Here is a 60,948-nt window from a genome sequence, read left to right as displayed (position 1 = left end):
ACACTCAGCAGACCATGGTCACAATACCTCACCCACGTCCCATGCATTATAAACTTTTTTTGCAAGTCTGCCGCGCTCTTTTATTTCACTTCGAAGGCAGCTATTTTTCAGTATTTTTAATTTTTGTAGGTTTTACTTATTTAAACAATAGACCTTTCCTGAATTTCTTAATTATGTCAAATTCTATTAAAGAGGTCGCTACTAAAAATGATTCTTATCCTTAAGATCCTTAGCAAACGGTAGAATGAATTACCTAATTTCGTAAATATATTTATTCGGTAAGTGCCTTAATTCCAGGCTGAAAGTTACGGTCAAACCCTTTATATAGCCAGGCTTCCTAAGAATAGCCTTGTTTTCAAAATAATTATTTTCTTCAAATCCAAATAAAATCCAACTAGAATACTATATTGCTCTAAAAAATTCATTTTTGTCATGATAATTTAATATTCTATCTGAAGAGCACAGAACCATTATAAAGTTGGGATGACTTCATAATTTATGAAATTCGGGAAAGGTGTATTTTCTTCATGGAAAAGTGTTATTGATATCTAGAATTCAAGCTGTTGATATTCGGTGAAACGTGTCGAAAGAAGATATATTCAATCTTTTATATCGTATACACTATAAACAAACAAAGCACTCAAGATATATGAACACTTTAACCATGGTAAATGCTTTAACAGTCTTTCTATATTATTATAAATTATCCAGAAGTTGTGTGTAGAAAGTTATCTTGATATATATTTTATATAACTAGATGATAAATAAATCAAAACATTTTTTAATTTTCAGCTCAAACAAGAGTACAGTAACCACTGTTTCGTACAATTGTGCAAAACGTGCCGGTTAAAGCATCGTCAAACAGTGGTAGCTCCTCTTCCACCAATAATATCAAAGTAATTTATGGAGAGGATGCAGGAAACTACTACATCTCAAATTTTAATGAAAGTTATCGATTTGTTAAAAATGAAACATAGATTAATTTTATTATCAGGTTTTGATGGATATGACTATTGCTGCAGATGGAGAGTATAAATTGATCCGTCATGTGGTTGATCACTTTTCCAAATATAACATTCTTTTCACTTTGTACAAAAAAGACGTGAACGAGTGGCCTGGAGAATGCAAATTAGTAAATAAAAAAGCAAGATCTCCATGGGTGCAAGACCTTGTAGAAAGAAACAATGCTTACGTGAAAACATGATTGCAGCAAAGCAAACAGATACACAAAGTTAAATATACTTTTTTATAGTTGCATTAAACACAAGAACATCTCGATGCACAAAGAAAACTTTATTTGAAGTGTTTGGTCAACCACCTAATAGTTTGGCAAGGTTTAATATTGATTCTTCATTTGATGTTTTGCAAGAACAAGAATTGGTTACCACCATATGTCTGTCTTTACACAAGCGCAAGTTTTTGTTCACTTTAGTTCTTAAACTAAAAGTAAATTCGGTCATTTTAATAACCTTATCGTATGAGATATTGTATAGCTTTATCCATTCAATATTGGCTGTGAAAATAAAATGAGTAGCCTCTGTGGTATGAGCAAACTAAATTTAAGGCAAACTTATCCCATTAAACAGGCCTGGAATAAATTAAATTTCGGAAAAGTATTTTTAGATTCGAAAAAATAATTTTTCGCAAAAAATCTTAAAATAGTTCATTTGCGAATATTGTTTCTTCATAAACCTCGATAAACTATTGTACTTACCTTTCAAAAGACGCTTTTAACAAAAAACAACTCGCCCAATCCAACTTCAGTTAGCGTAACTCGCGAAGGAGTATTTGGTTCAATACTTCAGCTGTATGCGTACTCGGTTTGGACCAGGTACGTCATTGACCTACTTGGATCAATGTCTTATTTGGGTTACAAATATATATGATCTTAAATATAATTCTGAAAACAAATGTAAAATTACAATCAGAACTTGCATATCATTGAATTTTTCTTTTAAAATAACAAAAAACTCTTCAGCTTTCCTTTAGCTAGTATACAGATGGTGCATACCCACACTTTTCCAAAAATCACGGTCAAACTCTCATAAAAAATTTCATATACATTTCACTTATGACGTCACAGCTTACATCGCGTCTCATCGCGACAAAATCCGCTGACCATCAGCAAAAAATCAAGGCATGCGCAGTAACACAAAAAGTTCACTAATCATCAACGCAGGCGCATACGTCCACCCTTCAAGGTTGAATTGTGTACATAGGGAGAAGATGAGTTGGTTCAAGAAGGCCCCAGATCATATCAAAACGCATGTGCAGCTGGATAGTTGGGAATGATCCCTACCAGCTTATGTATGTGCCAGATCATAGCAAAACGCAGGACATGTGCGACAAAGCTGTTGAAGAGGTACCCTTGACGCTCGAGTTTGTACCATACCGGTTCAAGACTCGGGACATGTTTCACAAAGCTTTCAACAACCACAGCGAGCTGTTCTGGCTTATTCCGGATCAATTTAAGAATCAAGACATGTGCCTTGTACCAAGCAAGTTCAAGATCAGGGCATGCTCAACAGCCTGTGCAACAACATATGCCCCATATGTAGGTGACTTGACGCAAAAGGAATTCCTGGCCTTGGTTTGAAACCAAGATTATTTTACAACCTTGAAGGGTTGTAAGATAAGAACCAAAAAAACTTACTAATAAATCAACCGTAAATCAAAATTCGAAATTTTCAAAAATGTAGTAGCTATTATCTTTATCACAGGTGTTGGTATCTCTCTTCCACTGATGGCCTTGGCCTTAGTACAAGAATCGTCGGGGGAGATGGAGAATGAACAGGCAATTAAAGATTTAGAGGATCGTATTCATGCTTCTGAATAGCTACCCCTCAGGTTATAAGATAAATGGAACAATGCAACGACTGCGAACATGTGCTTGACGAGTACGATAGTTGTAGCTGCGGGTGGAGGTTTGTGGTAAAGACTAGAATGTTGCGTTGGTGCTGCTACCAAGAGTATATCACGTATAACGAGGGTAGTTGCGTGTGTGCGAGGAGAAGCAATCCTCTGACGTTGTTAAAAATTCAATAAAGGAGATGCTAAAATTTAAAGAGGAAATTGTCAACCCAAAATATTTTTACAGTTTTGCTGCTATTTTTACAGATATCAATGTCATCAACATGGACTATTTAACCGTGTCAGATCCCATTCCTGCCAATGGAGGTAAAGATAATCGTTACATTGTAGGGTACCATACGCGAGACATCGTAGTAGCACCGAGGGAAAAAATCTGGTCCCCGAATGGCGTTACCCCGTACAATTTCAGTGCTGTACCAGCTCTTGATTTCAAAGAGTACCCTGATTGTGCTGCTAAGTATCACCAAATTTGGGCTAAAATGGAGGAGTTGATTTCTAAGAAATTGACGACGGAACCGGTACAAAAAGAGCGTTACATTAACGCCAAGCTCAAATACTACAAGTACGCGATCACGACTAAATTCCACGGTATGCGGGTACCCTACGATGGACCATGTCAAGTCAGTGCCATCCTGCCACTATCATCCGTTTATATGCAGGGCCAAAACTACTACCCATAGGTACATGTTGTGGAATGTAGGTATAAGGACTTTAAAGTCGAATGGTTGCTGAGTGATGACTAAAATGTTTTACAAGCCCCATAGGGCTTACAAAACATACTAAGGTTTGTACTCAGGTGTAGACTCTAGGTAGCGCTGGCATACTGTACAGATTAAAGGTTTCTTAAAATTCATCCTTCCATTCCTGTCTCCCCTTCGGTACAAGCTGAGCGCGCTCTCGTTCGTTGATGATGGAGTCAACGATTGATTATGAGATAACAAAACAGCAAGCTGTAGTAATTTGACTAGTCGAATGACTCTTATTTTAAGTGGTAGAGGTTAAACCCTCTAAAAATCTCTATACAATGCAAGATCTCCCTTTTACAAGGATGGTCTGTACAACCAAGTTAATTGAAAAAGCAACCCTGTGGACAATACAAATATTGCAACAACAAAACAAAACAAAAAACATATAGTGACATAAAACGTATATTTTAACACGTTGTCGAATTTGCTCCTTGAGTACCTCATAACGCTTTTTTTCGTGCATAATGAGGTTGAATTCATAGTCATTAATATCCCCATTTTCTAATGCTTTTAAACTCAGATCAACGATGGAATTCAATTTCGATCAGCGAGTAGCCTTACACTCTCATGTTTTTATTAGATTTAACACCATCCATGGCAATTGTAATACCTCCCATCGATATACCGAGTGGAGCTCCTAGTCCCGAGGCTAAGGACCCAATCCGACACTCACACTCAGCAGACCATGGTCACAATACCTCACCCACGTCCCATGCATTATAAACTTTTTTTGCAAGTCTGCCGCGCTCTTTTATTTCACTTCGCAGACATTTTTCAATCTCTTTGATCTTATTGAGTCTTTAATTTTGGCTTTCCTCCGACATGTCCGCGCTTTGAGCAGGTGCACTTTGTAAATTCGGATACAGCTTGGTTAAATCATTCATCACTTGTTGATGAAAAGTTTTACAATACAGCAAGCTGCACTGAAGTATCTTGTCTACAGGGACGGTGGTTGTAAAAACTGGGATTCTGCTCTCAGAAGAAGGTGCTGAATACACTTTCTTGCTTCTTACAAGCATGAGTACTGTCCAACTTGGACCTAAAATTATTTAAGAAAATCGTTAAGAGAAAAACAATCCTATCACAAACAATACGACACAAAACAGAGCTAACAACAGACTGGTTACAGATCGAACACAAATAAAGAAAATGTATTAATATGAAAAAATGTATTAATATAAAAAAAGTAAACACATCGTGGTGCCAGTAAACGAAACATTTTTATGATGGTATACATCTATCAGCATGAACTCGCTGCAATCCGTAGAACCCTTCTGGAGAAGGTATATTGGAGTGTCAAAACTTCAGGTCAGCATGTCCCTCCATGCATTCAACTTTCTGGTGGGGAGCAAAGCGAAAATTTTAAATTTCTTGCCATCCAGCAGGCAGTCGTCTTCGTCCAGCTGAGGGCAAACATGTCTCAATCATTAGATCGTCGGGTAGACCCATCAGCTCTTGCAGTGGTCTGTTAATCACCACCCTATACCCTTTATTGACACGGAGCCTGCAGAGTCCATTTTCAAGACAAACAGCTTAATCTTGTCCTGTGCCTGACTGTTGACAATAGTTGCCAGATCCTCTATCCTGTACAGACTGTTCATAATCTCAATTCGGGTAACCCGCTAATCAGGCCCTACCTTACGGATGGTAAGTTCGTTGTCGCTGTAAATGTTCAGCCACATAGGCCGAATACTGATGCAGTTTAGGTCAATCCTAGTGTCCTGTCCCAGATAATCCTCACACATGGTGGGTTTTTCGACATCAGTGATGTAGAGTTGCTTCATGTTTATTTAATAATGCCGCACCTGCCTTAGCTGCGAAGTATTTCAGGAATTTTCCCAATCGTTGCAACTGTTTTTCCACAAACCCCTTCCCTGCAGCACTTCTTCCTGTAGCACCACTTCCTCCTGCAACGGCGAGTACAATTGTGCTCATCAGTAGACCAACAGCCCAGACGATGCTGGCTATAGTCAAACCCTGCTCTTTGAACAAGATCTTTACCTTCAGAAAGATGGACGTGTCATCTTTGGCGATCTTCATCAGGGTTCTTTGATGACCTTCAGCTGACTGTAAATTTCAGAGGAAAGTAGACTAGGTGCTTCCTGCGCGGCCTTTTTTGATCCTTCAGTGTTTCAATTTCTTCCTTGACCTTCGCAATGTCCCTGTTCCAAATCCTTTGCTGTTCTTCAGATGCTCCAGGTGCACCTTTTTCCCTCTCAAGCCTTTTCACCTTGGCCTCTGCCTTATCGATCTCGCTATCGTATGAAATCATCTTGTTTTTTAAGTATTTCAAACTACCTCGTATCGTTTGTGCTGCGAGGTTAAACCCATTTATTTCACGTTGTGTTAAACCTTTATCAGTGCCACAAAACGGAGTTTCTCTCCGTGTCATCTACAAATTTCCTGATACCCTCTAGCGAATCTATCAAAAGGTCATCGGCCTTGACCTTCTTCACGATGTCAACAATCTCTTGCCCAAGTGCCTGGGCTGCTGTCCTGCCTTTTTTTGGGTGTGGCATAGTCCACCAAAACCCATGGCTTGGACGCCTGCTGCTTTCAACTTTGTTATGATAGCTCCAGGAGGTCGCAACTCGCCGTTCTATTTTGTAATCTCATCGGTAATATCTACATTGTTGAAAAGACGCTTCTCTTCCTGCCTAAACTCATCGTAAGGTATCGCAATGGGACTCCCCATATTCTCCCTAAGATGTTCGTAAAGGTTGTCTACCTATGATTTGAGTAACTCTTCCTTCTGCTCCGAAAGGCCAGTCCCGGGAACACCCAGTTGTTTTCCTGGCACTGGCCTTGACACTTGGGGCCTTGGTGTTGATGGAGTATCCTCAGGTCTGTCCTCTGGAGGGTCCTCCTCATGTCTAAAATCTGGTTTAAATACTGTGTTAATTGGCATTTATTTTTTTTAAAAAATACCCTAAAATGCACTTGGAACTAAATTGGATCCCTACACAGAAAGGAAACAGCTTTTTAGGATGAAGGGTAAGAAAAAGCGCGTCCAGATCAGTAACACACCCTCGACCATCAACCAAAACGAAGACTTGTACGTAATATCCCCAACATGCGACAGAACGTGGTCATTTTGCCAGGAAGCATCAAGTTACTGTTTGACCTGGAGCTTACGTGTACCAATACTAAACGCACCATCGTCAACAATATCGGCAAAGCGTTGATGCCAGACCTTCGAATTAACCTGATTGGAAACAAAGTGCAGAACATTAGCGACTATTTCACACTTGCAGTCTACCGGGATCTCTGGATATGACGTGCATGCATGTATGTACGTACTATCAAGTATCCATCTCCACAATTTATCTCACAAGGCTTGGGTTAACCCTGGCTATGGTAACATTTACTTGTCCATATTGAATCGTCTTAAAGAGGAATTTGATTCCTGTTCTCTCGCACAAAGTACGAGAGTTAACCACTATGCTACAACATTTCCCTATGAGTCAAAGTTAAATTAATTTGCTTTATTTTATTCTATCTATTTGGAACAATACTGTATTTACATGAATGAAGTAAGACTTTCAGGGAGATCATTTTTTCTTTTCTTCTAGACTTCAATCTAACTGTGTGACGTTTTATTAGAGCAGTTTCTAGATTTTTGTTTCGAGATATATGCATAATTGTGAACAACGTTGCCATTTTTTAGTTAAAAAATGTTTTTTTTGTTCGAATAATAGAATCATATTAGCTAAAAATGGATACTCTGCTCAAAGCTTTATATAAAACTGTATTCCACTAAAACTTGGGCCACTTTGGCTAGTGATATTTTGAATTATGCTCCATTGAAACATTTATGCATTTTTTATAACGGAATTCTGCGCTTGCTCTTGCTTCCTCGAACAGTTTAGCTGTAAGATTTGAAGAACAAAATGATGCAGGTTTGACATTGTTTACCTGTACACACCCCGGAGTAAAATTCATTTTCTGAAAAATATGAAAGGTGCGCAGACTCGGCGAAGACATAAGCACCATAAACTGTCTTTGTTGTAGCTAAAGTCGCAGGAAAGTTATTTTTTGAAAAAAATATTACACCAGAAACACCTTAATGATGTGTACACTTCACTTATTTACAACATATACTGTATACCTGTATTAAAGTGGTCCACCTTAAATGTGAGTCACAGTGAAATGGCCCCTATGGAATTTCGTTTAGAGACAATTATAGTTTGTGTGTTTGAGTTGTCCCTTGTGGTGCGCTAATGTCATTGTGTGTGTTAGTCGTGCGTATCGTAGCTGTGCAGTAATTGTTATGTTTTTGTGTCACTTTTGTGTATAACAAGAGTTGTATTTCTGTGTAAAACAGTTGCTTAGCGTTGTGAACAGCGAGAACAGTTTACTACGGATTTTGAGGATTTGTACTTTATTATTGGAAAGAAACTGTTGAATCTTACAAAATTCTGTCTTTTTATGTGAACCGAACAACAACGCGCAGTAACATAGTAGTAAACTTGCTGTAGTAGTGGTTCGAGAAAATTTATACGTGGTACAGGACGTGATAAGAAGAATTTACTCTCGACAAAAAGATGATCATCAAAAAAAGCAGAAAGATATTTCGGTGAGCAAATACAACAATTTTCTTTTAGTTTATCCGAAACAGAAGTCAGCGACTAAAACATCCTTCGTTTTTATTTCACGCCTGGTCACCAAACCCCTGACGTCACCTTATCTCCATCATATCCACATTTCGACGTGCTGTAATCTTGGTATTCCCGTCGTCCTGTGCTGTAGTGAGGCAATTTGTTTGTCTCGTGTTCTTCAACCAACGTTCATTTGGTTCTGCTTGGTTCAAGCTGCTGTAGATTTGGTGACGTTATCTCCGTCATATCCCCATTTCGACGTGCTGCAATCTTGTTATTCCCGTCGTCCTGTGCTGTAGTGAGGCAATTTGTTTGTCTCGTGTTCTTTAACCAACGCTCATTTGGTTCTGCTTGGCTCAAGCTGTTGTAGTCTTGGTGACGTTATCTCCGTCATATCCACATTTCGACGTGCTGCAATCTTGATATTCCCGTCGTTCTGTGCTGTAGTGAGGCAATTTGTTTGTCTCGTGTTCTCCAACCAACGTTCATTTGGTTCTACTTGGTTCAAGCTGCTGTAGTCTTGGTGACGTTATCTCCGTCATATCCACATTTCGACGTGCTGCAATCTTGTTATTCCCGTCGTTCTGTGCTGTAGTGAGGCAATTTGTTTGTCTCGTGTTCTCCAACCAACGGTCATTTGGTTCTACTTGGTTCAAGCTGCTGTAGATTTGGTGACGTTATCTCCGTCATATCCCCATTTCGACGTGCTGCAATCTTGGTATTCCCGTCGTCCTGTGCTGTAGTGAGGCAATTTGTTTGTCTCGTGTTCTCCAACCAACGTTCATTTGGTTCTGCTTGGTTCAAGCTGCTGTAGATTTGGTGACGTTATCTCCGTCATATCCCCATTTCGACGTGCTGCAATCTTGTTATTCCCGTCGTCCTGTGCTGTAGTGAGGCAATTTGTTTGTCTCGTGTTCTTTAACCAACGCTCATTTGGTTCTGCTTGGCGCAAGCTGTTGTAGTCTTGGTGACGTTATCTCCGTCATATCCACATTTCGACGTGCTGCAATCTTGTTATTCCCGTCGTTCTGTGCTGTAGTGAGGCAATTTATTTGTCTCGTGTTCTCCAACCAACGTTCATTTGGTTCTGCTTGGTTCAAGCTGCTGTAGTCTTGGTGACGTTATTTCCGTCATATCATATTTTATTCAGATACTCTCCCACTTGCTCGGACCAAGAAAATGACTAGCAAGGGAAAGGAATATATATTTTCCTTGAAGGAATCATTCAAGCGAAAGGTACTCCTTGAGATTGATCGACTGATTGCAGAAATGGATATTGCCTTATCGGATGAAAATTATGCCTTCATCTTTAACAACGTGGACATCCTTGGCGTAAAACTGCCTGAATTTAAAGCTTACAGCCATGAATGTATGGCATTAGCGAATTCAGAAGAACTGATGGAAGATTTAAATGCAGAATTGACTAGACTTGAGGATAGGGTTCGACTCTTTCAGCATCATTGTAATGATTGGCTAAAAAGAAATGAATGGGCGTGGAACCAGTATGAAAAATCAAAGCTTCATGCTGACGAAAACACAAATGCTCTGTTGAGAGATGACGCTCTTGGATTCACAACTCCTAAATCATCAAAGTTCCCCGTTGTTGATCGGGCAACTACCAGCCTAAAAGCTGATGTTATTATTCACCCAAAGTCAGTTGGAAAGTCGCATAGATCGCACAGATCGCCCTCGACACGTTCGAAAGAGACAAGATCTTCAGGTCGTTCGCAAGTATCTTCCTTGCGTAGTCGTGCTGCGGATCAAAAGGCTGAGTTAGCGCAACTGAAGACAAAGGCGTCATTTTTAGAAGCAAAACTGGAAGCTGAAGCAAGCATGAAAAGATTAAAGCTTAAAGAGCAGGTTGCTTTGGCAGAAGCAAAACTCAGCATATATGAAGAAGCCCAGGACGAAGATGAAAAAAGTCATTTCTCAAGACCATTGGACACGGATGATGAACAAATCCGCTCATATGCGAAGTGCCAATCTTGGGTGAAAAATGGTTGTATAGGTGTCATTGGCTCCGGTTATGAAGGCGCTAGAAGTCATCCAAAGTTGGTAAAGAAAATTCCTAAATTTCTTTCTGATGTGCCACAAAACACCGCGCAACCGCAAGTGGTCGATAATTCAGTTGATGTTAACAAAGACTGGAACATTAACAATGAGCAGGAATCTCCAAACCCATTTAGAAATAACACAGAAAGGGTGTTATGCGAATTACTGCTACAGCAAAGTGCACCAGACATCAAAATTGACCCATTTGATGGAAATGTGCTTGACTTCCAATACTTCATGACCACATTTGAAGCAGTTGTTGAGACCAAGATCAAAAGTAATAAAGGTCGATTGACTCGCCTGATCAATTACACAACTGGTGAGCCAAAAGAATTGATCAAAAGCTGTATATATGATACATCAGAACATTGCTACTCAAGAGCAAAGGATCTTCTGAAGAAAACCTACGGTGATCAATTCAGAATTGCAAATGCCTACAGAAAGGAGCTCAGAGAATGGCCCACTCTCCGTGCTGGTGATTCTGAAGCGTTCAGAAAGTTCTATACGTTCCTCATAAAATGCTACGGTGGTTTGGAGAGACAAAAAAAAAGCGAACTAAACTCTCCAGAAGTCCTCAGACAACTTCAATCAAAGCTCCCACAAGCCTTGCAACAAAGATGGAATCGGACGGTTCTCAACGTCCGTCGGAAAAACCATCATGAAGCGGAGCTGAGGGATTTTGTTGACTTCATGGAGCAAGAGACAACGCTTGAAAATGATCCCCTCTACTCTAGAGAAGCCATCAGTGAATTGAAGAATAAAAAGGATAATGACGTGAAAAACAAGAAAGATCCACCCAAACTTAAAACAAACCTGACGGGCGTCACCAGAGATTGTCTCTACTGTTCGAACAAACATAAATTGGAAGATTGTCGAAAAATAATGAAAATAGACGTAGAGGAAAGAAACAAATTTGTTTGGGAGAAGAAGCTTTGTTTCGCGTGTTTGGAACCAATTACCAGCAATCACCAAGCAAGAAATTGCGAAAACAAATTGTCTTGCAAGACGTGCAAAAAGAGGCACCCAACCATTTTGCATGGTTTCATCCGACCAAAGAGGATCAACAAGAACGACAAGGAAAATAATGATAAAAAGGAAGATGAGGAGCCTGAAATCTCAAATGCATTTGCAAGAACGAAGAAATCTGTTTGTTGCAAGACAGATAACAACGTAGAAATCATCAGCGTGTCTGTAGTGCCTGTGGTGTTGTCGCATCCAAAGTCTGCTGAGTCAATTACCACCTATGCTATGTTGGATAATTGCAGTCAGGGTACGTTCATAACCGATGAAATCGTTCATCGCTTGAATTTAACCGGTATTTCGTCGACGATCGTCGTGAAGACTCTCACAAGCGAGAGTCGTGAAGATTCTTGTCTAATAACCGGCTTGATGGTAGAGCCCCATTACACGAGATTTCAAAGTAACAATACAGAGTTGTTACAGTAGAAGACATCTTCCAATAGATCCCATGGAAATACCTACTCCCGAGAAAGTTGCTGAATGGCCTCATTTGCGACATATAAAGCATTCCTTTCACAAATACGGACTGGAATACCGATTGGTTTGCTTATTGGAGCCAATTGCCCACAAGCGCTAGAACCGATAAAGGTAATTCCATCCGATGGAAATGGACCACATGGGTTAAAAACAAGGTTGGGATGGAGTCTTGTCGGACCTGTGCTTCGTCGCAAAGGGGAGAAGCAGAAAATTCGATGCAACAGAATTGCTGTGAAAGATTCCTCCACTGACAAAGTTGCTGCACTTCACCTAATTCAACAAGATGAATTACGGGATGTAACAATTGAGGGGATGCTGAAAAGAATGTACGATGGTGATTTTTCATAAATGAACGCATTCAAGAATATTAAAAGTGATTACGTATCCATTCACGACCAAAAATTTTTATCACTAATGGAAAAGGAAGTAAAATTTGTAAATGGAAAATATCAACTCCCGCTGCCTTTAATAAACCAACTTCCATTTCCAAATAATAAATGTCAGGCCTTGGCAAGGCTGAAATGGATCAAGAAGAAGCTTGAAAGTAATTCGATCTTCAAAGAGGATTACCTCACGTTTATGAACAACCTGACGACCCAAGGTTTCGCGGCGATGGTTCCAGAGCAGGAAGTTGAAGGGGAACCTGGTCATGTGTGGTATATTCCCCACCATGGAGTTTATCATCCGCGTAAGCCTGGGAAGATCAGAGTAGTATTTGATTGTACTGCTACATACAAAGGCGTCTCCCTGAACGGACGACTCATGCAAGGCCCAGATATGACAAATCTGCTAGTTGGAATTCTGTGTAGATTCCGGTTGGAACCAGTAGCGTTTATGGCGGATATCGAGTCCATGTTCTATCAGGTTAAGGTGCCGCCGAATCAACGGGATTATTTGCGATACCTTTGGTGGCCTGATGGGGATACCTCTAAAGATTTGGTAGATCATCGCATGACTGTCCATATATTCGGTGGAAATTCTTCCCCAAGTTGTTCCAACTATGCCCTGAAAAGAAGTGGAACAGACAACGAAAGTGAATTTGGTGAGGAGGCTGTGAAAGTTATTATAAAGGATTTTTATGTCGACGATCTTTTGAAATCCGTGAAAAGTATCGAAGAAGCCTTCAAAATCATCAAATCAACGATACAAATTTGCAGCAAAGGTGGCTTCCGCCTCACAAAGTTCATATCAAATAGCAGAGAGGTTATCAATTCCATTCCTACTGAAGAACGCGCAAAGAACATAAAGTCCCTGGACTTAAAAAAACGAATCGCTGCTGATCGAAAGGGCCCTCGGTGTTCATTGGTCGATAGAGGACGACAAACTAGGTTTTCGCATAACCATGCAAGACAAACCTCTGTCAAAGAGAGGGGTGTTGGCTACCATAAGCTCAATTTATGACCCGCTTGGATTAGCAGCGCCGTTCTTGTTGAAGGGTAGAAAAATTGTGCAAAATCTTTGCAAAGAAAAAACATCATGGGACGAAGAGATCTCTGAACCTCTTCGAAGCGCTTGAGAAATATGGCGATTAGATATCGTCCTTCTTGAAAAACTGGAAGTTAACCGATGCGTCAAGCCACTTCATTGCAAAGAGATCGAGTCAACGTCCCTCCATCATTTTTCAGACGCATCCAATGAAGGTTACGGAACTGCTACGTATCTTCGCATCAAAGATGTAGAAGAAAACGTCAACTGCTGCTTACTCCTTGGAAAATCGAGAGTAGCTCCAATAAAGATGGTTTCAATACCAAGGTTGGAGTTGACAGCAGCAACTGTGGCCGTAAAGGTCGGAGTAATGTTGAAGCAAGAAATGCCTGTCGTAGACTACGAATGTTATTGGACAGACAGCAACGTAGTACTGGGTTATATTAATAACGAATCAAGACGTTTTCATATTTTTGTGGCAAATAGAATTCAACAAATTCAAGAAAATACTTCGTTGGATCAATGGAATCACGTTCCTTTCCATGAAAACCCAGCCGATGATGCCTCGAGAGGCATAAGTTTGAAACATGTAGAGAAGAGTAGTAGATGGTTCAAGGGACCTCAGTTTCTCTGGGAAGAAAGGGAAGCATGGCCAGCTGCCTACGATCCAGCAAAGAACAGTATTTGTTTCAGCAACTGATTCTGGAATCTTATGTACATTCGAGAAAAGAATTTCCAGGCTACAGAAATGCATACGGGTCATGGCCTTGGTCGGTCGATTTATCGACATTCTGAAGATGAAAATAAAAGCCCCAAGTCATGGGATGACAAGAAGAAGCCAGAAGGCGAGTCCCCCAGTGCTGTGCGTTGAAGATCTTCAACGAGCCGAAAAATGTTTAATAAAATTAGTACAACAACAACACTTTGCCTCTGAAATTAAAGCTCTTGCTTCAAAGGAATGGAGACAAGATCGACGAAACGACAAAATTAAGAAGTCTGCTTTGAAAGAATGCAGCAAATTATACAAATTGAGTCCTTTCATTGACGATAATGGAATTCTCAGAGTTGGTGGAAGATTGTGCAACATGGATGAAGCGTATCAATTCAAATATCCTGCTATTCTTCCCAAAGAAAGTTGGTATTCCGAACTTGTGCTCCGATGGTGCCACGAAAACACTCACCATTCGGGGAGAGGAATAACATTGCAAGAAATTCGGCAACGTGGATATTGGATCATACACATCAACTCAGCAGTACGACAGTTGATTCATCATTGTGTACGATGTAGAATATTGAGGGGAAGAGCTGGCCAGCAAGTCATGGCAGATTTACCCAAAGATCGAGTAGACGCATGCCCACCTTTCACATACTACGCAGTGGATCTCTTTGGGCCATTGGTCATAAAACCATATCGAAAGTTTGTAATAAGATATGGCTGCCTCTTTACCTGTTTGGCGAGCAGAGCCGTCCATATTGAAGTTGTCAACACCTTGGAAACTGACTCCTTCATTCTAGCTTTGCGACGGTTTGTTGCTAGAAGAGGAAACATTCGAACGATGAGAAGCGACAACGGCACTAACTTTGTCGGCACCGAGACCGAGTTCATAAAGGCATTAAAACAAATGGACAATGCGAAAGTTAAACAATTCCTTCAAAGTGTTGGTTGTGATTGGATTCTCTGGAAGAGAAATACACCTGCTGCTTCGCACATGGGTGGAGTATGGGAGCGCCAGATTCGATCTGTGCGCGCAATATTAAAAGATCTTTTCAATCATAATGGCTCGCGTTTGAGTGAAGAATCGCTGCACACTATTTTAACAGAAGCAGAAAGTATCGTTAACTCTAGACCTTTATGCGTCGAAGCAATCAGCGATGCAAACAGTGCAACACCAATTTCACCACTTGCTCTTCTAACGATGAAATCAAAGGTAGTTTTACCGCCTCCTGGTAATTTTGAAGAAGCGTCGTTATATTGCAGGAAACAGTGGAAAAGAGCTCAGTATGTGTTGGATATGTTCTGTAATAATACTTATTATCAAGTTATTTAACCGCAATCATTGAATTATTTGTTATATATTTTATTATACCATTATTATTATGGAATTAACATCTTATGTTGCAAGTATTTCTGTAGACCAAGGTGACAGTAACACTTTAAGAACTTCTGTGGCCGACGATGCCATAGCATGCGACACGCCACATGGCAAGAGAAAGACTGCTGATCAGCTTGAGAGCGATCAGTATAAGCGCTTTAAAATCACTAGGGAAGAGGATATCTACAAGTTGCCTCTTCCTGATGATTTAGCCTTTTATGCAAACGATGCATCCGAGGAATTCATCCCAGAAAACGAACTAAAAGAGCAAGTGCTGTTGGAGGCTCCCAGACCAGTGAACTTGGATGTTATAAAGGTTTTGGACGAGGCTTTATCCAGCAATCTAAAACAGGATCATCCACAAAGCCTCGAAATGGATCGAGTGTTTAAAAAAGTTTAAGAAAAGATGGGTGATATAATGGGCCCACTATCCAAAGTTTGGATGATGGTGGAGCAAGTACGAACCGCTGGAGAAAAACAGTAACAATGGTGGGTCAATGTATCAACATTTTAACGTATGAGCGTCGAAAAAACATCTTATCCGCTACAGCAAACCTTTCAGCTGCACAAGCATTAACAACCTTAAAGGACAAAGCCTCGCTGCTACAACTTCATGATAGTGAGCTGTTTGGGAAGAAATACCACGAACACATGGCTGATTTAAACAAGACAATTAAGCAAGATGTTATGGTTACAGCCGAGAAAATTTCAACCAGCAATAGAACGTTGCCAAAGAAGCAGCCCTTTCTTGGTGGCTCCTCCCATTCAAAAAAGAAGGGTGAGGGGGGGGGGGGGGTTACATTCCAGCTACAAACCAAGGCAACCATATTATAAAGGCACCTACTTTTCTACAACTAGAAAAGGATCATTTTCTCAACATTTAAAAGTTGCAACCACTTCCACAAACCGAAAATTGGGTGAACTTTGAGGATCTCTCACTCAAGTTCACCCTGTCATAAAGAATCTGTTCTCAGGGTGACAGATCTCAATTGTACACATATCAGGACGCCTAAATCATTTTCTTCCAGCTTGGAAAAAGTTAACACTGGATATCCTGTCAGTCATACAAGGGTTCAAGATACCCCTTATTTCGAAGCCAACACAGGCTTTAATACCTCATTCTCCAGTTAGAAATCTAATAGACAAAAAGTTAATCATTTCGAAAGTAGCTCCCACAGAGGGGCAGTTTCCAAGCAATCTGTTTTTAGTCAAAAAGAAAAATGGAGGAAATCGACCAGTAATAAACTAAAAGCATTTAAACAAATTTGTTCCTTACGAACACTTCAAAATGGATGGTTTGCACTCACTGAAATTTCTATTAAACAGAGGCGATTGGATGTGCAAGTTGGATCTGAAAGATGTCTTTTTCAGTGTTCCACTGCACAATTTCTCCAAAAAAATTTGTGGGGTTCGAGTGGTCAGGCAAGCTATACGAATTCCTCTGTCTTTGTTTTGGCTTGGCTCTAGCTCCACAGATTTTTACGAAGTTATTGAAAATTCCCATGGCAGTCCTTCGTCGTTTAATGATAAGAATTGTAATTTACGGTCCAGGGAGGAGGTCCTTATGGCACGAGACACATTGATTTTTCTGTTACAAAATCTGGGCTTTTTAATTAATTCGAAAAAGTCTGTCTTGGAGCCAACCCAGAAAATAGAGTTCTTGGGAATGTCTGTGGATTCAGTAACCATGTCTCTTTATCTAACAAGGGAGTAAGTTACCAACATACAGACGCAGTGCTTGAGTTTTACAACACAAGAGAAGCAACTATTCTGGAGCTAACTCAATTAATAGGGGTTCTGTCTTCCAGCATATCCTTCCTGCTTGTCTAGAGTTTCGTTTTCTACAACAACAACAAATTCAAAGTCTAAAAATATCGAAATCTTATGCCACTGTAGTGCATTTAAAAAGGGAATCTCTGGAAGAACTTCTATGGTGGGTGAACAATCTAAAATTGTACAACGGGCGTTCCCTTATGCAACCTTAAACACAAAGTTTGTTACAGATAGATGCTTCCCTAAAAGGTTGGGGAGCAGTTTTTCAAGGGACCAGGATAGGAGGCATGTGGTCCCAGACGGAACAGATTTTTCATATAAATGTTTTGGAATTGCTTGCAATCAAATTAGCAATTCTGTCTTTTCACAAAATGAAACAATTTGCATCAGTTCACATTCAGACAGACAACATGACAGCTTTGTCTTACCCCCTCAAAATGGGAGTAACAAAAAATTTAACTATGACAAAAATAGCCAAGGAAATTTGGGATTTCCTATTACTTCACAAGATCACGGTTACTGCAGAGTACCTCCCAGGTTGTCTAAATATCAAGGCGGACTGGGAATAAGGGTGTGGTCATCTCTACAATAGCTGGCTGGATTAAGACTGTGCTAAAGGAGGCAGGGATTGATACTATTAAGTTTTCTGCCTATTCCATCAGATCAGCTTCAACACCAAAAGCAGAACTATCAGGACTCTCTGTAAAGGATATTTTAGAGAGAGGGTCATACAAAAACTTTCAGAATTCTGTTTCTAAGAGGGGCCAAAACGCTACGAACTGCGGAAGGAGGTCTGGGCTCCAGTAGCTTTGTTAGTGGAGCCGGTTGGGTTGTAAGAATCCAGTATTAGATCGATTGAGATTTTATGAAATAAAATTGATGAATTACGTAAGGGCGCGAAGCGCCCGCAATGTAATTAGGATTTTATAAATAAAATTGAAAGAAGATCTAATACTGCCCACCCAACCACGCCTTCACATAAATGGTTTTTTGTTTCATTTTAGATACACGTAACAACAATATTCATAACTACAATCCAACTTTTACATTGCGGGCGCTTCGCGCCCTTACATAAGTTTTCAATTCTCTCCCTAGTTTCTAAAAGCATCTGTTGGAGAGCTGATTTTGCACAGGATTGGAAGCAGATTCCACTTGTGCAAACAGAGTTTTTTTTAACTTAATTGACTTTATAGCATTAAGGGCTCTCCTGTTTTTTTCCAGAAAGATTTTTACGTTGATTAGCTGGGTGCCCAAAAATGGTCATGCCTTCCTCGTAAATGGTGTCTTAACTAGAACAGACCAAAGTGGATCGTTCATTTTCCCCTATTTAATTGGTGTTTTGATGTGCAGATGTTCCAGATACTTCTCATTAGTGTGACAGGAATGACTCGTGTGAGTTTTATCCGGAGACACAGTTACTGTCTAAAACTTTTCAGCAACACGTTTAGAGTTAATATCTTCAAGAACAACTCTGCAACGTTTTAAAAAAGGAAGTTGGTTCGATTGACAAGCAGCTGTTTTATTTACCTCAAAATCAACATCATTATCACCTTAGCAGCAACTTTGGGGAATATGAAGGGTAGAATATAGAACTACAACTAATATGCACAGGACAAAGGACCACCCTGCGTTGCCTGGCGCACAGGGCAAGGCTATAATTTTCACAGCTTCGGCACAACTGTAAGGAATCACTAGCGACTAATTGACCTATTAACCATTCATCTATCGGCGTGTATCGTAGATTAGGGTCTGAAGTGACCAAATCAAAATCATTCCCTTAAGGGTTTCCTTAAAGACGGTCAAGTCAGGTACCAAGTCATACAGTTCTAGTCTTTCCCAGTGTCATGAGTCTTTTCCAATGTCCCGAGTTTTTCCCAATGTCACTAGACTTTTCTAGAGTCAGCCAGGCTTTCCTGACAGTCATGAATACAGTTACAGTGAACAGATAATAATTATGAGATAACAAAACAGCAAGCTGTAGTGACTCGACTAGTCAAATGACTCTTATTTTAAGTGGTAGAGGTTAAACCCTCTAAAGATCTCTATGCAAAGCAAGATCTCCTTTACAAGGATGGTCTGTACAACCAAGTTAATTGAAAAAACAACCCTCTGGACAATACAAATATTGCAACAACAAAACAAAACAAAAAAACATATTGACATAAAACGTTTATATATACAAATAAATAAAAACTATAAAAAGGGGACAAACAACTACCTATGCGCCAGGACTTGTAAACCTGGCTGTAGCTTTACACGTTTTACGGTATCACAACACTCAGCCTTACACAGGTGATTGATGCTTAGGACCAGCCTTGGTCAGGACCAGCCTGAAGTTACTGGGGTGATATGCGTGGGCGTAAAACCACGAAGGCATGAAAGAGAAATTTCACACCCCCTTGCAGAGCTTCTTACAAGAATAACTATGGGTACAGCAGGATCGTCAACCCTGTAGACAAAGTGAGCAAACTTGGCCTCCCTACTGGACTGGGGTAAAAAGTGGGGTCGTCGCACCCAAAGACAAGATATAGTTGACCCCCCTTGCTATGCTTCTTATGATTACTCTATAAGAGAAATAGCCTTTTATAAGAAAATTTTGAACATTGCAGCAAGGCACAATGAAATACTCAATCTGTTAAGTTTTAGGGTTAAATCATAGAGGTTTTGTTCCTCCAAAGTTACTGCCAAAAAGACAATTAAACTTTTCGCAGGATACACAATATCAGTGAAAACATTAAAAAAAACACGCACGAAAAAAACAACAAAAAAAACACACACACACACAACACAGATTGCACAATCCCAACCTTGACACCAACGGTTTCGCCCCAAAGCCTCAACCAAGGGCTGTCAGGATTCCAGACGGGGCACCTCTAATCCGAGGTCCACTAAGTGGTCATCAGGAGGCCCTGGAATCCTCTTCTGTCATTCTTTAATCCGTGCAATCTATTGACATATAAAACAAGGGTTGACTGGGGTGATAAGTGGGTCGTCACACCCAAAGACAAGACTTGTAGAAACCTGCATGATAATTTGAATATAATTTGTATTTTTGGAAGTTTGTTAAAGCTTTTTTATTGCTCATTAAATTATTGTACAAGGTTTGTTCAGATATATGTTTGGCTTCACACTATGGTTACTTATGTGTGAATGTGCATGTATGTTTTAATATCTTTTACGACATTGAGACTAATACTTGTAAAGAAAGCTAATCAACAAGATGATCAGCCATTTAAACAGTTTAAGAAGATTGATGATGAGGTGACAAAAGAGCTAGCTGTAATGATATTTCTTGTCTAATGACAGCTGGTTCTACTATAGTTAGAGGTTGCAACCCTCTAAAGATTTTTCAAAAAAGCAAAATCCCCCTTTTTGCAAGGATTTCCTAAAAACATTGACCGTAAAAGGCAGAAAAATACAACAGCGACAGAACACAACACTAAACAATAAATATTAAAGCAATTCAAAATGAATTGAATAGGTACAAATGAAATAAATAAAACTTATCATAACGTGAATATCCTTCAACGGAAAAATTTAAAATTATTCTTTAGAGAATGTGTTTAAGAAGCAAACAACTATCTGCGCGCCAGGACTTGTGACCCTGGCTGTAGCTTTCCACATGTGTTATGGAGCTCCAACACTCAGCCTTACACAGATAATTGTTGCTGTGGACCTGCCTAATGACAGTACCAGCCTGTCATAACTGGGGTAATATGCGTGGGCGTAACACCACGAAGACCAGATAAGAAAATCTAACCCCCTTGCAAAGTTTCTTCTAAAATGACTAAGGGCAGCAGGATTGTCAATCCTGAAAGCAAAGTGAGCAAACTCTTTCTCCCTACTGGACTGGGGTAATAAGTGGGATCGTTAAGCCTAAAGACAAGATATGATATCAAGCCCCCTTGCTGTGCTTCTTACAGTGTCTCTATACAAAGACAGGAGTGTGCAAACTCCGGTTTCACGGTGCACTGAACAACATAAATCAGCTGGGGTAAATAAAACTGCTAGGGTCATGGATTCCCTCCCTCCCCCATTTGTTGTGTGACATACAAATAAGCTAACTTCTGGACGAAGAATTATTCAAGTGGAATGTGTCTACTTGAGAAATACAGCGATCGTTGCATTTGAACCAGGTGTTTTGTTGGTCCTTAATGAAGGCCCACTAATGACCTGCTTTTATTTGTACCTGAGTGGTTAATGGTAGCAATCAAGTTATACTTGTTGTTGAAAGACACATCGTCAGTTGGGTGAGATGCTACCTTTAAGACATGATGTTTTTTAGGCAAGCAATTGACTAACTTGTTGTCTTTAAAAGAAGACCCATTTACTGATGTGTATCTTAACAATTGTACAACAAGGCAGTCGCCGCAATTAGAAATCTGAGTTTCAATTGTGGCCTCTTGATGCGATGAACACTGGGGGCAGAACCACTTGTTGTCACCTAGAAGTTCTTGAGGTTGTAAAAATTTGTTAAAAGAGTCTGCTATTGACTTACACGTTGGTAAAATTAAAATTGAATCCTTTTGTTCCCTGGAAGTGGAGAAACAACAGGAGTTGCAAGACGTTGTTGTGGTCACAGTTACAGACAGTAGATTGTCAACCAAAGGGGAAGATTCAATAATTTTGTCAAAAACAACTTGAAGGATCTCGGGCACATCTTGTTGGTGATTGTGATAAAATGCGTTATTGTTAAGAGCATGCATTCTGTTTTGCAGTGCTCGTAAGATATTGGAAGGATCAATTGGTGAACGAGAACGATTCAGTAGTGACATATTTAGGACTATAGACTTTACTAGAGGAGATGACAAAGAGGACTCTGATGGTAATTGAGACCAAAGTCCTGGAAGAACTGTTAATGCTTGCAAAATGGAGTTTGCGTAGCATGTGTTCCCCTTGTTTATCAAACCAGCGTGAACGATGCTCACCTTTTGTTTAAGTTACTGGCTAAGGTTATGGTGTTCCGTGGGTTTTGGCATGTCAGAGATGGCTGAAGATGGACTTTTAATGGATTTGGTAACAGACGAGGATTTTTCATGGGGTATACTATCCTTTGGTCGTGGCAATGTTGGCGGACTGCAGTGCGTAAGATCTTGTGTCCAATGTGGTGAGTCTCGTGCAATCCAAATGCAAAAGGATGCTTTCATGCTTATATAGTCAAACTTGCGGGCGGTTAAAAACGCAGATTTGCTAGCGAAACCGAGGCTTTTTAGACAGCAAGTTAGAGACCTTGAAGAGTAGCCCCTAGCACCCACTTCTACTGCAAAAAGATGCGGAAACCACCCGTTGCTACGTATTACCTCGACCAAAGGGAAGTATTTGGAAAGCTTGGTGGAATGCCAGGATCCCATGTTTTCCTCACAAGGACAAGTAAGTTCAATAATGATGATGCGCTTAGAACAATTTGAGTATATTACAATGTCTGGCCTGAGGGATGTGATTGCAATATGGCCAGGAAACACAAATACTTCATTCAGATCTGCTAACATCACCCAGTCACTAGCATGGTGGAATAGACCAGTTGGTTTTGATCTTTTAGCGGAGGAATAGCTACCTGCTTTTACAAATGACACTTTAAGGTGCTTTTTCGTTTCCGGGACAACTTCAGATGAAAAACGCTCTAGACTTAACAGGAGCCCGCGAAGCACAGCATCGTGTCGGAAAGTGAACCTTCCTTGTGATAGAGCAACCTTGCAAGCGCCTAAAACATGCGCTGTTGTACATACTTGTTTGGAACATAAGGCACAAGCAGATTCAGTACAAACGTTCCAGCGCTTTAAATTGCTAGGTGAGGGAAGAACATCGTAAGTAGAAGCAAGACAGAAGGAAAGCAAGTGTGGGGACATGGCAAAAATGGACTTCCAAGATAGATCGCTTTTTGTGTAATTTTCCCATCTCGTCCACTGACCTTGCACTTGCAACTGCAATGCTCTACCTACGTTGCCTTCCTCATCGATATCTTTAGCTGTGTTCAATATTAATTTACGATACGCATAGCACTGTTTTGAAATCGGAATTTTGAAAGATTTGTTGATCCCTAGGCCTGCTTTGCCATACTGGGGAGTTCCCACGACTGACTTTATTTTCACCTCTGCCTATGCTGTTCTTACTGCGTTGTCCACTTTCCACATGCCAACTTTCAAAGTAGGTGCACTGTTAGACACAAGAGGATCTTTGGAATCGCGTAAAAGTAAATGACCACTTATTTTAAAGCATGTAAGCAATGACGTCAAGCTCTTAATTGGCATTGGACAAGGCGAGCAGGAGCTATATAGGCAAATATTTGACGTGGAATTGTGCAGAGATATCCATTTTCTAATGAAAGTTGATATCTTCTGCTCCAGCCTTGTAACCCGAGATATTGGAACTTCATAAATAAGAATTGGCCATTGGATTCGAGGAATTAGAAGGTTTTGCAAAATCTATAGTTTTTGGGTCCCTTTGAAACACGAACCGTTTATGATTATAAGACCGGTTATTAGCTTATTATCTAGCTCGTCGATTGCTTTAGCATCTGAAATCGTACCATCAATAATGTGACCGAGGAAACGAACTGGCGATGAATGGATTGACGGGATGAATGAAGAGAAGTCGGTTTGTGACGAGATGTGAGACACAGAAAAAGGTGTGGAGTTTGCAGATCTACCTTTTATAAGGATTATGCTCCTTGACTTACGAGGGCAAAAACTCATGCCAGCCCATTTTAAAGCAGTGACGCACCTGGAAAGGAGGCTTTGAGCTCCACAGACAGAGGATGACATTAGGTTGATATCATCCATAAAAGCTCTGACTAAAGGAAGGGGCACGTTTTTAGAAGTAATATAATTTGGGGCCGGTGCCGCAATAGTGTATTCAAGAATAATGTTTATAGCAGCAAGAAACAAAATGATGGAAAGAGTGCAACCTGCAAAAATACCTCGCATATGCTTATGCCAGTTGCTTGGTGCAGACAAAGAAAACGATTTGCTATATAAACCAACGTAGTATGACTTAAGGAATGATATCCAACTCTGAGGGACTCCATACCTTTCCAGTGCAAAAAATATAAGCTTGTGTGGAATTGAAGGATACGCATTTGCAATATCCAGCCATATATTTGCAAGGTGTGATTTTTTGGCCCGGGCCTCTTTAAGTGCAGAATAAACCATCGACATGTGTTCCCAGCATCCTGGGACTTTCTCCATACAACCCTTCTGAACCGACGTGTTAATGAATTTGTTATTATTTATAATGTGAGCTTCTAATCGCCTTGATACAAGGCTAAATAAAAGCTTGCCTTCGACATTTAATAATGCGATAGGTCGAAAGTCTTTAATATTAGACTCCATAGGAGTTTTTGATTTGGGAATATAAACTTCACGAGCACAACGCCATTGAATAGGGCCGACACAATTTTTGAAACAAGACTTAAAAATATTAAACAAAACAGTACTTACTTTATTACATTTTTTATAAACTTTATAAGGTATCCCATTGATACCTGATTGATCGATTGATTTAATTTATTTACCGTCGGTTATTATATACAATAGTTCTTTAAAAAAAATAATATTTTGCAAAAAACTAATCAAAACCGACCAAATATTTTTATATATTTACAATTTAGATGAAAACTATAATAAATAAATAATGAATAAGGGGAAGAGCCATTTCGCCGAGTGACAAGAACTTTCATAAAATCTTCATATTTAAAGAGAGAAACTGGAAACGATTTCAAAAGAGGTGGAGTGGATGATAACCCATCTAGATTACCTAAAGGTACATCATACAATTTGTCTTTAACTGATTCAAGTTTAAAGTTATCCAGCGTTTCTTGTTCGACCCTTAAAACTGATTTGCACTTCGATCTTTTTCTGCCTTGAAGATCTTTTCCTGCCTTGTATGGATTGTTCTTAAAGGCGGTCTGGGCTTTTTTGAATTGATGGCGTTTTTTTCTAAACCTTTCAGCTCGGCGCAATAAAGTTATTCGACCTTTTACATCCGTAAGAAGTTGGTGTAATTCCTTCCTATGACTTAGGTAGCAGGATGACTGTATTTGACTAGTTAGGGAATTTTTCTCTTTAATTAGATTGATGGATTGAATAGTTCTTCGGCTTTTTCCTGACAGCTTTCTGCCACCCTTATGAACTGAGTGACCAAAAATTTGTGCTGCCTCATTATAAATGGTGTCTTCAAGCAGTTGTACTTTTTCGGACAAGGAATTACACAAATGAAGCTTATTAGAAAGAATATTTGAAGCAGCATTATCCAAATTGGACCAGCGGTCGTCAATCATTTTCCCCCAAGATATTGGTGTTTTAATCTCCAAGTTATTAAGATACTTCTCCTCAGTGTGATGGGAATGTCTCGTGTGGGGTTTATCCGGAGAATCATTCACCTTCTTAAGCTTTTCAGCACCACATTTAGGGAAGATATCCTGAAGAACAACTTTGCATTTGGTAATAGGAGGATGTTTTATTGGACTATTTGGAAATGCTGAATTTGTGATCTCAAAATCAATTTCAGATTCACCGCAGCGATTGTTAGAGTTTGTTAAGGATTTATCTATAGCTAAAGTGAGTAATTTGCACAGGGCAAAAGACCACCCTGAGTTGCCTGGCACACAGGGCTAAGCTATAATTTTCACAGTGTCGCCACTACTGCGAGGATTCGCTAGGGACTAATTAACCTATTAGCCATTCATCTATTGGCGCGTACCGTAGATTGAGGTCCGAGTAAAAGAAATTTAAAATCAAATCCGAAAGAATAGTCCATTAACGGTCAAGGTATTTAAGGAGCGCATCTGGTCTTTCCCAGCGTCACTAGTCTTTCCCGGGGTCAGCTAGTCTTTCCTAGCAGCCATGAAACCGTTACGGTGAACAGCAATTGATGATGAGGTGACAAAACAGCTAGCTGTAATGATATTTCTTGTCTAATGACAGCTGGTTCTACTATAGTTTGTGGAGGATCATTCAGGTTGTCAATTTTTACAGGTAAATTTAGAAATATTGCATATTTTTATTGTATTTTAACTAGAATACCGGTAACCAGTATAATTAATGCATTTTTTGTTTAGCTTATTGATGTTTATTGTGTTGCATGTAAAAATGTGGTGGGTACTGCAAATATTTTTGTTCAGCAAATAGACATTGTGAAAATTTTTTGTGTGCATGCCTTGGCAACCTCTCTGCAACACTTTCTATATTGATTTCCTATTTAGAGTTGGGCTGCCTTATGAAAAACAGGCCATGTGGTCATTGACAGTAATCATTCTTCGCTCCGATGTGACGTCACAGTTCGCGCGATTTTTTGCTACCATTATGAATTAGGGGAAAACATTACGGCATTACTTCAGTTTTCAAGCCAGTAACTAGGGTTTCTTGTTTATAGAGTAGATAAAACTTCAAAAAGAAAAGAAATGTCATATGATTACAGTGATTCACTGCCTGCAGAAGCTGCCAAACGTTATCAAGAGAAACTACAATCGCTTGGTAAATATTTTTTTTCAAGTTTTCATGGCACAAACAACCATAATAAACTGAACTGACATGGCTAATTACTGTTTTCGTTTTAGGCCTTGAAAAATGCTAATCATACTTATTACTACCAAGTTCAACTAGAAATATTTACAACAGCTGTCAAGTGGTGTGACTTTATGGTCTGGACACCAACTGAATTTATAATAATAAGAATATCAAAAGATGAAGAATTTGAGAAAAATGTCATTCCATCGTGTGATTCATTTTGGAAAAACATTATCCTTATTGAATTGATGACACGAAAAAGTGAAAACACCGAGATTGACACCGCTGAATCGCCTGCTGTTAATACTAAAAAGCTTTACTGTATATGTAAAACTGATGATCTAACAGGAGAAATGGTTGCATGCGATAGCTGTGATGAATGGTTCCATCCCACATGTTTAAAATTGAAAAAATTGCCTACTCAGAAAATATGGTATTGTATAGACTGTAGGAAATTAAAAAAGAGAAAAAATGACACATAATGCAAATATCATGAAGATTTATGATGTATGTATGTGATATACAAAAAGTATTTCAGCAATATAGATATAAACAATCTCGATCTTATTTATATACTATACTTTCACCCAAGTTAGTGAGTGCAGCACAAACTGTCACAATTTTATCACAATTAGCCAGTGTTGATGAATGCGCCTCATCCTTTATATTTTTTATAATTCTCAGTGGTAATGTCCCTTTCAAAATAAGGTAACGATTTCGCATCAAACCGATAACACGTTCAATATGTATTCTTACTGAAGCTATTTTTCTCGAGCTTTCAACCTCCTCAGCTGCCAATTGCTTTTTTCCCTTTGTGAAAGATGGTACAATAAGTTCAGAAGAACTGCCGGCAGCAAATTCATCTCTCAAGGTAAAATCTCTGTCTGCAAGGATCTGATCTGAAGGCATATGGTATTTACTCAAGTGGAAGCCGGATTCTCGTGTAATTTGAACGTCTGATGCACGCCCACCATAACATTTTGAAATAAAATTAATTGCACCAAGTGGTGTACATGATATGAGCACCTTGATAGTACAATGTTTTTTGTACTGACTGTACAGTTGAGCTCTTGCTAACAGTGATGCTGGAGATTCGACGAATATTTCGAAACAATCAATTATAGAGGTCAATCTTGGAAATTTTACTTTGAAAACACTGGGGATTGTTTTGAATATATTATCTCTGTCTGACATTCTTATCATTCCTCTGAGCTTCTTGTACATAACATCTACCCATGTCCAAAAATATTCAACAGCGGTGGAACGACTAATATTAACAATGTAGCATAGCATATCAAAACTCATATTGTGTTTCAATTTGATAATTGTTAATAGGATCTGGTCTTCAGCTTTCAATCTTGTGGGTTTTCTTTCACTTTCGGTACATAAATATGTGAGTAATGTTTCAAATACTTCGAAACGCAACCCGGTTAACATCAAACACTTGCCCGGGTTTATTCGAATTGAAGCAACACTCAAATCAACGGGAAGATTTGCTCTCAGTTTTCTATTCTCAGCGCGAAGATTATCCATTTCTCTATATAATTCCTCCCTCTCTGACACAGAAATTGGGGAGGCCAGCGAAATAGTACTCTCACTTTCTGGTGATTGCATATTTTCCAGTTCCAAAGGTGAATTAAGATCTTCAGTATCATCAAGATTTTCAATATTTTCATTTGTTGTTGATATATTTTCTGTCTTGGCTTTTTCTGTTTCAAGGTCTGTGACTAGCTTTTTTCGAATGACTATGAAAAAAACATAATAGGTATCTTATACTTTTGTCAACATTGAAAAGACATTTAAAGTGTCAAGTGAATCCTACCTGGACGCTTATGTAGTCTTTTAAGTCTTCTATTAAATCTGCTCATTGATCGATGTGGTGATGCAACTTTTTTTCCACAACTCAAAACTTTGAAAACAGATGGTACATAGTCAGGATGGCTTGAAGCTAACTCTCTCTTTCCTAAAAAGAGGAAGAGTAACAACACTTAATTCATTTATATACATTTACATTTGTGTATGTACTGTATAAACATGTTATACTTACCCGAAATGAAATGTTCAGAGCATACATAGTGGTGTTTTGATTTTGGTGACCATAAAGTTCCTTTGATTGGATTTCCCAGCTCATCAGTTCGAACACGATTTATTGCTGTCAGCCACAACTTCCTCCGTGCCTTTTTAGCTGGAAGAATGTAAAATTGCAAGTCAGGACGACTGTTGACATTATTGGTACAAGAAACAACACAGCAACTCTTAGGCATCTCCCTTTTCGCTGGCGTGCAAGTCAGAATGTTTTCCCCCAATTCAAAATGGTAGCAAAAATTACGTAATGTTTTTGCAGAGAGAGAGTCATTGCTCGAACGGAGCTATTTTCCTCGTTCCCATAAATATATTAGAGCGTGACAAATTTCCGCGTTTCCCCCTAGTACGTGAAATTTTGATGAAAACGTGGGCGTTTTTGACCCACTTAACCCACTTTTTTTTATGGTCATTTCTTTAAAAGGTTCCGTGAAAATCTGGCTAATCGAGACAGCTTTATTTTATGCTGTTTCCAGTAGACATTGGTCTCCAACGAGTACGACGAATCCGGTTCTGTTTCTTACGCCCGATAGACATTTAATAGAAAAATACCGAGTTCCGATTCGTCAGATTGGATCACGTGGTTAAATTTTGTATCCGGGCTTTGGGTACTTAAAGTTTCCGCTTAAGTTATTTTATAAACCCTCTTGAAATTTGAAATTTCAGGTGCGAGTTTTCATGAAAGTTTCTTGACCACAAGCCTTGGATTATTGGATAAGTTATTATTTGATAATTACTTTGGATAGTTTTTGAAACTTCTGTGTTTTGTTTATTTTTTTGTTTGTCTTCTTTTGGATAGCTTCTTTTGCCGACTGGTTGGGGAGGCCACAAGTTGGATAAACTTTATATAGTTTATTTTTAAAGTTATTTTTTGGTTTATTTTGTTTGCCTGCTTGGATAACTTCATTTCCCGAAGTTAGTTGCATAGCTCGCTGAGTTAATTTAGATTATTTTTGAAACTTTTGTGTTCTGTGCAATTGCTGTGCTTGATTGGTTAATTCGTTTTGCCTGAAGTTAGCTAGCTACCTACAAATCATGATATCGGTTCAAGCATATCGATCCACCATTGTTGCTTTTTATACCGCAGCTGCTAGTCACTGCCATAACAATACAGTAACAAATCATAATCACCACAAGTATTCAAATTATAAAATGGTTTTTGACACTACTGGCCAAGACTATTTTTGCTTTTTAAGAACTTTCATTTTAATGAGTTTTGTGTGCCTGCTAATCTGTAATATTAACCTTGCATCGATAAAATTACTGCTGTTGTTATCTGGTGACGTTGAAATTAATCCCGGGCCTGTTACCAATAATGATATTGACTTCCAGATTGCATGTCAGGAATCATATGCCACGTATCTTTTCAACAACTCAAATTCTGCCAATCAAATAGTTGCACATGCTAGAAGTATTGGTCTGTCCAATGTCACATATCGGGAAGTGACAGCAGGTGATGGTAATTGTTTCTATGGAGCAGTGATACAACAACTTCATAGACCTGAAATTAGACAATGTATCCCCCATGAACTACATTTTGACGATCACCTTCAACTTCGAACAGCTGTTGTTAATTTTGTACGCAAAAATAATGATAAACCAGTTTTTGTGGAATGTAGAATTGTTGAAATGATTAGCCCTGAACAATGGGAACATTTTTTACAAGCTCAGTCAAGACCAACTGTGGATGTTGAAGAGATTTTTATTCGGGCTGCAGCAATAATGTTAGGAATCAACATTTTAATAACCTCGGATACTACCACCGCTGAGCATCCCTACACTGTTATAGCTTCAACTTACGAAGAAACTCATGAACTTTCTGCTGATCAACAGGCAGTGCAAATACTAAATGAAGGCTCCTTTATTTTGCTTGGAAGGGTTAAAATTAATCACTACCAGTCATTAATATTTGATAACAATGTGAACACTTGCACTAGTAATTCTGCAAGTATGACTAGTATGTTAACTTGTAGTCCACCTAAAAAAGCTACTCGGTTTTCATCGGAAAATATATTTCAACCTAAAAATACAAATTATCGAAAAACTAATTTGGGAGAAAACCGTTTTGAGCAAAGCCAGGATTTTCTAGTGGAAAATTTAATGAATTCTATCATGTCAGCCAATAAATCAAAGTTTAAATTGCAAAAAAATAAATTCTCAGCTAAAGAGTATGCTTTAAAGCAAAAATGTATTGATTTGAATATTCAATATAAAAACTCAACGAAACAACTACTGAAACCAGAAAAAGACGTAACCGAATAAATGGCAGACTAAAACGTTCACAAAAAATAACAGTTCCACAACCAGTTTCTAAGAGCAGTAAGGGAAATATCTTGCCAACAAATTTGCCAACCTCAAAAACAAAAAATGCACAATCAATATCAGTAAATTTACCTATTAATCAACCAATACCCTCTACCGTTACTATCAATGAAGCAATCAGTAAGGAAAATATCTTCCCAACAAATTTGCCAACCTTAAAAACAAAAAATGCACAATCAATATCAGTAAATTTACCTATTAATCAACCAACACCCTCTACCGTTACTATCAATGAACCAATCAGCCAGCAAGAAATATTTCAAACAGAACTTTCTACCATTCATCCAAATCCTGCTGTTGTTGCAGCTGTACAAAAGTTTGAGGAGGGTGAGATGTTACATAGTTTAGCCTCTTGTAAAACTTGTCTTGAAATCCGACCAGTATTTCATGCTACCTCACCCATCAATCAAACTGCAAAAAATGGAACAAAACCAATTTCTCTCAAACCTTGGAAAATTTCAAGTGATGGAAGGTGTTCCAGATGTCATACTGAAAGTATTCGTAATTCAAAACAAAATATGGTGATAGCTGCCAGATATTCGGGTATATTTAGTGTTGACAATGACGATTTGGGTCCAATACAAGATAATATTCGTCATAACGATATGCATTTTTCACCTGTACCGCCGTATCTTCAAAACTTGACAATATTAGAAGAAGCACTGATTCGTCGTATCACCGTTATTATGAATGTACAACTCTTGCGTTATGGCATGCTTGCATCTAAAGGTCATTGTATTAGTTTTCCACAAAGAATGCAAATTGCTACTGAGTTACCGTCATTGCCAGCAAATGTGGGGATAATTGTTATAAAGAAAAAAGGAAGCCGGAATTCAATTCAACAATATACTGTGAAAAGAAGTAAAGTTGACAAAGCTTTGCGTGGTTTGTGTTTTGGTTTTCCTGAAGGTGGAGTTGACCAGCCAGATATTCTAAACAAGCATCTATATAATGGCCCTGACCACATTAATCATAAATTAAGAAGACGTTACTTTCAGTATTTACCTAACGAGTTCCACAAGGATGTCTCTATCAAAAACGATCGCATTCTAAATTTACCTGAGATACGCTCAGAATTACCTGATTTACCTGTTGTTGAGTTACCGCATATCACACCTGAAGGAGACAAGGGTCCTGTCGAAAATCAATTCCAACAAGATCTTCCTGATGATGATGAAAGTATCACTCGATCAGGTTTAGTATGCCCCATTGAACCTAAAGATGCTGAAAAAGAAGTAAGAACAATATAACAAAAGATGTTAGGATCAGAAGAAGCAGTCAATCAAGCTCGACAACAAGGCACAGTTGCTAGTGCAAATTTGGAATACACCCGAGAAAGGCCAATTCGTGAATTAAAAACTCCAGGCTTTTTTACAATGGCATACCCTACTGTTTTTATTAATGGTCATTGTGACTTTACTGTTCCGAGGTTACAAAAAATCAAATTTGAGGACTACATTGAACATATATACCACTGCACAGATAACCGTGTAACCAAACATCCTTACTTAAAATTTTTCTTATTGAACATGCGATTGCGGATGCAAGCATTGCAACAGGGTAGCTTTGTTGTTTCTCAGCAATTAAATGATGCTCATCTCACAATTGCAGAACTGAGAGAAAATTTGCAAAACAATGATGATTCTGTTCCACGGAAAATTATCAGCATTGGTAAAAACTTGGTAAATACTGACCCTTACTGGAGAGAACAAAAAAAGAAGGTAGATGCCATGTTGTTTTTCAGACGCAAGGAGTTTGGTGATCTGCCAGCCTATTTTGATACCAATAGTTGTGCAGAATTTCATTGGAAGCCCTTACACGAACTGCTGATACAGTATCATGCATTAATAAACAATTTAGATGAACAGGTTGTGCGTAGCCAGGTAGAAAGTGATGGAAAATTCAAACGGGAATTAATCTTGCATAATCTTCACATTGTCACACAGTACTTTGATGCCAGGACTATAAATTACTTTGCCACTGTCAACAAGGAAGTATTTCAATATGATGATTATTGGTGGCGCTATGAATTTGCTAAAGGCAGAGGTGAAATTCATAGTCACTCTATCATATCATCCTCTAAACATGCACAAAAGGTTAAAACAATAATGGATAATTTATCTGATGATGCTACTGACTCTCAAGCATCCCAAACTGCTGCACATGACCTTCAACAATGGTTACAAACTACAAATGAAGATAGAGATGGAACATTTTCTATCCCAATTTACTTCATTACATCCTGCTGGAGGGACTGAAATGATAGACGATGTCACTGGAGTTACAACGTGGGTACCAAACAAAGATAAATGGGCAGTCCCGGAAGGAACTCAAGAAGCTCCTGGCTATAACCCATTGACACAACAACTTTCAGATGTTGCAAACCATGAAGGTGGTATAAGAGAACAGCACATTTATCTTGTAAATAGAATAGGACTACATAACTGTAATTCTAGTTGTTTGCGTTACCGTCGTAAAAAAAAAAAGCGAAAGGGATACTGCTCCACAAAAGTACTGCCGATTTCACTTTGGTGATTTCGATCCACAAACCAAAAAAACAAGTGGCAAAGAAATTCACCCCTTTCACCCAATCATAACAAAAGGGGAACATCCAAGGTATGAAGGACCTATAGATCACAGCCGCATGATAATGCATGTCAAGACGCGTTTACTTAGTTGGCTTGCAAACTGTGACAGTCAAGTAATTATTGACCAGGATCTTATTGCCCTTCAAAAATACATTGCTGGCTATGCTTGCAAAGGAGCAGCTTCAACTGAAGATTTTGTACATATTTATCGACATTTAATAGAAAATGCTGCTGATGGAAGCACAGTAAAAAATTTAGCTCAAAGGTTGCTTCAAAAAATTACAGGGATGGTGGATGTGCCAGCAGCTGCTGCTGATTTTATTAATAGTGGTGGTCATTTGACTAGATGTACTCGAAACTTCCGTTACATTGGTCTAAGTGGATTCCGGACCTTAAATACATCTGGTGAAGATAAAACTGTGACAAAAAGCAGTACACTTGACAAATTTTTAAGTGATAAGCGAAGACAGACTGAACCTGAAATCACTTTATGGGATTGGAGCAAGAAATGCAATTGCACTTGTAAGATGGATCATGTCCCAGTATTCACAGGATTATCAACAAAACCTGTTTGGCCTGTTACAGAGGACTTTGCAAAAGCCATGCTCATGATATTTACTATTGGAACATGGCGCACTGTGGAAGAATTAAAGGGACAACAGGAGTCGTTTGCTGGCGCATTGGCTGACTTAGTTGAATCTGATAACTGTCCGCCAATACTAACTAATGCATTAAAAGAAGCCAACAAATCTTTTGACTCGAAAAAAAGAAAAACACAATATCATGTACGACCAATCAATGATAACAACACTCAGCCTTCATCACAATCATCCCAATCTACCATTGCAAGTTCTCAAGATTCAACTTTTGCAAATATGAACATAGGTAGGGCAATAATGGGAGATATCGCTAGAAATCATGTTTCTGATATGGACGAGCCAAATGTAGAACAGATTCTTCCTGATGGAGGATCTTTTTTTGATTGGAATAATTATGCAATTCAATGTTTTGGTTGTCAATGGCCTAATAACGCTGATACTTGGTTGATATCTGTATCTGTAGAAGCTGAAAGAAATGAATTTACTCACGGTGATGATTGCACATTACCTGTGATAAATGTCCTAAAAGCTAATGAACTTCAAAGAACAGTCATTGGAATAAATCTTCAGCATTTGCTACTAGTTGCAAAAGGAAATTTGCCAACAGGCACCAAGCCATTAAATTTGTTAATTCAAGGCACAGCTGATGTTGGAAAAACATTTATTATCACCGCTCTCACCAGAATTGTTCGTCGCTTATTTAATCGAAATTCTGCTGTTATGAACTTGGCCCCAACTGGTGCCGCATCTGTTCTTATACCAAATGGGCGAACTATACATTCCATGACACCACCACCACATAAATTAAAAAAAGATAAGGATTCAAATTGTGTTCAGCTCTCTGATTATCCATTAGGTGATACATCTTTGAGGAAATTGAGAAAATATACAGGTCTGCATGAAGACAATGGACTTAAGTTATTTCAACTGAACATTGATGAGCGTAGCATGCAGTCTAAGCTTCTTGTAGCCTGGTGCAGTCAACGATTATGCGAGTCAACAGGTGATTTTGATAATTATTATGGAGGAATACCAACTGTCAATTTCTTTGGTGACCTTGGCCAACTTGGGCCAGTGCGTGCTTTAGATCTTCATCAACCTCCTAAATATGATGACTCAACCATCAACTTAGCTGGTTATGCAATCTATCGCTCATTTGAAAATGTTATTGTTCTTACTGAAACGATGCGTCAAGGGCCAGATCAGTTACCTCTTTTACAGCGGCTTCTTCGTATACGTAATGGTTCAATTACCCAACAAGACTGGCTAGATATTAATAGTCGTTATGAAGGCGCCTTGTCACAAACTGAGAAATGTAACTTTTCATATGACCGTGTGCTCACATTAATGGAAACATGGACGGAAGTTAATGAAGAAAACCACAATAAATTAGCTAACCTTGGTGTACCAGTTGCTGTTATTCCATCAACGGGTCGTGGTAAACATCATTCATTAACTGATAAACAATTGGGACAAATTCCATCACGGTCTTTGATTGCGGTTGGTGCCAGTGTAATACTAACTAAGAACCAAAAGGGTCTTACTGGACTTGGCCTTAATAATGGTGCAATGGGTAAAGTGATTGCAATTCTTTATGCTCCAGATACATCACCGCCTGAATTCCCTATTGCTGTTGTTGTCAATTTTCCAAATTATAAAGGACCAGTATGGCTTGTTGAACATCCCACATGGGTACCAATTACTCCTGTTGAAGGACGATGTGAGTCAGATTGTTGCGTTAGAAGTGGATTACCATTAGTGCCAGGTTACGCTATAACAATTGCAAAAAGTCAAGGTATGTCTATTGGAGATGGTAAAACTGCCACACATATGCGTATAAAGTTACAACAAGGAATTGAAATGGAGAAAAATAACCTTGGTACAGCCTATACTGCCTTTTCACGTTGCGAGAGGGAGAAAAATTGGGCCCTTGTTGAACCACTTACCCAGGAGAGACTCTTGTACATTAATTCACACCCACGTATGAAAGCAAGACAAGAAGAAGAAAAGCGATTGAAATTGTTATCAGGTAAAACTGTTGAGAAGTTTAGTATTACTACTCAAAGATATATTGATCTGTTAAGGGAACTTGACGAATTTTGCAATGATGAAATTGAAGATGCAGTTTGTCCATCTTAATCTACTGTTTGCACATGTATTGTATGTAAATCTACACTGTAATGATAATCAGGATCGAAAACCTATATATCACCATCGGAATGCCAGCCAAATTATCGTGATTAAGTCACCAAAAGAAACTTTATTGCATAATTTGGTGATAATTTAGTTAATTATGGTGATACTGATGGTGGCATCATTTCTAAGTGTTGGGCTTTGCATTGTGAGTGTGTAAGCAAAAACGATACGATTTGGTAATTTTTTTATTATCAAAGTTGAGACGATTGCTTGCTGCTCACCAAGGTCATTTAGACTTTGTTGCACCCTCTCTTAGCACTGCTCTGCCTATGTCAAAGCAAAGACAAAGAAAAGACAAAGACCCTTGTCCGCATATCAAAATACCAGCCAAATTATCGTAATCATATATCATAATTATATCATGCATATGTCGCATAATGTATTCCATTATTATTGCAAAGAAAACATTCAAGCACGCTAATTATAAAAACTTAACATTTATGGAGGTGGAGTGGAGGTAGGAGGCTTAAAAGCAACACATAGTATGTTGCTAGGACATTTGTGAGAAGATTATCGTTAATTAAAACCACAAAGTTGTCCATTTATCGGAATGCCAGCCAAATTATCGTGACCATTTCACCAAAAGAAACGTTATATATTGAATAATTTGGTGATTATTTGGTTAATAATGGTGTTGTTCATGGTGGTAACCTTTCTAAGAGTTTGACTTTGCATTGTGAGTGTGTGTGCAAAAAATAAATAGATTAAAGTTCAGACATTTGCGGTAGTTCACTAGGGTGATTAAGACTTTGTTGTACCCTCTCTTAACACTGTGCTCTACCTGTTATGTTACAGCTAATGAAAGACAAAGAAAGGACTAATGGTTGCTTTAAGGTATCCTCTCTAAGTGTTGGGCTTTGCATTGTGAGTGTGTAAGCAAAAACGATACGATTTGGTAATTTTTTTATTATCAAAGTTGAGACGATCGCTTGCTGCTCACCAAGGTCATTTAGACTTTGTTGCACCCTCTCTTAGCACTGCTCTGCCTATGTCAAAGCAAAGACCAAGAAAAGACAAAGACCCTTGTCCGCATATCAAAATACCAGCCAAATTATCTTAATCATGTATCATAATTATATCATGCATATGTCGCATAATGTATTCCATTATTATTGCAAAGAACCATCATTGCATAATTTCCAATCCCCGAAAGGTAGTGGAATGTCAAAACATTTCAGTCCTAAATCGAGATTATCCGTAAAAAATTCCAAGGAAATACAAAGTGCTAACAAAATATCAACCATAATTATCGATCATAACATTTTTAGTATTTATGTGTCAACCCATTTCAGTCTTGCATCGAAATGAGATATTATAAATGCCATTTATGTTCCATGCTGATTGTGGATATGGTGTTATTAATGCTGTTGATGCTATGGTAATACTAATGTTAGTTGTGTTGGTAGGCAATATAAATTAAAAAGTCGTTAACTCTATTATACGGGAGTGAGTATGTGAGAGAGAAAAATGCCTGTACTTATATTCAAGTTTTATTTGTGGATTTCTTACAAACTTAATAGCAGAGGAAACTCTTACGTGTTACCTTAATGACTTTAGTTTTTTGAGACATATTTTAATTCTTCCACAGGGAAAGTATTATGTCGAGATAAAATTATAAAAACAAACGGTTCAGGGTTTTTTTAAGGTAAGATAGAATAAAGCTAATAATAATAATAATATTGAAAAAAAACTGCATATTTTTTAAGAACCTGCTTTTTGAAAGGAAATGTTTTCAACAATTTTATTTTAAAACTTTTAAAATTAATGTCATTAAGGTAACCATTCCTGGAAGAATAAATAAATAAAAGCTTTATTAAATTTAAATTTTTTTATATTGCCCTGGTTGCACGGCATCATCGTGCAACCCTAGGAACAGGAAGGTTTTAACGACTTTTTCTTCCTGTTCTTAGGTAAAACTAATAACTACACAGAAGAATAGCTTCATCTTTAGAATGTAAGTAGAAATTTAGTCTATTTAGTTTAAATTTTATCAGCTTGTTAATAAAAGTTAGTATATATAATTTAGAAATAGTGGAGATATAAGGTTTATACGTCATTGACAATTTTTTTATTCTCCCGGTATTATTCAGTCATTTCTTATGGAAGCATTTCTTTCTTATTCGTATATTTAGAAATAATTATTTTTTTTGTAGATTTTAACAGAGTACACTAACCACCTTTAAAGTAGTATAAGGAACTGAAGAGAAAGGTAATTCATTCCAAATATATTATCGATAGTTGCGGACTTTAAAATCGAGTTCTTTTCTCTTTGTTACCATTCCTTATGTGCTAATATCACATTCCTTTTATATATGAAGAACAAGAGATGGAAGATTTGTTACTGGAAAATGTCAAGCGTTTTTACAAAGACAACCAGTTGGGCGTACGTGTCCGATCTAACATATATATAAAGATGGAATCTGACGCGAAGTTCACTTATATACGAACCATGACTGAGTGAAGAAATGTGCTGCTTTTGTCGATATAAAACGAGACCTATTAACAGACGTTGGGAAATATTGAAATCAGGCTGATGTTGTGAATAGCGTTGTTTGGAAATCACTTGCTGTACACGCTTTTTTATATAAGAATATACTCTATAAGAATATTGAAGCTGAGGAATGGGTTAAAAATTAGGAATATCCTAAGAATATACCCAGGCTCGACCTTTCGTTTTAGATATGAAAATTTTTATGATGCACAAATTTTGATTAGAAGTTTAATTTCTTATATTGTATGTTTATTTTCTTGTCAGCTCACCTGTCTTTTACACTTTGTCTAATTAGGCACATTAAGGGTAATTACATGCTTTCCGGCTGTAGCCATGTTAAGAATATCTTTAAGAATATTCGAGGCTGAGATTTGTTAAAAAGTTAAGAATACTGAGGCTGAAACGAAAAAACACTATTCTTATATAAAAAAAGCGTGTAAATTTGTAATTTTCCGTTTCCGATTCCAGATCGAGAATTCAATAATTTTTTTAACAAACTTGTAAACACTTGATAGTTGATTTTATGAAAGAGTTAATAATAGTAATAATAAAAATAACCAGTCTATAAGCTTGACGTCACAAATTCTTTTCTTTTAAGAGTTAAAAAAACATTTTAGGAAAGTTGTTTTCTTCTCTTGCCGACTGGTTGGGGAGGCTACAAGTTGGATAAACTTTATAATAGTTTATTTTTAAAGTTATTTTTTGGTTTATTTTGTTTGCCTGCTTGGATAACTTCATTTCCCGAAGTTAGTTGCATAGCTCGCTGAGTTAATTTAGATTATTTTTGAAACTTTTGTGTTCTGTGCAATTTCTGTGCTTGATTGGTTAACTCGTTTTGCTTGAAGTTAGCTACCTACCTACAAATCATGATATCGGTTCAAGCATATCGATCCACCATTGGTGCTTTTTATACCGCAGCTGCTAGTCACTGCCATAACAATACAGTAACAAATCATAATCACCACAAGTATTCAAATTATAAAATGGTTTTTGACACTACTGGCCAAGACTATTTTTGCTTTTTAAGAACTTTCATTTTAATGAGTTTTGTGTGCCTGCTAATCTGTAATATTAACCTTGCATCGATAAAATTACTGCTGTTGTTATCTGGTGACGTTGAAATTAATCCCGGGCCTGTTACCAATAATGATATTGACTTCCAGATTGCATGTCAGGAATCATATGCCACGTATCTTTTCAACAACTCAAATTCTGCCAATCAAATAGTTGCACATGCTAGAAGTATTGGTCTGTCCAATGTCACATATCGGGAAGTGACAGCAGGTGATGGTAATTGTTTCAATAGAGCAGTGATACAACAACTTCATAGACCTGAAATTAGACAATGTATCCCCCATGAACTACATTTTGACGATCACCTTCAACTTCGAACAGCTGTTGTTAATTTTGTACGCAAAAATAATGATAAGCCAGTTTTTGTGGAATGTAGAACTGTTGAAATGATTAGCCCTGAACAATGGAAACATTTTTTACAAGCTCAGTCAAGACCAACTGTGGATGTTGATTAATAACTTTCGCGTTTTGCTGTTTTTGGAACAAAATACTTTCGCGAATCGAATAAAAAGATCATTTTAGCGCGAAAAAACTTTCGCGAATGAGCAAAAACTAAGATTTTTTTGCTTCCTTTAAAGTCACTGTTTTGATAACAACGAATTTCAGGAGGGGTCTTAAATTTGCTTGAAAAAAGAAAAATTTTTGGCGTGAAAAAACGGGCATGTTTATATAAACGGTCGCGTTTTCTATGCCAAATCAAGAATTAGGAACGAAAGTATTTTCTTGTACTAGAATTTGCTTGTTTACCAAACTCGATACTGTTTCCCCCATTTGAAGGAGCTTGTTGACATACAGGTGCGTATTGTCGTTCGTATTTTTTAAATAGGATCGAAAATTCCCGCCTTTTATGTTTGATTTTCATAAAGGCTGTTTTCATACATGTCTGCATTTACCCTATCCAATAAGAAATAGGATCGAAAACTCCCGCCTTTTATGTTCATTTTCGATACAGGCTGTTTTCATTTACGTCTGCATTTATTCTATCCAATGAGAAATAGGATCGAAAACTCCCGCTTTTTATGTTTAATTTCGATACAGGCTGTTTTCATTTACGTCTGCATTTATTCTATCCAATGAGAAATAGGATCGAAAACTCCTGCCTTTTATGTTCAATTTCGATACAGATTGTTTTCATTTACGTCTGCATTTATTCTATCCAATGAAAAATAGGATCGAAAACTCCCGCCTTTTATGTTCGATTTTCATACAGGCTGTTTTCATAGAAGTAGTACTATTTATGTTAATCTGCTCTACGTTTAGTTCTATTTTACATCAATATGGCAAGCATTCATGTATGTATCTAGTTTCTGTCACTATCACATTTCAGTTTAAATACTCTCACGTACGTCATAATTTCAAAGTCTTCCTTTGTTAATTAATTTGTATTTTTTTTATTTAGAACAAAAAAATAATTCGCCGAACAGGCAACACAAAGAAAACCCAAGAGGACATAACCTCTTTAAAAAATGAACTGGTAAGTGGGCTTAATCTGAAATAAAAATACTACTTCTAAAAATAATACCTACTATTTTGTTGCAAATATATACATTCGTTTTCTCATTTTGATGTAGGGTTTTGTAAGAAGCACCCTTGTAAGGTTTACAGAGGAGTCAACCTCGTTAAAAAACCAATTGGTGAGTTTTTACTTAGTACTTACATTTTTATTTGCAAACAACAAATAGTGTACTGGTTTACTTTTCATGTTTTTCCATTATTTAGTTACCCTTTCGGTATTTAGTAGGAATGTCCAATAAGGCAGTTTCGATTTTTTTATAGAATGAGGAAATTAGAAGGAGAGAAGAGGAGTCAACCTCTTTAAAAAATCAGTTAGTAAGTTTAAATCAGTTCACCTTAAGTATCAGCAGCACAAAAAAAACATATATTTTAAATAATACAACTTTTTATAGAACAACAATAAAGAAGAAATAAGTCAGCTGAAAAAAAAGCTGGTAAGTAAATATTTTTTACTTAAACTTGAGGCTTAAGTCCTTTATGATATTGAAACAAAAACAAATAACAGTGTGTCACAGTATATAAATATAAATAATAGATATTTGTCTTTCTCTATTTAGAACGAACAAACAGAAGAAATCAAGCTGCTAAACCATGTAAGTGCATCCCGTGTTGCTCTGCCTTTGTTTAATATTTGTCTGAAACCAACCCCGTCTCCAGGACTTATTTGGCTTTTTTATTTGCATGTTCGAATATAAAAAGCCTAACAAGTCCTAGGGACGACGATGGTATAATTTTAGAGAACAATTTATGGTTTACATTGTTGATTCTTCTTTTTTTTAGAAGAAGAAGATATTAACGTGGCAGGACTTTAAGAAGCACGTGGACGAAAACAGGTCTGTTGGTGCTTACGCTTGTGAAGAAAATTTTCACCTGTGGCGTGCTTCCGGGGGAAAAGACTTTTTCACCCGGGAGGATGCCGCACGTGAAAAACGCAGGCGTAAGCGCTAATAGACCTGTTTTCGTCATTTGTATACATATTGTATATATATTGTATATATATTGTATATATATTGTATATATATTGGTTGGTTGTATATATGTTAAATAGTTATTATTAATACACGAAAAGGGTTTAAAAATATTGAGAATGTTCTTACTAAACGGAAGGTGGTAAAAAAATAAGAAATGGAGGGAGTGTAAGATACAATTTTAATGCAAAATAAGAACTTCCTTGCGCTAAATACCCAATATGATTAACTCTGAGGTCAAACATTAGCGCGAAAAAATTAACGCAAAATGAAAACTAAGCTTAGCGTTCACTTGTGTCATGTGTTTTCCTGAGTATTTTTATCAATGTTGTGAGGCGTAGTTTACTTCTTTTGAAAATGATTTTTTTCCTAATTAATAAACCGGGGGAGAAACCTCGAACTTCGGGGTCTTTGTCTCTTTTTATAACGCCGTCCCTTTTATCAAAAAAAGCCCTGGGATGGAGGTTGGGTGATATAGGCTCAGTAAAGTCCTGGGGACGAGGTTGGTATACCTGTTTGCCTTTACGCTTTGCTTTGTTTGTATTACTTTTTGCGGAGCATAGTTACCAGTTGCCGTCCTTAATAATGACTTTGGATCATTTCTGTACCTTGACTTTAGAGTTATGAAAGACCAATATTGTTAATTAAATTTATTGGTGCCAAGTTGACTTTTAATCTCAAATTTATCAAACAATGATAGTTTTTTTGACGTTATGACACCTGGATATTTTCTAATGCTCCCGGAATATGATACAAGCTTAGAGAATACGTAATCTTTGAGTTGTAAATGGACGAATTTCTATTAAGGCACTTGCCCGTTCCTTGCCGTATCGCTTGCCTTTACCTACCCTTCCCATGCCTTTTCTGGTGGCTGCCATGCCCATGCCTTGCCTACCTCTGCCTTGCTGATTCCTCTTCTTGTTTCCTTGCCTGCCTATGCCGAGCCTTTTCCTTGCCGTGCTCAATGCCTTTGCCTTGCTTGTGCCTCCCATGCCTTGCCTACCCCTGCTTTACTGATTCCTCTCCCTGTTTCCTTGTCTGCCTTTGCTGTGCCTTTTGCCGTGCCCTGTTTCCTTGCTTGCCTTTGCCGTGCCCTGTCCTTGCCGTGCTTCATGCCTTTGCCTTGGCAACCTCTCCGCCACACTTTCTATACTAGTTACGCATGACACGTGATAATCCGGAGCGAAGAATAATGTGACAGTGTAAAAGGCCGGTAAAAGTACGAAGACTAGTTTTGCTACACGAAAAGGTTTATTAGGGCAGTCGGGATGTTTATCTATGGGGTTAGATAGCGGACAAATTCAATATGTCAAATTGATATGTCAATAAGCATAGTTTGATCAATCAATTTGACATTGCGCCTATCAAATTAAAGATTGATAACCATCAATTTGAAGATTGATATGTCAATTTGATAACCAGTTTGAAATAGTGACATTCAAATTGAAATATAGATATTGAAATCAAATTTGTGTATCCACATCGTTGTTTTAAATTGAGAGTCATTAAAACAATCAAGTTTTAGGTATTTTTCCGCCACTTAATATTCTTCAATTTGAAATACTTCAGTCCAAGGTGAACAACAATCGGTCTGGAAAATACAATGCAATATTTTAAAGATTACTATGGTCAGTAAATTAATTATAATATTTGTAGTGTTTATACCTGTTTTATACTGTAAAAATATATTGCACGAATTTTTTTTAATTTTTTTCTATTCCTTAAAACTTTTTAAATTGTATAAACTAAAGTTATATTTCTATTGTGAACTGTACTCCAAAACAACAACTAATTTTCAGGATTTTTTAGTATTATTGTAAATATAATGTAAAGTTCAAGATTTTAATAATGTTCGTCAGTGTATACTTAGTATTATTGTCACGTTTCACGTGGTGTTCATACATCAATATGGCGAACACAGACCCTCGTGTTTCGCCTGCTGAAACCTTTCAGGTATATGTTTTGAGAAACATAGATTATTTTATACAAAACTTGAGTGATGCTAATGCAGGCAAATCCACAAAAGAGTTGTTAGATTACACCGCATTTCGCATGGAAAATTTATATCTGTTGCACTGCGAGGTAGTTTACTGGGATATACAGACTTGTCGTTGATTGAGTTGGTGATATCAGCACTGGATAATGTCGAACAGTTTCTGGATGCATGTGATAATAATGATGACCATCTTCCGCCCAAAGTTTTCACAGGATCTTCTGGAAGACCACCGTACGCAATTCGAAAAGCCTGGTTGGAACAATGCTTAGAATCAGGATTCAGACAGAAAGACATAGCCGCTATGTTGGGAGTCAGTGAAAAAACAGTTTCCAGACGTATACAAGAATTCAAAATACGCCTTGAATTCCCGCGATTTTTTGAAAAAACAGATGAAGCGCTACATATAATTGTAACAGAGTTAGTGTCAAACTTTCCCAACGCAGGGATAAGAACAATGAAGGGTCATTTATTAGCTCGAAACATTAGGGTAACTTGGAGTCGCGTTCCTAATGCTCTTTGGTGTGTTGACCCACAAGGAATTGTCAATCGTTCGCTACATAGTCCAATTACCCAGCGCCGTATATACAGCGTACCTGGATCATTAGCGCTATGGCACTTAGATGGAAACCACAAGTTAATTTGTTGGGGATTTATAGTTCATGGTTGCATAGACGGATATTCCAGGAAGGTCATGTATTTGAAATGTCATATAAACAACAAAGCAGAGACAGTGCTTAACATATTCCGTGACGCTGTGCAATCATTCGGTCTTCCATCTAGAGTAAGAGGCAACCAAGGTGTGGAAAACTATGATGTTGCAAGGTTCATGTTCTGGCACCCGGCGCGTGGAACCGGGCGCAGCAGTTATATTGCTGGAAAATCTTGCCACAATCAACGAATAGAAAGATTGTGGAGAGATGTTTTTACCCTGTCACTGTCAAAATATTATTGCGTTTTCTGGTATTTAGAAGACAGTAATTTGGTAGACATATCGAATGGTCTTCACTTGTACGTAGTAAAAATTCTGTTTGTACATCTGATAAATGTAGATTTACAATGATTTAAGGATGGTTGGGATTGCCACCCAATTCGAACTGCTTCTAATCGCACTCCAAATCAGCTATGGCTACTTGGTAAAAACGACTACCAACCAGGCAATGGGGATTTCGACGTAGATAACTCATACGGGATTGATTTTGATGGACCTGTAACGTTACCAAGTGGAACTGGGGTGGAAATACCAGACATACAAGAGTTTCTTAATGAAGAAGAGAAGAACACCTTATTACGTGAAATTGACATTTATAAGAATTCAGACAGCTTTGGTGTTGATATCTATGTTGAACTGCTAGCCTATGTTCAGACATTGATCAACCAAAGAGGACAAAGTTAAAAATTTCAATCTTCGTCACACGGAAAAAATATAAAAAATACATTTGTTTCAAGCTTATAATGCATAACATAACGTAAAAAATTACCATTTCATAAAATATATATCCACCTACATGGAAATGATGTTATTTCTGCGCGTTAATAACTCTTTTGCTTCTAAGAACTCACAAGGAAACTGTTTGCTCTTTTTGAATGTGATAAAACGCTGTCTTGATGAATTTTTTAATAATTTTTCTCATTGAATGTTTATTTATGCAAAATTTCAAAAAGCAACATAAATTGTACCTGAAGGTAAGAAATTATTGTGGGAAGAACATTCTGCAGCCTGAGTATACATGTAATTTGTGTAATAAGTTTTGTAGATGAGGAACTTTAAAAGCAACTTTTGAAATAATTTCTTCCCACAAAAATTTCTTAAGGTATAAGAAGTAAAATATAAAAGTCACTTCAAATAACAAAACAGTCAGCAACTAAAACCAATGTCAAATCTATTTATTGTCACTAAAACCTACACCTTCAATAGCAATGGCTTTCTCAAAGTGTTCTCCAAATTTCTGTTGAGTTGTGTGTACAGTTGGCAGGTACAGTATATTGAAACAAGACATGGTCTTCGGATATATATGAGCATCATCATCATCTAAATACTTAACTGTGATGGGGGAACCCAAACCCCACGGTGGTACAAGTGAATGGCCTGTGATAAACTTTAGAACAGCTGATATGTATTTCTCTGAACTATCAGTAATAATTTTCGAAAAAAAATCAAATGCTTGTGTCTTCTTATAATCATCGTTGTTGTCGGTTTTTACAAGTTGTAGGAACTCCATTGGAGTAAGTCCATTGTTATTAGAATACACAAAAATTTGTCGACACCTAGACACATTAGCCTTGATAAAAGCTAGGAATCCAGTAAGATCTAATCCTTCTTGAATTGATTTGATTTGACTCTGCCTTTTGCGAATAAGTTCGTACATTAACAGCTCACTGATTAGCGAATGTCTATTAGCTAAAGTTACTGCAACACTTTGGTCCCATCTCGAAAAATTTAATATCAAGATATATTGATCTACAATTTCATCAAGCTCTTTCTGTGATGTTGCATTGTCCAAAGCATTCACAAAATCTAATAATCCTGTTGAGCCAGCATGCCTTGGGATATCTTCAATATTTATTTGGTTAATGATCTGGTCAAAATCCATTCCAACAATTAAGTCATAAACCCATGGCTGAAAACAGTGAAAGCCTGGACCCCCATGAAGAACTGAATGTCCAATCGCCATCCCAAGGATAAGGTAAGTAATGCTGTCTGACCGTCTTGGGACCATCAGTGGAACTTCACCTTCCAATGAACGGTTCTGAAATTCTTTGAAGAGTAATTCAAAAAATTCAATTCTAATAGCCCCTGCATCACAACTGTTACCTTCACCAGTTGCACTTGTAAATTGGACCTGTAAAGAAAAATAGTGAAAAATAGATTCACATGAAATTGAAATTCGAATAGTATATAACAGTATTAAAGTAATTAGGTATATATATAAGTATTATACGTCAAACTGTTTTTTTTAAACACTTGGTCGTTTTATCGCTTTCTTATAAAAAGATAATGCAGTTCGCCACAACTCTTCTCTGTCGACATAAAGAAGTTCTACTTCTGGATTGACTTGACATTTAAAAGCTTTGATAAGGTTGTTTATTGTTTCAAAACACTTTGTTTCATTTCCTGGTGACTTAGAACTGGTAGCACAATCTGAAGAACGTTGCTTCATACTAACTGTCTTTGTACATTCAATGTCTGGTGATACTACACGTAGCACAGAGTCGACTGCTTCCTCTATTGTTTTATTTTTGGCTTCCTCCTGGAGAACAGAAAATTTTTCATCTGGGAATATGCTCATCAATTTAAGAAGAATTGCTTGGTCACGATGGACATGATCATTTCCATGACCTGTTGAAGATAAAAAACATATTTCAAGGATCTCCTGAAATGTCTACTTCTATTATGAATAAAAATAAATGAAAAAAATGTCTTTTATGAATAAAAAGAAGAATCAATAACAGGAATGAAAATACATAGATGTTTCGCTTGTTTCCTCTTTATGGGGGTGGTTTTGTCATGATTAACAGAGGCAAAAGAAAACAATACACAACACTAACTAACCTGCAATATCAGAATCAGCATTGCTAGTACTTGATATCCCAGCCACATCCTCTGACATACATTGTTCTTTATGGTTTTTAAATTACGTTAAAGGCACAATTACGCCACAATGTGAGCACTTGCATTCTGCAATATTACAGGGTTCTGTTGACAAATCATTGATGGTAACTGGCGTGACATCAATATCAGTGTTCAGTGGGTTAATGTAAACACATGATGACCGAACTTCTCCTTTTAAATATTGAACGTCATAGCCAACTGTAGGACATACAATTTTGCATAATTTTCGAAGCCCAGCAAATAGAAACGCTCCGTCTTGACACTTCAACCTTTACATATACAATGCAAGAATTATTGATATTTTGAGGGTTTGAATTCTTCTATAATTTTTCAGCAAATAAAATATGTTTACGTAGCTAGCTATGTTCATATTTAGTCTTAATTTTTCTAGCATAGTAAGAGCCTTTTTAGCTATTCTTATCCAACCCTTTTCTTAGTCAATTGTTTGTTATGCTCAGCAGTTTATTACTTTGTCGTAATTTCGTTTTCTTTTTTAAAATGTCTCTTCATTTTATTTTATCTTCCTTGCATGCCACCACTTATTGATTATTATGGGATCCCCTGCACAAAATATTAAAACTTACCTTGGAAAATAACGTTTCCTGAATGTGTTGATGATCACCATATTTGTTTTTAAAAACAATTTTCTTTTTTCCAAGCCCTGCCATACGCAGAGTACCAAGCTCTGTTTGTGTAGGAGTGTATTCATCATTCCTTTTACTCAGACATATAAAGTCGTGTGTCCAAGTTTGTGGAAATCTCAACGGTCGGCTCTTTGTATACGGTACATAGTTTCGTGCACTTCTTGATGATGTGTTCCCAGAAGTTCTATTAACATTAGGCATGTATGTTTGCAATACTCTTCCAGAATTTGGGTTTGCTCTGTTTGGCAAGGCCTTCAAAAAATCCTGCCCTGCTGAGTGGGCCCAATCTTTTGCTCCATTTTCCGTGTTTATATTACTAGTAGGCGAGGAAGAATCGTTCGTTTTCTCCTGGGATCTTAATTGTTCCTGCTCTCTTGCTCTCTGCAGTAATGCAAGAGAGTCTTCAATGAAATCTAAGCAACTTGCGTTTAGTTTTGTTGTGGCCTTTCCCGCTTCCGCCATTTTACTAACTTTAAACACAAAGGTGGAGGTTTAGGAGAGCACGTACAAACCACAGACCAGAATACGTAGTAGGCTGTGAAGTCAGATTATCAAGACTGACCTTGGCTGAAAGTTACACGTGACTTTGAGAGTCAAAGAATTCTATTGATAGTTTAAGTTGACGACTTTATAATTCTTCGAAATGTCTCAAAAGCAGTCTAGATTTGTTATCTCAACTTCCAATTTGACGACTGATTATATGGGAATAGACATTTTAATTTGATGAATCGAATGTCAATTGGACAAATTGACTTATCAATTTGACATATTGAATTTGTCCGCTATCTAACCCCATATTTATCTAGAGATTTCTAAGGTGTAGAAAATAATTTACAAAGAGGTGGCAAGCCACCGCAATGATGAACTCAACCTGTTAGGTCTTTGGAAACAAGCTAGAGGTTGTACTCCTCTAGAGAATATGCCTCTAAAAGCACAATTCTCCCTTTTTACAAGGAATTAAAAATATATATAAAAAAAATAAAAATAAAAGGGACACAACACATTTGAAAAGATGAACAGAACTTTAACCAAGGGCAGGTAGGTTTCGACCCATATTTCTGAACCTAAGTACCCTGGCTGTCTAGCTGGGTCACCTCGAAGAGGTCCGCGGACGGTCATCAGCAGAAACTAGACATCCCTATCTTCCTAAAATAAACTTTGACCACTTTCTGTTCAACTTTGCTATTCTTTGTTTTTAACTCAGGTAATAAGTGGAGTCGTTACTCTCCAAAGACAAGATCATGTGTGATCAAACCCCCCTGCTAATATTTTTTTATTTTTTATTTATTTATTTTTTTTAACTGGGGTAATAAGTGGAGTCGTCACTCTCCAAAGCCAAGACCTAGTATGATCAAACCCCCTTGCTAACTTAATTTTTATTTCATTTTGTTTTATTTTTGACTGGAGTAATAAATGGAGTCGTCAATCTCCAAAGACAAGACTGAGTGTAGTCAAGCCCCTGTTGCGGTGGAATAAATTGACTTGATAATTTTCGTTTCGTATGCTTCTTCTACTTAAATTCTTCTTTGTTACAACTTCAATTCTATACTCCGTTAAATTTCATTCTGTTTACAAGCAAATTCAGCTCCTATTTATACTGCTTCGAAATTGCTGAATTGTCAAGAAATTTTGCTTATCTCATAAACAAGTCATGATGACTTAGCATTATTTAGCATAAATACAATATATCATAACAAAAGAAAGAACTATGTTCGATTGTTCGAGAAAATTATTGCGTGAAAAGTCACACGTCTTCTTAAATATTCGTGAATCTAGAACGTTCACGACATTCCCACCAACGAGTGAATGTCCTAATCTTCCGTTAAATACTGTCCGAAAATTCTGTCTCTAGCCTGTATTGCTGCTTTTCTTGGCGTACGTTTAAATGTATTGATTTCTTCTAGATTCTTATTGTTCGTTTCATTAGATTTCTTGACTGTTTCGTTTTTCGTTTCTGTCTCTTCGTCGTTGCATTCGAGGGGGTATAGTCAAACGGGGGAATTAAGGGACGAAAATTACATATCTTTCCATATCTCCAAAAACGCAAGAGCTATGAAACATCCAATAGCCATTCTAGTTTGTTTATACCATCGGTAAGAAAAGGCGAAAGTAGTTTTATGACATGGCCTATAGTTTTTGAGATATTCAAAAAATTATCTGTCCCGTAATTACCCTTTCTTTTTGGGAAATTACGGGACGCATATTGGGTAATTCCGGGACATATCCCGTATTTACCCCGAGCCTATTCCAAGTGCCTAGGAGTAATAACGGGACATACGTGTTTAACGTACAACGGATGTTGCCGATTGATTTCTTTTTACTTATTTACTTCTTGAATGTAACCACGTCTCCCGGGCTTGTCCTAGCACATATCATGTGCAACAAAAATATCTAAAGAAAGGGGGGGAGGGATAACAAAGCGTATTATAATGGATGATATCCTTTTTTTGTTTTTCGATAATATATATCTACACTGGAAGTCACAACTCATACAAGTGTCTGTAGGCCTTTTCCCTTTCCAGTTTAGACACAACGGCTGCAGTTTGAACAAACTTGGGGTAGTCCGGGATGTTTATTTTCCCCGACGTCATTTTACGGATGTTGCTTGTCTGGTCGTCACAACGGCTGACTTGTAGGGAACCACAGACTACGTCCCAAGCCGGAATCAAATCCAATTCCGACACCAAATGTGTAGGAGTTTCTTCCAAAATTGTCGGAGTTCCAGCCGTGTATCGTAGGCATTGGAATTCCAAATTTTCCAGACAACCATCCTTGTCCGATCGGAAAGTGTTTATTACTTTTCCAACGAAAAGACGAAATTTTTTCCGTGCAGCGTCGTCAGCGTAATATATTATACCGAAGTAGGAATTTACTACTTCGGCCCTGGTAACAGAAGGATTGAATTGGTCCCATACGGACCTAAGGTATATATAACCTTCATCTCCGCGAACGGTAGGAGAAAACACAACATCGCGCGTACCACGATTATCCCCATGTTCGCTCTCAGAAGAAGAGTACTCTTCTTCTGACGAGTCTTCTTCCAACACTCCGTCACTGTCGCTTGCTTCTGTGCTTTTCTTCGCCGTTGGTGGGGCCAAGAGTTTTGGCTTTTTCGATTTTGCTTCTTTTTCTAGCGCTTTTGCTTTAAATGACGTAAACACTTCGTCAGATGTAACCATTTCACCGTGAGGATTAGCCCTCTTCCGCGTTTCAGTGCTGACACCAGTTTTAGATGATGGAGGTGTCAGGGAGTCCAATTTCTTTAAAAACGCTGACTGGAAACAAGCGTTGCTTGTTGTTGGCGTGTTTGGACTTGAGTCTGACAAAGCGGGCGTGGTTGGCATACGAATTAGATTGTCTGGTTCATCGTCTGGAATAAAATAGGAGACAATTCTCCCTTTGCGACCATTATACACGAATGTGTTGCCATCACTGTTCTCAGTATTGGATGGTGTGACTGATTCCAGTGTAGGCGTATTGGTCGACTCGGCTGAAGCTTCTGTGTCGATGGCGTCGAGTTCCGCGGCGGAAAGTTCCGGCTTTCCATTTGCTATCCACACATCATATCTGAAAAAATCGTTTTTACATTTTAGGATTAATCCACTTATGTATAAATGGTCCACACTGAAAATAAGTAAGTAAATAAACACTATCGATGCTTACCTTTTTTTCAGGTTGGTGTCGAACCTGTATTCGGGATACATTGTTTTATCAAGCGGATGGATACCACATTTCCTGAACCCATGACGAATATTGTCTTTTGTTAATGCCTTTTCCCATACCTTGAATAAAAGAAGAAACGACATAATTGTAAAGATATAAAAAAGACAAAGTCGTTTTTAATTATTTATCGGCCGTTAGCTTTCGGGCGTTTCTGCGGTCATCATCTGTAATAAAACGTTTTTTTTAGAATGCGAGTTTATATAAACCAAATTAAAAATACCTCTTCACTGGCCAACAGAGCCGCAAATTCTCCCTTCGTCAATTTTGAACGTGTTAGGTGCAATCTCTGGAACAGAGCATCTCCCCAATGGTCCTTTAACGACTTAAACACGGAAACATCCAAAGGTTGCAACAAATCCGTAGCATGTGGGGGCAATTTGATAATCGTAACTTTCATTTCTCGCGCAAGCTCTATCGTTCCGTACCAAACGTGGGACAAGTGTCCGTCATAAATTAGAATTCGCGGCTCTAGTACGCCTTCCGTTGTCTCAGTTGGTTCCTTAAAAAATAGTTATTTAGCGATAAGTACGAGCGATAAGTAAATATACAAACATATAAAAGGAAAGTTTTTATTACCTCTTTAAACACTCGTGTTTCCTTCTCCCACTTTTCAAACCATTTGTAGAATGTGTCGGAATCCATCCATCCTGACGGGTTGGCGTATATCCAGGGATAATTCTTTGAACCGGAAGGAATGTTGGGCCTCCATGTTGTTTGTACGAATTTGCCCTGGAATACAAGCATGGGTGGTAAGGCTCTCCCGTCGACTGAGCATGCTGCCATGATTGTGGTATTTTCACGATCATTTCCTGGTGTAATCTGAAAAAAAATCAATGCAATATGGATAACGTAGGCCTTGTCGTAAAAGCGCACGATCGCATGCGCGTGCCTGTTGCTTTAATGCTTAATTAACCCTGATAATAAAAACGATAATTACCTGAACGGTCTTTTGTCCATTTTCCGAAACAATTTTGCATCGCTGGGGGTCGTGTGGCAAACTGGACTCGTCACAATTCCATATGAGGTGTGGTTTGTCCTCCAGTTCCAAGTCTTTCAATGCTTTCTCCAACAGATCGTAATAATGATATATTACGAACGGATTCTTCGTGGTGTTATACCTGTTTAATTGAAGGAGAGTTACTTTGTGAATTGCTAACATACTGCCTGGCAGTGAGCGAGATTCGATCCGCGGTCCACAGAACTGGGAGCAGCAGGCGAGCTCACTACATATGTTAACAACGCACGCATGGTGTATAATTTATTAATGTTTTTATTATAGTATTATATATGTTATACCTATTCCTTGCAAGTTTTGTTGCTTCCTTTAAGGAAAAATTGTTGCGCTCCATGAACGACTTGAGCCAATCTGGACCAGGATATCCAATACGCCCTTTATAATGAAAAACCTTTTTACCGCGCTCGTGGTCGTATTGCGTAACGTGTAGGATTCGACCAGCTCTCCGACGTCTTTTAATCTTAGGCCAAACCCCATATCTGCCAAACTGGGGATGCAAGATTTGAGTTGATCTGTCTCCACAGTTGTGAATACAGATTTTCTTCCTTTTCCGCGTAGTGTGGTACCTTTCCGCATGCACTGGATGTGCCGCTCCAAACTAGACTTGGGGATGTAAAGGAAGTAAAAATTAACTTGACATTGGTTTGGTACTCCGAGTTTCGTGTTATACACTCATCAGCCAAATTATACAAGTGAAAAAAGTAGACAAAAAAATTCGTATCTATCTATTTGACAAGATAAATTCCTAAGAGACATCATTAAATGCGTGGTGTTATAAACATGTGAATAGATAATTGGCTAAGTAATTATCAGTCCTTAGATTTATAATTAGCCAAAAGAAACTTATTTGTGTGACGACATTTAGCAATGAGTTCACTGCGTTTGTTTAAAAGCTCACTTTTGTCTTTGTAAAAGAGGATTTCAAATTTTTCTTGAAGACAACGTGGTCCTTCGTCCACATGACTCTTGGCCTTGGTGTATAGTTGCGTGGCATTATGTACTAATATTTTTTTTATCATAGAAAAGAAACGTGTTATTAGTCTTACAAAATAATACCTAAAACATGTCAATCAACACAACACAGAATTATTAGTCATTTCCAATCTTTTTACAACACCTAAACAGAACTGCATCTTTCTTTTTCTTTTCTTTTCAATTTATTTAAAGTCGATTATTCACATATTTACAATAGTTTCCAAAAAAAAAAAGTAATTAAGAAAACTAATCTAAATCGACTTAATTTTTGGGGATGTTAAATTTTTTAGCCAAGGCGCGAATGGAAGTCCCACATTGGGTCCTTTCAGCCAAAGCATTTTCTAATGCCTTCTTCGTCCACATGACTCTTGGCCTTGGTGTATAGTTGCGTGGCATTATGTACTAATATTTTTTTTATCATAGAAAAGAAACGTGTTATTAGTCTTACAAAATAATACCTAAAACATGTCAATCAACACAACACAGAATTTTTAGTCATTTCCAATCTTTTTACAACACCTAAACAGAACTGCATCTTTCTTTTTCTTTTCTTTTCAATTTATTTAAAGTCGATTATTCACATATTTACAATAGTTTCCAAAAAAAAAAAGTAATTAAGAAAACTAATCTAAATCGACTTAATTTTTTATGTTTACAATTAAATAAAATCATTTTTTATATATATATAAACAATAATAACAACAAAGTTCTATAAAGGGACCTTACATTCATCACAGTTACATTTAGATCCGTCCCACATTTTTATCATGCTTTTAAAAACTTTAAGGGTGTCACATTGTTTCAAATGTGATGGTAGGTTATTCCAAATCTTTGGTCCCATGGCTGATAAGCTATTAGTTCCAAAAGTCGCAGTCCTTTTCCTTGAGACTACCAAATTATTTGTATTTTGTTCTCTGACTGTCCTACCGTTATCATTTAAACAAAATATATCTTTCATAAAAAGAGGGCTGCTGTTATTTATAGTTTTAGAGATTTCTATACACAATGACCGTAAGCGATTTACATTCATGTGACTCTTGCTGAAATTTTTAAGTAAATTTTCGTATGTACTTACCGTATCATTATACAGAAATCTTAATGCTCGTTTTTGTATCATTTCGACTTTAGATAAAGATTTAGAAGAAGAAAAATGCCATATAAGGGAACAATAATTGAAATTTGCGTAGACAAAACTTTGAACTAAAATATATTTTGCTTGAAAGGATAAGAAACTTCTAAATCGAAATAAGGCATTTAGTTGAGCTGATGCTTTGCGACACAAATCACTAACGTGTCTGTCAAAATTTAATTTATTGTCTATAGTCACACCTAGTAATTTCACGTTATTTTCACTTTCAATAGTTTTATTTCCTATGTTAAATTTTAGACCTAAATTATCTGCCTCATTCTTTGTCAGAATTATCGAGTGAAACTTTTCAGGGTTTGCAATCATTTTATTCTCTTTTAACCAGGAGAGGGCAGTTTTAGCTTCGTTTTCTAAAGTATTTATCAAATTAGGAATAGAATTTGAGAAGTTGGATATTGTGTTATCATCAGCGTAATTATGTAGCTTATATTTTTCTATAAAAAGAAACAAATCATTTATAAATATATTGAATATGATAGGTCCCAAAATAGAACCTTGTGGTACACCAGATATAATAATTTGAAATAGACTATAGATCCCATTTATTCGAGTGGCTTCCTCTCTATCAGTAAGATAAGATAGAATGAATTGAAGAGACTTATTGTCAAATCCATAAGCAGCTAATTTCGCAATTAGTAAGTCATGTGGTACACAGTCAAAAGCTTTTGAAAGATCCATCAAGATCGCACCCACCACATAATTCTTATCAAGTTTACTCTTCCATTCCTCTATTAAGCGAATTAGTACTTGTTGGGTACTATAGCATTTCCTATAGGCGGAGAGAAAGGTCGACAATTTTGATTCCATATAAGCGGTTATTTGTTCTTTCATAACCCTTTCGTAAAATTTAGAAAAAACATTTAAAACACTGACAGGCCTGTTGTTTGATATTTTAGTTTTATCTTTTCCTCCCTTATCCAATGGCGTTACAGCAGCTCGCTTAGCTTTGCTTGGAAATTTGTTTGAAACTATGCTACTATTTATAGCATCTGTTAGTGGCGTTACTAGGTGCCTTTTTGCTAATTTTGTCAGCTTTGATGGTATTGTATCTTCACCTGTTGATACTTTGGTGTTTAAATCATTAAACAGTTTAGAAATTGTATTTTCATCAACTTCTTGGAATGTAAAGTTCTCATTGTTGTTAGAATCATTGATTTCCTTTATTTTAATGATACTTCGATGATTTTCAAAACTATCAACAATTTCTTCAATCATTTTTGACTTATCATTTACATTCTTATATTTTATAGAATTTGGTTTCATGCCACAAGAATTTTCTAAAATATTGATGTAGTAGTCGTTGAAAAGTTTGGTTAGCTGTTTTTTATCAGTAACTAAACTTTCATTTTGAACGATCGCTATATCTCCTTTGCTTATTCCACTTTTATTTGATATCAAGGGTTTAACAGTTTCCCAAAACTTTTTTTTGGAAATAAAACCTGATTCTGTTACCCTTTTGAAATGGTTTTTGATAGCCTTTTTGCGTAAATTTACACACTTGTTTCTCTGTTTCTTGTACGTGATCTTGTTTTCAGAAGTAGGATTTTTATTGTATTTATTTTTGAACCTAGACCTTGTATATATTGCCTTTTTTAACTCTTTTGTCATAAATAGTGCCTCGTTTCCACGCAGAGTTTTTTGCTTCTGTGGGGCATGCTTTTCTATGATAGATGTGAAAACATTGATGAGGTTTTCATAGTTCAGTTCAGGATCTTTATTATTACAAATAAAATTTGCGTTCTCAACATCACGTAAAAAGTTGGCGTAAATAATTTTCTTGGATGCTAAGCGTGCTAAATGAGATTTTAAAAATGTTGTTACCATTTGATGATGATCACTTAATCCTGTTTCACATGTTAGTGTGTGTTGAAAACATCTGGGTCTATTTGTAAGAATGACATCTATAGCTGTTTCGTTAGGACTAGCAAAACAAGTTTTGTTTTTGACAAGATTTTCAAGACTAACAATATCACAGAAATTATTTAAGGTTTCGAAACCAGAATCGTTCGAGTTATGGCAATCGATATTTATATCACCCATAATTATTATGTTTTCGACTTTAAATAGAGCTTTATTTAAAGCTATCTCTAATTCCTCAAACAAGTTGTTTAAGTTTGCATAATGAGGTGGTCTATAAATACTGATAACTGTCCATTTTTTATTTCTTATCGTTAATTCTGAGCAAATGATTTTATTATTTGTTATACCCAAATCATTATCTTGTCTACAGGCTATTCCTTTCTTAACATATTCAATTAACCCTCCTCCATTTTTGTTCCTATCTTTTCTAGTTCTAATTTCATAGTTATCAATATAGAATTGTTCGTTTGGAAAACTCTCATGTAGTTTGGTTTCAGCAAATACAAAATAATCAGGTGAAAATTTTGTCAGAATTTCTCTTGCATCAATTATTTTGTTTCTGAGACTATTAATGTTTAAATAGCCTAAAAGAGGATTGGAAGGGTACTTAATTCGTAATTTATATATTTCACCTAAAGAACTTTGGTGAGAATTATGTGTCGGATTTTGATTATTTCTATTTTGACTCCCAACACATTCATCAGGAATATCAGATTTATTATCATCGCAAACTTGATTAGAATCGTCATTATCTTCAACTCTTAGGTCGTTAAATCTGTTATGATGTAATTCTTCATTTCTATCAACTTTATTTGTAGAAAACCTTGAGGGACCTTTGATTACGTTGTTCCATTGATTATGCTGTTTAATCGGTTCCACATGTTTACACGTTTCAACTGAATGATCACGTTGATTACTGTTTAAAATTTCGCTAACCAATTTTTTGTAATCCTTTATTTCTTCTTTAAGGAAATCTATTTCACTCCTCAGTTGTTTAATTAATATATTTGACGAGTTGTCCCCGATCTTGCTCAGTTTATACGAAATAAATTCTTTTAAATCGCAAACCTGTGTTGTCAAACTTTTAAATTTAATAAACTGGCCAAAACTTTTAACTTCTTCCTCGTACAGATATCCACTTTTATCTTTTATCTTTATATTAAATCGTCAAGAACATCTTTCTTTTCCTCTGAAAAAGATTCGTCTGTGCTATTTTCTTTCTCCTCTTCTACTTGTTTCACAAATAAATAACTTTCTGTACCATTTCTCTCCGTTTTGTTTAATATATTCTGTTGACATAAATCTTTTAGCGTTTGCTCAATAATTTCAGGATGCAAGTCTTTTGTGTTAGTTACTATGCTGTCATAGTCAGCTTTCTTTTTCCTTCTATGTATTTCTTTAACAGAATTTAAAACAATATTTTCAAACTCCATTTGTCAACAGTCAAAACAACAAGTTTTACTAAGTTTTAAAAACACGTCCGCTCCGTCTGCTTGTTATCGGTGTTGTACCCGTGTATATCTTCACAAGTGAGCTGTTTTGACATCGCGAAGTTTCGCGGGAAAAAGAGGCAATTGTAACCTTCCCCTTAGGTGGTAAATCGTTAGTAAATATGGCGTCCCATCATTACCCCGTTTAACATGCAACCCAACAGATAAATGCGGGACACCATTTAATAGCGAAACGAAGGAGTTCATAAAAAATCGTTGCCGGCGACCGAAACAATAGCTTGTTTACGGTTTCGATGACCCAGACAACTTTTAATAGCCGTTCAACAAGGTGTAAATTTTAACGAAGCAAAACTTGGTTTTAGTCGGTCATTTTGCACGCGTTTGATGCGCCTTGTTTGTGGATACCTACTGATGACACTTATTAACATGTGGAAGTAAGTTTTTGATATTATTACAAGGAAAGATGTATCTTCGTGTAGCTGTAAAGTATTTTACTCAAATCTTTGTTCTTCACAGTGTTTTTAAGTGTCCCTTATTTGCCCAACATTTCATGGTGTCCCTCAATTCCCCCATTTGTCTCTACAGTAAGTTTAAAGGTCGAGTGATAATGTTTTTATTCGGTAATAATATTCTTGCGGCTCTGATGTTTCCGTCACTATTCGGAATCAGCTCTGTGATCTTTGCAATCTTCCATGATCCTCTTGGTAAATCTTCTTTGATCTGTACTACACTTCCAACGTTTGGTTCGTCGTATGATTTGATTCGTCGAGCCTTCGGGTTGATCTGTGATCTTTCTTGTAAATTCAATAGATAGTCGTTTCTCCATGTTTTCCAGAAGGATTCAAGAATGTTCTGTCCTTTCTTCCATGTATTCAAAAGTATATCTTTCGATGTAATATTTTCTTGGTAGTCAGGATCTACGATCTCCTCTTCTGTTCCTAACTGAAGAGTTCCTGTTTTCGTGTTGGGCGATAAGAAGTGTGCAGGTGTAATTGTTGTCCCATCGTTTAATTCTTCTCCGATGTATACTAAAGGTCTCGAATTGAGTACAGCTTAGGTTTCAGTTAGAAATGTTTGTAATCGTATCATAGTTAAACATCTCTTTCCTATTGACTTTCTCAATGCCATTTATTCTTGGTCTGGTGAGTTCAGCTTGAGTTGATTTTCTGCAGCTTCTTGGGCAGTAATGAATCCTTTTATACACTTTCTCAGGAGTTCCACAGTCCATTTTTGATCTCCATCCTTTCGTTCTTCTAGTCTGGCCAGTACAAATTTTGGTAGCTTCGTCCGGATCATCGATATTATCTGCCTTTGATTGGTATCTTCACCTAAAGCGTTCAGTGCTCTTAAATGTTGCTCGATGGTGTCGTAAGTTGTGCGAAGGGATGATACTTTATTAGTAGCAGCGGGCATGTCCATCGGGTGAGTGTAGTGTGAGTCTATCATTAACTGTTTGTTGCCAAATCTCTCTTTCAGTATATTTACAGCTACTTCGTAGTTTGCATTCGTGAGTTTAAGTCCTGCTATTGACTTCAAAGCTTCATTCTCTAGTTCTGCTCGTAGATAATTGAATTTGTCTATTGGCTGCAGTGATGGGTTTTTGTGAATTGTGGCTTCAAATGTGTCTCAAAACTCTTGCCATCTTAAGATTTCTCCTCCAAATTTCATTAACTCCAGTTTGGGTAAGCGAATTGTACCTGTGCGATGATTGGTGTCATTCTTGGTAGATGTTGCTTGCGATGATTTCAAATTCTCTATCTCTTTCTGAAGGCTGATTTTTGATGATTCTGATTCAATTTCTGTTCTTTTGAGTTCTGCTTTTATCTTTTCTGTATGTACCTTTGACTCGGTTTCTATCTTCATTCTTTCCAGGTTGACTTTTTCTAGTTGTATTCGCTCTTCCATTTGCAGCTTTAATTTTGTTTTCTCGATATCAGCGTTGATTTCCATTTGCTTTTCTTTTTCTTTAAGTTCCATTTCCATTCGTCTCTCCATTTCTTTCTCGTATTCTCTTTGTTTGATTTCCATTTCTTGCTTTTCTTTGTGGCTTAATAGTAATGCATCTAGTTCTGCTATCTTGTCTTCAGCGTCTGATTGCGTTTCCTCGTATTCTTCAGTCGTAAATTCGGTTTCT

The 60,948-nt window shown here is 37.4% G+C and overlaps 5 protein-coding genes across 5 annotated transcripts; 1 reads left to right on the top strand and 4 right to left on the bottom strand.

Annotated features, from left to right (window-relative positions):
• Positions 1–13,950: 13,950 nt before the first annotated feature.
• On the top strand, positions 13,951–15,237 carry LOC130648189 (uncharacterized). The gene has a single exon (XM_057454228.1). The coding sequence runs from the start codon at positions 13,951–13,953 to the stop codon at positions 15,235–15,237; it is 1,287 nt and encodes a 428-aa protein (XP_057310211.1).
• A 6,758-nt stretch (positions 15,238–21,995) lies between these two features.
• On the bottom strand, positions 21,996–25,809 carry LOC130648188 (uncharacterized). The gene is made up of 5 exons (XM_057454227.1): positions 25,753–25,809; positions 24,725–25,663; positions 23,510–24,461; positions 23,166–23,422; positions 21,996–23,054 (listed from the first exon to the last, which is right to left on the bottom strand). Exons 1-5 carry the CDS (start codon positions 25,807–25,809, stop codon positions 21,996–21,998), a joined length of 3,264 nt encoding a protein of 1,087 aa, XP_057310210.1.
• Positions 25,810–26,977: 1,168 nt separating this feature from the next.
• On the bottom strand, positions 26,978–28,843 carry LOC130647881 (uncharacterized). The gene is made up of 3 exons (XM_057453888.1): positions 28,606–28,843; positions 28,381–28,521; positions 26,978–28,303 (listed from the first exon to the last, which is right to left on the bottom strand). The coding sequence occupies exons 1-3, from the start codon at positions 28,820–28,822 to the stop codon at positions 27,123–27,125; spliced, it is 1,539 nt and encodes a 512-aa protein (XP_057309871.1). The 5' UTR covers positions 28,823–28,843; the 3' UTR covers positions 26,978–27,122.
• Positions 28,844–46,269: 17,426 nt separating this feature from the next.
• On the bottom strand, positions 46,270–47,061 carry LOC130648187 (uncharacterized). The gene has a single exon (XM_057454226.1). The coding sequence runs from the start codon at positions 47,059–47,061 to the stop codon at positions 46,270–46,272; it is 792 nt and encodes a 263-aa protein (XP_057310209.1).
• A 263-nt stretch (positions 47,062–47,324) lies between these two features.
• On the bottom strand, positions 47,325–48,416 carry LOC130647903 (uncharacterized). The gene is made up of 2 exons (XM_057453902.1): positions 47,940–48,416; positions 47,325–47,726 (listed from the first exon to the last, which is right to left on the bottom strand). Exons 1-2 carry the CDS (start codon positions 47,995–47,997, stop codon positions 47,344–47,346), a joined length of 441 nt encoding a protein of 146 aa, XP_057309885.1. The 5' UTR covers positions 47,998–48,416; the 3' UTR covers positions 47,325–47,343.
• Between the last annotated feature and the right edge of the window lie 12,532 nt (positions 48,417–60,948).

Source organism: Hydractinia symbiolongicarpus, chromosome 6, assembly GCF_029227915.1.
Source record: "Hydractinia symbiolongicarpus strain clone_291-10 chromosome 6, HSymV2.1, whole genome shotgun sequence".
Classification (NCBI taxonomy): Eukaryota; Metazoa; Cnidaria; class Hydrozoa; order Anthoathecata; family Hydractiniidae; genus Hydractinia; species Hydractinia symbiolongicarpus.
Note: the sequence above shows the minus strand (reverse complement) of the source record. Positions and strands in the feature narration are given on the sequence as shown.

Excerpts from the sequence above, each read along its gene's own strand:
- LOC130648187 (XM_057454226.1), bottom strand. The coding sequence starts at position 47,061 with ATGGCGATTGGACATTCAGTTCTTCATGGGGGTCCAGGCTTTCACTGT.
- LOC130647881 (XM_057453888.1), bottom strand. The coding sequence starts at position 28,822 with ATGCCTAAGAGTTGCTGTGTTGTTTCTTGTACCAATAATGTCAACAGT. Across the intron at positions 28,522-28,605 it reads CTCTGAACATTTCATTTCGG|GAAAGAGAGAGTTAGCTTCA; the intron begins GTAAGTATAACA and ends TCCTCTTTTTAG. Across the intron at positions 28,304-28,380 it reads AAGACTACATAAGCGTCCAG|TCATTCGAAAAAAGCTAGTC; the intron begins GTAGGATTCACT and ends TTTTTTTCATAG.
- LOC130647903 (XM_057453902.1), bottom strand. The coding sequence starts at position 47,997 with ATGTCAGAGGATGTGGCTGGGATATCAAGTACTAGCAATGCTGATTCT. Across the intron at positions 47,727-47,939 it reads TGCTGATTCTGATATTGCAG|GTCATGGAAATGATCATGTC; the intron begins GTTAGTTAGTGT and ends TATCTTCAACAG.
- LOC130648189 (XM_057454228.1), top strand. The coding sequence starts at position 13,951 with ATGGCCTTGGTCGGTCGATTTATCGACATTCTGAAGATGAAAATAAAA.
- LOC130648188 (XM_057454227.1), bottom strand. The coding sequence starts at position 25,809 with ATGGACTATTCTTTCGGATTTGATTTTAAATTTCTTTTACTCGGACCT. Across the intron at positions 25,664-25,752 it reads TACTCGGACCTCAATCTACG|CCCTGTGTGCCAGGCAACTC; the intron begins GTACGCGCCAAT and ends ATTATAGCTTAG. Across the intron at positions 23,423-23,509 it reads CGGTCTTATAATCATAAACG|TTCCAATATCTCGGGTTACA; the intron begins GTTCGTGTTTCA and ends TTATTTATGAAG.